The following is a 66,237-nucleotide window of genomic DNA, read 5'->3' as shown; positions in this document are numbered from 1 at the left end:
CCCATCCCCTGTTAAAGAACCCTTGGAAAATCCCCCTTGGGAATACCAGGAATGGCCTGACCCCGCTTGGAATGAACCCAGGGAGGGAAATCCATGGAAAACGCCCCTGTCCTGCCATCAATTCCAGAATTCCCAAAAATCCATGGAAAACTCTCCCCCAGCAAGGCCCTGCGGGAATTGGTTTTCCATGGATTTGTGAGAATTCCCAGAGCTGCAGCAGGGCCTTGCTGGGGCCTTTCCTTTGGGAAATTCCCTTTGGGGAATTTGGGAATCCCGGGATTTTGAGAAATTCTGGGATCAGCAGCTCCAAATGGGAGGAAATTTGGGATTTGAGGTAATTTTGGGATCAGCAGCTCCAAATGGGAGGAAATTTGGGATTTTGAGCAATTCTGGGATCAGGAGCTTGGAATGGGAGGAAATTTGGGATTTGAGATAATTCTGGGATCAGCAGCTCCAAAGGGGAGGAAATTTGGGATTTTGGGTAATTTTGGGATCATCACCTCTGAATGGAAGAAAATTTGGGATTTTAGGTAATTCTGGGATCAGGAGCTCCAAAGGGGGGGAAATTTGGGATTTTGAGTAATTCTGGGATCAGCAGCTCAAAATGGGAGGAAATTTGGGATTTTGGGAAATTCTGGAAACAACAGTTCTAAATGGGAGGAAATTTGGGATTTGAGGTAATTTTGGGATCAGCAGCTTGGAATGGGAGGAAATTTGGGATTTGAGGTGATTTGGGGAACAGCAGCTCCAAAGGGGAGGAAATTTGGGATTTTGGGTAATTTTGGGATCATCACCTCTGAATGGAAGAAAATTTGGGATTCCAGCTTTGCATTTGGAGCTGGATTTCTCCTCAAAAATTAAAAAAATCGGGATTTTAGGGAAGAAAATTCCCTTCCTCAAGGGGGGAAATTTTTTAGGAGGAAGATGGGAAGGTTTAAAATAAAGAATGAAAAACGATGGGAGCTCGTTTTTTCCCTCTCGGCGTGGAAACATTCCCAGTTTTTTCCAACTCCCCTGTCTCCAGATGAGCTCGTTAAAAACCTTCTGCACTAATTAAACACCGGGGTTTATTAATTAATTATTTTCCCATCACATCCTTAAATTAATTTAATTTAATAATTAATGAATAGGATTAAATTAATAATAAATAATCATTTAATAATCGCATCCTTGAATTAATTTTCCGAATTTCTCTATTTAATAAATTAAATCAATAATTCTGTAAATAATTAAAGTATTAAATAAAGAAATAATTATTAAATAAATAATTTAAAACATTTAAAATATTATGAAAATATTAAAATTTTATTACATATCATTATTACGTATTATTAAAATACTAGTAAACTATTACTAAATATTACTAAATATTATTATTAAATATTACTAAATATTATTATTAATTATTATTAAATATTATTAAAATATTATTAAAATATTAATATATTATTAAAATAATTAATAAACACCGGGTTTAATTAGCTCTAATGAGCTTTAGACGCTTTGGAAGAGACAAAAAAAATCAAAAATAAATTTTAAAAATCTTGTTTTTATTAAATAGTAAAGGATGGGAAAAAACTGGAATGGAGGGAATTCTCCCTCCTCCCCCTCCTTGAAATGAGTTTCTGGATTTAATTAAAATAAAGAAAAAAAAGGGATTTAAAATGCAGAGAAAAAATAAAATTTGATTTAAAAAACCCCCAAAATCTCCAGCCAAGGGTTTCTATTTTCAGTTCCAAGCCAAAGGATTTTTGGGAAGTGAAATCCAAAAACAAAACCACCCAAAACGAGAGGTCTGGCTCTCCAAATTCAACTTTTCCTCCTCAAAAAAGTGGTTTAGGAGAAAAAGTTTTGTTTTACAAACCTCAAAACTCCGAGGTCCAAAAAATCCTGTGAAATTCTCCATTCTCAAAACCCAGATTTTGCAGTGGGATGGGCGGGAGAGGAGAGCTCTGGATTTTGGGAATTTGTGAGGGAATCAGGGAATTTGAAATCTATGAATGGTTTAAAAAGTCATTTTTTAACCCCAAATATCTGGGATTTGTTAAAATGAGGGCCCTGCTTCCTTCCCAGCCAAAAATTCAGCTAAAAATCCACGGCAGGAAACTCCAGGAGCTGAAAACCATTCCCGATCCCAGTGTATCCCATCCCAAATCCCAAATTTTCCCATTAATTCCAGGGATTCGTGCTGGGGAATGAAGATATTTTCCTGATTTTAAATGAAAATTTGCTAAAAAAACCAAAAGTGAAAAAATTTCTCCGTCCCTTCCTCGGTTTCTCACCACGAGTTGGTTCCAAATCCCTGAGGATTCAGACCATGGAAAATCCTGGGATTTTTGAGTCTCTTTTCCACCAGAAAATCCCAAACCGAGTTTAATTCGGGAAGAACTCCCAGCTCCATCTCATCCATCTCCAAAATTAAGGAAAATATTTTGGGAATTCCAGCAGTCGGAGGGCGTTGAATCCCTCCTTTATCGGCCACTGGATCTTTCCGTGGGATGGCTTGGAATTCCCAACCCTTCGGGAAGTTTTTTGGGAATCCAAAGTGTGCCAAATTCCCAAAAGAATTCCCAAGAAGTTTCCGGAATTGAACAGGGAATTCTAAAGGAGAATCCGTGGTTTTCAACCAAAGAAATCCCAGCTGAAAGTGGGAAAATTCCTGTTAAAAATGGAGAATTCCCTGAAATAATTGGAGAATTCCCTTTAAAAAATGCAGAATTCCCTTTAAAAATGGAGAATTCCATTAAGAAATGGAGAATTCCCTGAAATAATTGGAGAATTCCTTTTCAAAATGGAGAATTCCCTTTAAAAATTGAGAATTTCCCTAAGAAATGGAGAATTCCCTGAAATAATTGGAGAATTCCCTTTAAAAAATGGAGAATTCCCTTTAAAAATGCAGAATTCCCTTTAAAAATGGAAAATTCCCTTTAAAAATGGAAAATTCCCTTTAAAAATGGAGAATTCCCTTTCAAACTGGAGAATTCCCTTTGAAAATGGAGAATTCCCTTAAGAAATGGAAAATTCCCTTTAAAAATGGAGAATTCTCATGAAAAATTGAGAATTCCCTTTAAAATATGAAGAATTCCCTGAAATAATTGGAGAATTCCCTTTCAAAATGGAGAATTCCCTTTAAAAATGGAGAATTTCCTTAAGAAATGGAGAATTTCCTGAAAAAATAGAACATTCCCTTTCAAAATAGAGAATTCCCTGAAAAAATGGAGAATTCCCAGAAATCATTTGAGAATTCCCTTTAAAAAAGGCAGAATTCCCTTTCAAAACGGAGAATTTCCATTCAAAATGGAGAATTCCCTTAAAAACTTTGATAATTCCCATTAAAATATGAAGAATTCCCTTTAAAAATGGAGAATTTCCTGAAATAATTGGAGAATTCCCTTTAAAAAATGGAGAATTCCCTTTAAAAATGGAAAATTCCCTTTAAAAATGGAGAATTCCCTGAAAAAAATACAGCATTCCCTTAAGAAATGGATAATTTCCTGAAAAAAATGCAGAATTCCCTGAAATAATGCAGAATTCCCTTTAAGAATGGAGAATTCCCATAAAAAATGGGGAATTCTCTGAAATAATTTGAGAATTCCCCTTAAAAAATGCAGAATTCCCTTAAGAAAATGGAGAATTCCCTTTAGAAATGAAGAATTCCCTTTTAAAAACTGAGAATTCCCTTAAAAAAATTGGATAATTCCCTTTAAAAAATGGGGAATTCCCTGAAAAAATACAACATTCCCTTAAGAAATGGATAATTTCCTGAAAAAAATGCAGAATTCCCTGAAATAATGCAGAATTCCCTTTAAGAATGGAGAATTCCTTTTTAAAAATGGAGAATTCCCTGAAATAATTTGAGAATTCCCATTAAAAAATTGAAAATTTCCTTTAAAAATTGGGAATTCCCTTAAGAAATGGAGAATTTCCTTTAAAAAATGCAGAATTCCCTTCAAAAATGAAGAATTCCCATAAAAAATGGAGAATTATCTGAAATAATTTAAGAATCCCCTTTAAAAAATGGAGAATTCCCTTAAAAATGGAAAATTCCCTTTAAAAATGGAGAATTCCCTTAAGAAATGGAGAATTCCCTGAAAATATTGAGAATTCCCTGAAAAAAATGCAGAATTCCTTTTAAAAAATGCAGAATTCCCTTTAAAAATGGAAAATTTCCTTAAGAAATAGAAAATTCCCTTAAGAAATGGAAAATTCCCTTGAAAAAATAGAACATTCCATTTAAAAATGGAGAATTCTCTTGAAAAATTGAGAATTCCCTTTAAAAAATTAAGAATTCCATTTTAAAAATGGAAAATTCCTGTTAAAAACAAAGAATTCCTTTAAGAAATGGAGAATTCCCTTTAAAAATGGAGAATCCCCTTTAAAAATGGAAAATTCCCTTAAGAAATGGAGAATTCCCTTTTAAAAATGGAGAATTCCCTTTTAAAAATGGAGAATTCCCTGAAATAATTGGAGAATTCCCTTTAAAAAATTGAGAATTCCCTTAAAAATGGAAAATTCCCTTTCACAATGGAGAATTCCCTGGATAAATGGAGAATTCCCTGGAACCTCCCTATCTCCTAGACTTTTCCTAAGGATATCTTGGATATTTTAACTTCTTCCTGCTTTTGAGTCCTCAGGCTCATTTCTCCAGCTTGGAAAAAGAAACTCGGATTTTATATTATTTGGGAAAAATTACGGATCCCCTCTCCGAAATCCCCTTTTCCCCCTCATTTTTCCTCCTCCTCCCAATAAATTCCCATCCCTCTCTGCTCCAATTTGATTTTTTTTTGGCTTTTCCATCTTAATTTCACCTCTGGCTGCCGAGCACAAACTGCAGGAAGAAATAAATCCCAGATTTTCCCTTTTTTCCCAGCGGGAATCTCCATAAAGATTCCCTCATTAGCAACCTCGGAGCTGCCGGGGATGTTCCTCACCGGCGCCTTCCCGGCAGAGCTCCGGGAGCTGGAATCATCCCCACAAACACAAACATCTCCTTTTCCTGATTATTCCTCGAGATTCCAGGAGCGCCAATCCCGGATAATCGCTCCCACGGCCGCGATTCCTCTCGGAATTGGCGTTGGAATGCGAAGAACCGCAAGGATCCGGCAAAAACCACCGGCATCTCTCCGGGATTTTGGGGAAAACAGGAGGGAAGGAGAGCTCTGGTGGGATTTGGTTGGACAGAGTTTGGAGCAACGGGATAACGGGAATTCTCCTTCCCCATGGAATGGGTGGAATGGGATGAGCTTTAAGGTCCCTTCCCACCCAAATTCTTCTGGGATTTTTTTTTCTCTCCTTGGGTTGAACGGTTCCGCGCTCTCCAGGCTGCTGGAAGAGGGATAACGGCAGGGTGTGGGTTCCTGGAATTCTTGGGAATGATGTAAGGAAGCTCCGGGATGGTGTCAATCCATCCTGACCCGCTCAGGTGAGGCCCCAGCCCTGGATCCAGCACGGGAAGGAGCTGGAGCTGCTGGAGAGATCCAGAGGAGGCACCAGGATGATCCCAGGGATGGAGGAAAGGCTGGGAGAGCTGGGAATGTTCACCTGGAGAGGAGAAGCTTTGGGGTGAGCTCAGTGTGACCTTCCAGGACCTGGAGGAGCTGCAGGGAACGTGGAGAGAGACAATTCCCAAGGGATGGAGGGACAGGACACAGGGAATGGCTCCCACTGCTTGGATGGGATATTGGGAAGGAATTCCTGGCTGGGATGGAATTCCCAGAGCAGCTGTGGCTGCCCCTGGATCCCTGGAATGTCCAAGGTCAGGCTGGACGGGGATTGGAGCAGCCTGGGATGGTGAAAGCTGTCCCTGCCCGTGGAATTATTCCAACCCAAAATTTCAAAATTCCAAAAATTCCAACCCAAACCACTCCAGAATTCCATGATTTTCCAGCTCTCTGAACTGCCCCACATCCACAAGAGACTCAAGGCCGTCCTTCATCCCAGGTCATCCTGAATCCCTGAAAAACATTGGAAAAACATTTTTTGGACATTCCAACTCCCTCCATCCCTCATTTTAAATTCAATTATTTTCAGCTGCTTTGAATTAACGCTCAAACCCTTCCAGCAGCTTCCAGATCCTTCCCTGGCCCTTCCAAGCCCCCTCCAATTAAAGAATGCTTCCCCTGTACTTAATCCATTAAAAACCAGGAATACAGACCCGAGGGTTCGGATTCCCTTTCCCAATTTTTTGTTTTTAAAGCTGAGACATTCCTGGTTTTATTATTTCCCCGCATTTTTCAACCACCGCAGAAAAGGCTCCCATTTGCAGCTCCCAAATTCTGGCTTCGAGTCCAGCTTGTAAAAAATTCCCGGAGTTTTCAGACGGAGCAGTACAGCCGAGTTATTTATAGGGATTTTTATTTTTATTTTTTTCCCAAGGAAAAACAAAGAAAAGGAAAAATGGGGGGAAAAAAAGGAATTTTTGGGGTGCAAAAAGCATTTTAGATCTGGCAGCTCCTTCCAGGATGGTTTTTTCCTTCAAAATCAGCCCAATTCCTCTGTTTTCCACCGTGTGTGGATCCATCCCAAGGGATCCATGAAAACTCATGGATTTCATTCACTTGGTTTCGGGAATTTTTTTTGGCTCGGCGGCTTCCGGTCAAAAACGGATTTGGATTTTCTCCAGGGCTTTCTGGAAGTGCTCCAGATGGATCAAGGTGGAAGGGCTGGAGCTCGTCCTCCGTGACCTTCCCTCGCTCCTGGTTGGTCTGGGCACAAAGCCAGGCCTACAGGCTGGGCCTAAAGTCCGGATTTGCCCAAAATTATTTGGATTTGCCGAGGATGACTCGACCTGTGCCACAAATCCTCGGGAAGGGATGGGAGTCGCTCCCAGGATTGTCCACCAGGATCCAGGTGGGACAACAGGAGGTGGAAACCTTTCCCGGTTTATTCCCTCCTCATCCAGGGATTTGTGCTCCCTGGGCCAGGTTTGGGCTCCAGCCAACGCCGGCTTGGAGCTCCTGGTGCTGCTGGGGAAGCTCAGGAGCTGCCAGCGCTTGGATTTTCCCAAATTTCAGTGCCTCTATCCAGGGATTTCACCGTTGCTGGAGCTCCGTGGGATTATCCCAGTTGATACATAAAGTATTCCCAGGTTTAGGAATTAAGGAATAGGTTTGGGATGGGTTCTAGCCACGGAAGGAAGGAATTCTTGAGGCTGGAAATACATCCAAGGTGATCAAATAATTCAAGTAGAAAAATCCTGAGCATTCCAATCCATCGATCCCTTGGAGCTCCCAGGAAATCTCTCGGTGCAGGAATTGTATCCAGTCATTTGTAGAATCCGTGGCTCTCTGGACGTTGGATATATCGGACATGGCGTTATCCTGGAATCCTGGAATGGTTTGGGATGGAAGGGACCTTCAATCCCATCCAGTCCCACCTCCCTCTATCCCAAATTTCTCCAAGCCCGGTCCCACCTGGCCTTGGGCACTTCCAGGCATCCACAATTTCTCGGGATGATGAAACCTGGACGTTTGTGCCTCACCCAGCACGAGGGGATCACAACCCAGAGCGGGAGCCGCAAAAATCCCAAATGTGCAAAAATAACGGGATACTTGGAAAATCCAACTCCTTCCCCTTTGTGGCCAAGGAGTTTCTCCTCATCCCATGAAATTCCCATATCCCATGAAATTCCCTTTGCGAGGGGCCGGGGCTGCTGAGGAAAGATTTTTCTGGGCACGGAGGGATTTGAAGGTTGGGCTTGGAGATCTTTCCCAAACCTAAAGATCCCAGGATGGAATCCCAAACCTCTGGGATCACCGAGTCCAAGCTGTGCCCGATCCCAGCGGGGCCCATCCAGGAATTCCATGGACACTTCCAGGAATGGGGACTCCAAACCCCCCTGGGCAGATCCATTGCCTGAGAACCTTTTCCATGGGGAAATTCCTGCTGGTGTCCGACCTCAGCCTCCCCTGAGGCCGTTCCCTCTCCTCCTGTCCCTGTTCCCTGGGAGCAGAGCCCGATCCCTCCCTCCACGGAGTTGTGGAGAGCAGAATTTCCATGAAATGGGATGGAAACTCTGTCCCATATTCCAGCTCCTGGATCCTTCAGTCTGTGCCTTAAAGCAGCTTTGGAAGATTTGGAATTCCAAGATTTTAAAGGGAAAAGATTCCTAGGTTGAGGGAGGGCGACCGGAATTCCGCCTCCGCTCCGGGCTGGGAATTTTCTCCAGCCTCTGTGTCCCATCCTAACTGGAGGCCCTGCCAGGAGCTCAGGAAGCGGGAAAACATCTCCTCCAGGGAATTCCTCTCAGGTCACTCCGTGCGGAAAATCCGGAGGAGGACGGGGATCCCGGTTCCAGCAGAGCCCGGTTTCTCCTCAAGCCGTGCCAGGACCAGGAAAAGGAGCCGGGTTTTGTTCCTGTCGCAGAAGTGAGAGCACAAAACTTGGGAAAACACATGGAATTTCTTGAGGGATAACTCTGCTCACACAGAGTTGTCCAGGATTTTTTTTAGGTGCTGGAAGTGAGATTTCATCGGGATCAGATTTCCTCTTGGCTGGAGCTCCCATCCAAACCTGCCGGCCAAGGGCAACAAAACTCCAGCCTGACTCTGCTCCTAATTTTGCGCTTCCTTGTTTTCCTGCTGCTGCTGCTTGGGATCGGATTCCAGAACGACTCCCGAAATATTCCGGGACAGCAAATCCACACAAACAGGGCCACGCTTCCCGGTGTTTTTCCAAGCCCAGGAATAATAATGATGATTGCAAGAATAATAAACCCCGGCTGGTTTATAAATAGGAGCTGGAGAACTCTTTGGAAGCGGCTCCGTGTCCAATTCCAGAGGATGGATGCAGTTCAGGCCTGCTGGAAGCTGAAAACTGAGGAATATTCCAGGAGGAAAAGAGAGGAAAATGGGAGGAAAGGGGGTCCTGGGTGGGGGGAAATATCCTGGAGCTTTTCCAACTGCTGCTGCCATGGCTGGGAATGCCTGGAAAGAGGGAATGGGGATTTTCCAGGGAAAGAGAAGGAGCAGTGGGAGAACGGGAACCCTGAGGAGGCTTCAGGGTGATGGGATCTGGAAGAAGAAGAAGAAGAGGAAGGGAAGATAAAATTCCTTAATTCCCAAAAGTCTTGGAACAAGTGCATTCATCCCATGCTCCCCAACACCAGGATTCCTCCTCTTTTGAGGGGAGGGGATCCCGGATGGAAACGGGGAGAAAGTGGGAATTTTCCATCCAGAATGGAGGGAAAAGCACCTGATGAAGTTTTTGGGATGCGTTGGGAGCAGGGCGATGTCTCCCAGCATGGAAAAGGGATCAGGACAACGGGAAAGAGGAAAAGGAGAATCCGGAATGTCCAGGGAGGGAATGGAGAAAGAACCTGCAGGGCCAGAGGAATTCCTCTGCATTCCACAGGTTATCCTGGTGGGAAAGGAAGGAATTCCACAGGTTATCCTGGTGGGAAAAGGGGGTGGTGGGATGGCTGTGGGGCCAGGAGAACCTTCTGGATCCAGCCCCTTCTCCCAGGCAGGATGGACAAAGTTTGGGAAAGGATCTCACAGGAAAGGTCACACCTGGAGATCTTGAACCCCACCAACATTCCAGGCCGTGGGATTTCATTCCCGTGAAGGATCCCGTTTCCTTCCCTTTCCCACTAAATCATGGAGCAGATCAAACCCTCCAGGCCATGGATTTAGGTCCCATCCATGATTCCTTCTCTTCCTTTTCCCACTAAATCATGGAGCAAATAAAAGAGGCCAGGTCATGGATTTTGTTCCCCTCCATGCTCCCTCCTCTTCCCTTTCTCACTAAATCAGGAAGAAAATCAAACACTCCAGGTCATCCTGGAATCCAGTTTTACTTCCCATCCATGATCCCCTCTCCTTCCCTTTCCCAATAAATCACGGAGCAGATCAAACCCTCCAGGCCATGGATTTTGTTCCCATCCATGATCCCTTCTCTTCCTTTTCCCAATTAATCTCGGAGCGGATCAAACCCTCCAGGCCATGGATTTCATTCCCACACACAATTCCCTGTTTTTCAAACCCTCCGGGTGCAGTTCCCGGCTCCAGGCCCGCTCCCACACCCTGACTCACATCCACCCTCAGGAATTCTTCCCCTCCCAAGAGGAAAATGTCCAAATCCAGCCGTTCTTTGGGAATTGTCCCTGGCTCCCGCTGCCTCATGATCCAGGGATCTTCCCGAGCTCCCAGGATCCTCTGGAATGGCTCCGTGAGCGTTTCGGGATGGGAAGGAGCCGCTTGGATCCCGAGAGAATCTCCCAGTTATTCCAGCTCCGAGCTGTTTCAAAAACAAGGAATGAAGGGATGGAATTGTCGTTATTCCAGGGCTGGAATCCACCGAGGGCCAAGGGATTAAGAGACGCAGTCGAGCCAAAGAAACGGATCCGGATGGAGCAATCCTCGGGATTAAACTCTTGGATAAATCTTTCTTTAGGAAGCGTGGAAGAACTTCTGTCAGCTCCGTGACTCCCGTCCAGCTTCCATAAATATCCAGGCTGAAATCCCAAACTTCCTCTATTTTGGTTTTTTTCCCACAAAAAAAACGTTTTTCTGCCTCCACCCCTCATATGAGTGAGGATAAATATTCCCAAATTAATTTCCCTTGGAGAAAATTCCATGTAGGAAATCCAGGATTAGCAGCAGCCCTAAAGCTGTGCTTTATTTATATTTGAATTAAAATATTAATTGGATTAAATGAATGGATTCCAGCCCTGGAATAACAACAATTCCATCCCTTCCATTCCATTCCTTGTTTTTAAACAGCTCAGAGCTGGAATAACTGGGAGATTCTCTCGGGATCCAAGCGGCTCCTTCCCATCCCGAAATGCTCACAGAGACATGAATTAATGGTAATTAAAACAATGATGTTAATATTAATATTAATATTAATATTAAAATTAATATTAATATTAAAAGTTGTATTAATATTACTATTAAAAGTAGTATTAATAGTAACAATCTACATTAATATTATATTAACAGTAATATTAATATATTGATACATTATATAAATATTAACAGTAATATTAATATCAATAATAATTATTGATTTAAATAGTTAATAGTAATAGTAATAGTAGATATAAGTATAAGTATAATATAATAATATTATGTAATATAATTATATAATATAATTATATAATAATATTATATAATAATATAATTATATATTATATAATAATATCATATAATCATATTATATAATTATATAATAATATAATATAATTATAAGTATAATAGTAGTATTAATAGTAATAGTAAAAGTAATAGTAATGTTAGTATTAACATTAAAAGTAATATTAATAGCAATGATCAACATTAATATTATATTAACAGTAATAATAATATAATATTAATAATTATATAAATATTAGCATTAATATTAATATCAATAATTATTATTGATTAATAATTGTTATTCATAGTAGTAGTAATAGTAATTCAAAGTATAATAATATTAATATTAATAGTATTAATAGTAATAGCAAAAGTATTAATAGTATTAGTAATAACATTAAAAGTAATATTAATGATCTACATTAATATTATATTAACAGTAATATTACTATAATATTAATAATTGATATAAGCATTAACATTAATATTAATATCAATAATACTGTTTAATAATTAGTATTATTAATAGTAATAGTAATTCTAAGTATAATAATATTAATAATAATATTAGCATTAATAGTAATACTAAAAGTAATAGTAATATTAGTATTAACATTAAAAGTAATATTAATAGCAATGATCTACATTAATATTATATTAATATAATATTAATGATTGATATAAATATTAACATAATATTAATAGAAATAATAATTATTTAGTAATATTAAGTATTATTAATATTAATATTAATGGTAATATTAATTATGAGTATATTAATGTTAATATTAATAGTAGTATTCATAGTAATTGTAATCATAATAGTAATAGTAATGATTAATATTAATAATTAATAGCAATTCAATACTAATATGAATTAATTGCTGATGCCATTAATTAATGAATTGTCATCATCCTCGAGGCCAATTAATTCTAATTGTATGTAAATTAGAACTTCCATGACAGGAGGGAATAAGATTGTCTTTAAGATCCCTTCCCACCAAATCCCTCCTGGAATTCTGGGATTCTATAGAAGACTGTTATTATTATTATTATTATTATTATTATTATTATTATCATCATCATCATCATCATCATCATCATCATCATCATCATCATCACTGCTACTACTATTACTACTATTACTATGGCTATTATTGCTATTATTACTATTATTACTATTATTACTACTATTATTACTACTACTATTATTGTTATATTTCTATTTTGATTTCCATTTCTATTTCTATTATTTATATTTATATAATTTATATTTATATTAATTTTGATTTTGGTTCTTATATTTATATTTATATTTATATTTATATTTATATTTATATTTATATTTATATTTATATTTATATTTATATTTATATTTATATTTATATTTATATTTATATTTATATTTATTTTTATATTTATATTTTTATTTTTATTTTTATTTTTATTTTTATTTTTATTTATATTATATTTGTATTTATATTTATTTTTATATTTATTTCTATATTTATATTTATATTTATATTTACATTTACATTTACATTTACGTTTATATTTATATTTATACTTATACTTACATTTATATATACATTTATATTTACATTTATATTTATACCTATATTTATATTTATATTTACATTTACATTTACATTTATATTTACATTTATATTTATATCTATATTTATATCTATATTTATATTTATATTTATGTTTATGTTTATGTTTATGTTTATGTTTATGTTTATGTTTATGTTTATGTTTATGTTTACGTTTACGTTTACGTTTACATTTACATTTACATTTACATTTACATTTACATTTATTCTTCTGGGAAAGAAATGATAACAAAGAAGAAGCAAACCCTGGAAATTTTCCGGATTCCTCTCTGCCGAGCCGAGAATTTGGGATCCACCCCGGGATAAAGAAGAATCCATTCCCAGTTTATTTCCAGAGGAAGGAAAATCCCAAACTTATCCAGGAATATTCATCCAGTGGGATAAGGAACCACCTCTGATTTTCCATAAATCTCTGAGAGGGCATCCAGGGAAAGGAGACTGTGGCTGTTCTTCAATTGCCATAAATTAAATTTAATTAATTCATTAATTAAAATCAATTTAATTGCCTTTCTCCGTTAATTATCCGTTAATTATCAGGGGCTGTAAGCCGAGGCACCCCATTAATTCCCAAGGAATCTGACGGACAATGGGATTTTGGCCGGGATTCAAGGGCTGCGAGGCACCTTGGAAGTTTTATTTAGCTCGATTTTCCGGCCCACATCCGAAATCCCAGCTGGAATTCCCAAAATTCCGCGGACAGGAGGCTGCTCCCCATGGGAATTGCTTTAAAAGCTTCTCAGCAATAACGGAGCGAGCCCAGCATCCGAAGGGGTTCGGATCTCCCTTCCCAATCCTTCATTCCCAATCCTTGGCTTCACATTCCCTGTTGGAATGTGGGACCAAGGAGGCTCCATGAAATCCACCCCGCCTTCATCCGTAACAATTCCTGGATGCTTCCAGCTGTGGAATTTTGTGGAATATCGCGGTGATCTGGGTTTCGATCCCAGTTAAAAAGGGAAAGAAATCCCGGCTGGAATTCCCAAAATTCCGTGGAAAGGAGGCTGCTCCACACCGGAATTGCTTTAAAAGATTCTCAGCAATAACGGAGCGAGCCCAGCATCCGAAGGGGGTCGGATCTCCCTTCCCAATCCCTCTTCATTCCCGATCCTTGGCTTCACATTCCCTGTTGGAATGTGGGACCAAGGAGGCTCCATGAAATCCACCCTGCGTTCATCCGTAACAATTCCTGGATGCCTCCAGCTGTGGAATTTTGTGGAATACTGGGGTGATTTGGGTTTCAATCCCAGTTAAAAAGGGAAAGAAATCCCGGCTGGAATTCCCAAAATTCCGCGGACAGGAGGCCACTCCCCACGGGAATTGCTTTAAAAGCTTCGCACAAAAATCGGAGCGAGGCCAGCATCGGAAGGGGGTCGGATCTCCCTTCCCAATCCCTCTTCATTCCCGATCCTTGGCTTCACATTCCCTGTTGGAATGTGGGACCAAGGAGGCTCCATGAAATCCACCCCGCCTTCATCTGTAACAATTCCTGGATGCTTCCGCCTGTGGAATTTTGTGGAATACTGCGGTGATTTGGGTTTCGATCCCGGTTAAAAAGGGAAAGAAATCCCGGCTGGAATCCAATCAAAAACCTTTTTGTGCTGCCCTGCATCGATTTTCCTGATGGACCTGGAGCTCCCGATCATAATTCCACAGAAAACATGGAATTCTGGATAATGAGGAGCAGCCCAGTTCCTCGGGATAACACCAAGAGCCAGGAAAACATCCCGATCCTGTTTCTCCTGTGAATTTTCCAGAGCAGCTGCTGCCAAAAGAGAGAGAGAAAAAACAGGGAAAAAAAAAATCAAAAAAGTGGAGGGGAGGGAGAAATTAAAAAGCAGGAATTTAGGAATAAAAGGGAAAACGGGGAATTCAAGGGAAAACTGGGAATTCAAGGAAAAACGGTTTTCCCGCATGGACAAAGGTTGTCCCGCATGGGTGGGTGAGATCCCAACGTTGCCGCAGTGGATGGAGAAATTCCCTTTGGCTTGGGAGGCTCTGGATCAGCGCCGGCATTCCCGTGAGGATGGCGAAGCCAGGCCTGGATCCCGGGATCCCGACAGATCCAAGGAAAACCTCTCAAGAGCAGATTTGTTTCCGTGGGGCCGCTGGAAGCAGCACCTGGAATGACGTCCCGGAGCGCCAATCCCGTGGGAGATCATTCCTGGACACCGGGATCCGCACAAATATTTAGGAATTCAGCTGAGGGTCTGGCACAGCCCAGGCATTTTTGGGATGGATATTCCCATTTTCTTCTCCTCCCTCACCCACAGGATCGGCAGAAATAATGGGAAGTTTGCAACCGATCCCACTCCAGGGGTTATTCCCAAAAAATCTGCCCCTGGATCCCTGGAAGCGCCCAAATGTTGGGCGGGGCTTGGAGCACCCCGGGAGAGCGGGAGGTGTCCCTGCCATGGGAATGGGATGATCCTTAAAATCCCAACCCAATCCGTGAGGCTGCCTGGACATCCCCAAGCTGAGCTTTTCCCACGGATCCTCAGCCCTCCAGGAGATTCCAGCTGAAAACCGGGATGTGGGAATACAGCCCCGCTCCCTCTTCCGGACTAAATCACCACCGGAGACGCTCCCAGAGCTCCTCTCCCTTGGAGACTTCCCCATTCCCGAACTTTGGATGAATCCCAGCCTCCAGTCAGGAGCTCTGGAACCCGCCTGGATTCCCAGGAAAACCCAACATTCCAGAGTTTTTGAGGGAAAACGGGAATTTCTTGGTATTCCAGGAAATTCCTTTGGAGTTCATCGGAATTGGCTCAACCCCTGGGAAGTTTTCCTCTCCTTTTCCTTCATTTCTCAGCAGGATCAGGAATCCTTCCCTCCCTCTGGGCTATTTAGAATTGCTCCAAGATGGAAATATTTCTGATTCCATGATATTCCGATGGATGATTTTCCCGGGAATAAAGAAGATTTTTTCATAATTCCTTAAGAATTCCCGATATCTCCCTATGGGTTCCAAATCATCTAATAATAAATTTTAAAAATATTCCTGGTTTTCCAGCTTTCCTGGCACCGATCTCTTTTGGAGGAGAAAAAAGCAGGGAAAGGAGAAAAAAAGCGGGAAAGAAAAATTCCATTTGTTCCCGAGACTGAAAGGAGAAATAAAGGATAAGAACAAAAAACATGGAAAGATTCCCGGTGGAAAGAACATTTTCATTTTTTGGAGCTGTTTTGAAGGGAAAAATTCCAAGGAATGATCCTCACACCCAATCCCAGGAAGTTCAAAACCTCAGGAAATCACAAAACCAGCATTTCTCCCTCAAATCCGACGGCATTAATATTCCCTGGAATTCTCGGTTCCAACCCGCTCACCCTTTTTCCGCTCCGTTTATTCCCGAATTTCTGCCTCCGGCACCTGTTCTCCATTAAAAGCCTCTCGGGAGGAAAACTCGGAGCCGAACGTTCCACTCCGTTAATTTTCCTGACGGGATGATGTCCTTTGTTTTTGAAGGAACTTGGGAGTGGGAGCAGCCTGGAATTTCCAAACCAAGGAATTCCCAAATCCCGGTTTTTCACCTCTCCAGCGGCGAAGGAGGGCGCGGAATTCCAACCTTGGCGATTGTGGGGAGTTTTAAGGGATGGTTTTTCCTCTCAGGGCGATTTGAGAGGGATTTTCCATTAGGAAAAAAGAAATAGGAGGAGGGAAATGTGGGAAAAATGCGGGAAAAGCCATAAAATCCCTGAGCTGTGGAGCGGGAATTGGGGCGGTTCCATGGAATCCCTAAAAACGGGAGCTGGATTTGAGGGATGGAGCTCAGGATCTGAATTTCCTCTGGGTGGGATCCGAAGGATGCAGGGAAAGAATCCTCAGCGCTTCCCTGGGGTTGGAATATCCCGGTTGGGATTGGAATTCCATCCCGCCGCGGATCCGTGGGAAGGAAATGCCGGATCCCAAAAAAATCCCCCGGGAGCTCTGTGGGTGCCGTGGAATTCAGGGATGGGAATGGTGCCGGATCCCGGGAGGGAGAGTGGGGACGTGAATCCCGTGGGATGCGGCAGGAATTCTGGGAATTGTTCATCCAGGATGGATTCTGCGGGATTTATGGGATTGCAGCTGGAATTTTATGGGAATCAACACAAATGGATTTTTCCTGGGGTCATTCCTGGATTGGAGCTCAGCTCTTATCCCTGGAATTGTCCAGGTTGGACGGGGCTGGGAGAAAACTGGGATTGGGGCTGGGATCCCTCCGATGCTGGAATTAATCCTCTATTAATATTCTATCAATATTCTATTAATATTTATAATAATATTTATATTAATATATAAATACATATATGTCAATATAGAATACATATTATTATATTAATATATATTTATAATAATATAGTGATTTTAATAATATATTATCAAAATAAGACATATTTCATTTTATTAATATAAATTATATATTATAATCTATATAATATATAATTTATATTTATTAATTATATATTATAATAATATATAATTAATATATATTAATTCTATATTATTAAAATAATATATAGTATAATAGCATTATATCAATATTAATACATAAATGTTATATTAATAAATATTAATTCATTAATAGCTAATATATATTATATATTATACATTCTATATATAATCTGCGATACATTTATCTATAATATTAATTAATATGTATTATATTAATCAATATGTATAATATTAGTATTAACCTTAATATTATTAAATCTATTAATTAATGTTAGTATAAATAATAATATTATAAATAATAAAATATAAATAATAATAATAGCATAAATATTAGGATTCATAGTAATATTAAAATTAGTTCTGATATCAGCGTCAGTATTAATATTAATATAGATATTAATAGTACTAGTAATATTAATATTGCTATAAACAGAAATATGAATATTCATGTTAGTATTAATCCTGATATAGTGATATAAATAGTGATATAAATATAAATATTAGAATTAACATTAATATTAACATTAATATTAGTATTAAAAATTACTATTGCTATTGCTGTTGATGTTGATATTGATATTGATACTGATATTGATATTGATATTGATATTAATATTAATATCGATATTAATACTGATATTGATATTAATATTGATATTGATATTGATATTAATGTTAATATTAATATTAATATTGATATTAATGTTAATTAATAGATTTGCATTCCCTAAAAACCTCTACCAGCTCCTGGCCTCTCCTATTTCCAGCTCCAGAGGATTTATTTTTTTTTCCTAACTTTTTCAATTATTATTTCCCAGGAAAGGATCTCTCTTAATCCCTGTGATTTTCCACCACTTTCCCAAATTTCCTTGGGAAATTTCCCAGTTTCCAAAGAAATTTCCCGGTTTCTGCTGAGGTTTTTCCCAGGATTTCTTTCCCTTTCCCCTTTCCCTCACACGGACACAGAAACAAAGACACGGAAAATCCCATTTTTTACTGCAAAAACTGCAGGACCGAGATGTTTTTATTAGAACAACTTCCAGTTTTCCTTTGGGGAAGACTTCTCCTTGTTTCCTAGGAAAATTATTGGGATGGGAAGGAATCCTCATGGAGAAAAGATGGATTTGAGCAAATTTTGCTTTAATTTTTTTTTAGGTTTTTTTTTGTTTTGTTTTTATGTCTTTAATTTTCCGTCATCCAGAGGAGGGAAAAAAAAACCATCAGTGAGGTTTTGTTTGTTGCTAATTTCTGGGAATTCCACAGGTTTTCCCTAAGAATGAAGGATATTCCTGGGATTTTTACACCGGTGTCCCATAAACACAGGGAAAAGGTGAATTTTGGGATGGGAAAAGGGATTTTTTTAATCGATTTATTCATGAAAAGAATTCCTCCCTTTTCCTCAGTTTTGTATTTCTGTTTGTATCCTTCATCCTAAAGAAATTCCCGGGGATTCCTGGTGCACATTCCAGTTTTTTCCGTTGGATCTCCGCAGGATCCACCCTTTTCCCATGGAGGAACAAGGCGAACTAAACAAAAATATCCAAATATTTTTTGGGATTCAGGCACATTTCGGAGCTCTGGAATGGGAATCGGGGCTGAAAAACAAGGAGAAATTCCAGCAGGTGGAAATCCGAGGCCGGTATCCGGAATTCCTGGTGCTTCTCTTGTCCTGGAAGATAAAGATATTTTTAGGAATTTGAGGAAAATAAAAGGAACAAACAATTCCCCCAGGGATCATCCTCAACTCATCAACAACGAGAGCTGCCAAAACACCGGGAATCATCCCAAAATCCCAAAATCCCAGCGATGGAGGAAACACGGGAAGCAGTCCCTGACACCTGGAGCCAATCCAGGTCAGAAAATTCCCGATAAAATATTCCCAATTCCCTCAGGAAATCGGGAGGAAAGGCCCAGTTTCATCCCGGGACGGAGACGCAGCTTTTCCTTCCCTCCATCCCGCGGGAATGGCCAAGAGACGGAGCCGTTCCCGAATTTTTGGGCTCAGCTCCAGATTCCCACCGAGTTCAAATCCTGTGGCAAAGGACCTTTGCTCCTTCCAGGATGGAGATCCCATTCCCTTTGTCTTTCCCGAAATATTCCAAGCCCCGTGGCAGGGCTGGAATGATCGTCCCCAGTGGATGATGCCACCCAAACTCATCGGCAAATCCCAGGAATGTTGGTTTCCTGGGAATCGCAAACTTCCATCATCACCTTTCCAAACCAATTGATTAATCAATCCAATTGATTAAAAATCAATTTGCTTCCCAATCCTATCCCGGTTTTCCAGCTTCCCGGTTTTCCGCGCTCGTTTGTCTTCTCTGGTGGAAAAAGTCGGTTCCCATCGGAACGGGAATTTTCCGTCAGTGGGTTTGGATTAAGGATGGAAAATATCCCGAAAAAACAGGCAGGGACCATGGATTGGGATTACTTTGGTATCAAAAACTGGGAACCAGTTGGAAAATTCCAAGTTCAAAGGTAAATGCCTTAAAGGAAAAAAAATGGATCCTAAAAAAAAATCGTTCCTGATCTTTGGTGTGAAAAACTGGGAACCAGTTGGAAAATTCCAGGTTCAAAGATAAATTCATTAAGGAAAATTCCTTAAGGAAAATTCCAGGTTCAAAGGTAAATGCCTTAAGGGGAAAAAAAAATGGATTCTAAAAGGAAAAAATAGAAATAAAGGGAAAAAAACCCAAACTAAATTGAGTTTGGGTTTTTTTTTAGTTTATTTACATTTTGTTAAATTATATCTTGGAACAGAATTCCCGAAAAACCGGGATGTGACTCCCACTTAACCCAGAATCAGAAGTCACCACAGCACAGCCAGCTCAGCTCCAAAACCAAACCAAAGCCGGGCTTAAAAATAAACCGGAGCCGAGGGGAAAGACTAAAAACAAACAAAAGGTCCGGACCAAATCCCAGCGCAGCTTTTCCCGGGAAATCAGAACAGATGGATCGGTCGAGTCCTTCCCCAAGGGATGAGAAAACCTGGGAATGGCGGGGAAAGGCAGCGGGAGCCTTTTCCAGTAAAACCGGGATAAACCCAGCCAGGAAATCCTGGGAATAAAACCCAGCTCCTTTGTGAGGGCGAGACGGAGAAACCCTCGGTGGTGCCGTGGTTTGGACGTGCCGGATAAAAGTCCGGCTTTTTCCTGGAAAACCAATCCATTGTCGGGAGGCGGATTTGTGGAAAACCACTAATTATACTAATTATACTAATTATACTGGAATTTTCTCCAGTCTCTCTCAGCCTCTCTTGGGCTGAATTCTCTTGGGATCCTCCCTCGTGGGGTGTCTCACTTATCTCAGTCCTTATTAGAAGAAAACTCCCGGGCTCATTAAAATCTTAAAATTAAATAAAATTAAAATTAATATTTAAAATTAAATAAATCTTGTGTTTATTAGAAGTTTTATTAAAAAACTTGGCAGGTCCATCCAGACTTTCTGCACAAATTCACCACAAACTGGCTCATTTTGCTCTGATGGTAAAAAATGGCCCCAAACCACGCGGCTGCTTCACCTTTATTTCTATTTTCACTCATTAACTATCAACAAGTGTATTGTTTTTATATCTTATTAATTAATTATGTAATTAAAACTGCGACTAACTCTAAACCAATCATTCTTTGTGCTCCCAAAAACTGCAGAATTATGGAGAAGAAAGTAGAAGGATTAAAAATTACACCCTTTTTTCCTCTGTCTTTACTCCATGTGTGAAACCCTAGAATAGATTAATATAATAAATAATATAATATAATATAATATAATATAATATAATATAATATAATATAATATCATATCATATCATATCATATCATATCATATCATATCATATCATATCATAAATATAATATATTATAGATACTATATAATTATTATATTATTATATATAATATATAATATATCATAATATATTATATATATAATATAATATAATATAATATAATATAATATAATATAATAATACATATAATAATAAATATAATATTTATTATATAAAACATAATTATTATATCATTATATATATTATATAATATATAATAGTATATATTATGTATAATATATATAATATTATATTATTATAATATAATTCTATTATATATAATAGAATAATATAATATAATATAATATAATATAACATAACATAACATAACATAACATAACATAACATAACATAACATAACATAACATAATATAATATAATATAATATAATATAATATAATATAATATAATATAATATATTTAATGCAATAGATTTTATATATATAAAATCTATATTTTCACCTCAGTGATGAATTTAAAATTTTTCTACTTTCTACTTAATTTTTTACAAATTTTTTGCTTTCTCAGGGACATTTGGAAGCTTTTCTGTCAATATCAAATAGGATTGATGTATCTTTTAAAGAATTGAATAGAGAAATGTCTCTACATTTCACAGAGGTGATTCCTGATTCCTTCTTATCTCTTTCCCTCCTGTTTTTTCTCCCCTCTCCCATTGGCTCAGCTCTAATTCCTTGCTTTTTTTAGGAGTCTGGGAGCAGGGATTTGTATGGGAAATATTCCTTCTTGGGAGTTTCCAGGAAATCCTAAAGGAAGGAGGGCTCGGAAATCCGGGAGGAGACTCACCTGGCCTCAGTTAGCCATGATGTGCTTCACAAAAGCTGGGAAAAGAGAGGGAAAGAAGGATCAGTTATCCCACGGAAAACATCATCAACCTCTCACAGACGGGGTTTATCAGGTGACTAAATATAGATGCAAGGTTGGGCTAAAAATTGGAATTTTTGCCCCGTTTTTTCCACGGATTTCAAGTTTCTTGGGAATATTTTAAAAATTTAGGGATCCCAGGCACCTTCGTAGTTGATGCAGCCGTTGGCGTCTTCCTGGCCAGCCATCAGTTTGTCCACTTCCTCCTCAGTCAGCCTCTCCCCTGCGTGGAAAACAAAAATCCCTGGATCAAAATCCCGGATTTAGGAATTTAGGGATCAAAATTAGGGAAAACCAGGGATCAAAATCCCGGATTTAGGAATTTAGGAATCTCCTGAGGAACACAAATAGAGGAGAGGGGGGAGGTTTCTCCTGGGGGGAGTTTGGGGTGCCGACCATGGGAAAAGCTCCTCTCGGAGTTGCAAACTTGATCCAAATTCCAAAGTTGACCCAAATCTGGATGCAAATCTGAGAGTGAATTTGATCCCAAATCCAGAAAGACGGGAAAAATATGGAAACCAACAGGATATTATGGGAAAAACTCATTTTCCTAAGAATAAACTTGGTCTAAGTGCCAAATCTTGAAGGTTTGGGTCGGTTTTAACCAAGTCGTGATGAAAATACTCTCAGCAAAAACTCAGTTCCCCTCGGAGATGGAGGTTCTGGAAGATTCCAAGGTCAGGTTTGGGATCTCAGGCATGGATCAGTGATGGATTTCGTGAAATTTCATTTGATGATTTAAATATTTGGATTCTCTGGCTTCGTTTTGGCCAAGCGGAACCAAACCGAGGGAATGGGCGGGGTTGGAAATTTCGGGATCGTTTTACGGCGGTGGAAATGAGATGTTTATCGGAGAAATAAAACACGAAGGGAAAAGAGGGAGGGATGGAAATTCCCAAGGGAAGTTTTTCCTCACCCAGCGTGGCCAGGACGTGGCGGAGCTCGGCTCCCATCACCGTCCCGTTCCCCTCCTTGTCGAACACCCGGAGCCCTTCCACGAAATCCTCGTAGGTTCCGGTGTCCTTGGTCTTGGCGATGTGCTGGAGCATGGGCAGGAAGGTCTCAAAGTCGATCATCTTGGAATTCATCTCTGGAAAACACGGGGGGAAAGGGAATTTGGAGGGATTCTGGGAAATTTGGGAATTAACCATGGAATATTCACTGTGAGGGAAGAGCTGTGGGCAAAAACATTGGATAAAGGGAGAGAAGAGACTGGAAAGGAAAGTTTGGGAGGATTCTGGGAGATTTGGGAATTAACCATGGAATATCCAGCATGGGGTGGAAGATCTGTGGGGATAAACGTTGGATAAAGGAAGAGAAGAGCCTGGAAATGGAAATTTGGGAGGATTCTGGGAGATTTGGGAATTAACCATGGGATATCCACTGTGAGGCCAGTGGTGATAAACATTGGATTAAGGAATAGAAGAGGGTGGAAATGGAAGTTCGGAGGGATTCTGGGAGAGCTGGGAATTAAACCATGGAATATCCAGCATGAGGAGGAAGATCTGTGGGGATAAATGTTGGATTAAGGGATAGAAGAGCATGGAAATGGAAGTTTGGGAGGATTCTGGGAGAGTTGGGAATTAACCATGGGATATCCACTGTGAGGGAAGAACTGTGAGGAGGAATTGAGGTTAAGGAGGAAAAGAAGGTGGGAATGGAAGTTTGGGAGGATTCTGGGAAAGTTGGGAATTAACCATGGAATATCCAGCATGGGGTGGAAGATCTGTGGGGATAAACGTTGGATAAAGGGAGAGAAGAGCCTGGAAATGGAAGTTTGGGAGGATTTTGGAAGAGTTGGGAATAACCATGGAATATCCACTGTGAGGCCAGTGGTGATAAATGTTGGATTAAGGGACAGAAGAACCTTTGGATTAAGGGACAGAAGAACCTGGAAAGAAAAGTTTGGGAGGATTCTGGGAAACTTGGGAATGAACTGTGGGATATCCAGCAAGGGGTGGAAGATTTGTGGGGGTAAACATTGGATAAAGGGAGAGAGGAGCCTGGAAATGGAAATTTGGGAGGATTCTGGGAGATTTGGGAATTAACCATGGAATATCCAGCATGGGGTGGAAGATCTGTGGGGATAAACATTGGATAAAGGGAGAGAGGAGCCTGGAAATGGAAGTTTGGGAGGATTCTGGAAGAGTTGGGAATAACCATGGAATATCCACTGTGAGGCCAGTGGGGATAAACATTGGATTAAGGGATAGAAGAGGGTGGAAATGGAAGTTTGGAGGGATTCTGGGAGATTTGGGAATTAAACCATGGAATATCCAGCATGGGGTGGAAGATCTGTGGGGATAAATGTTGGATTAAGGGACAGAAGAGCCTGGAAATGGAAGTTTGGGAGGATTCTGGGAGAGTTGGGAATTAAGCCATGGAATATCCACTGTGAGGGAAGAACTGTGGGGATGAATTCCAGGTTAAGGAAGAAAAGAAGGTGGGAATGGAAATTTGGGAGGATTCTGGGAAAGTTGGGAATTAACCATGGAATATCCAGCATGGGGTGGAAGATCTGTGGGGATAAACGTTGGATAAAGGGAGAGAAGAGCCTGGAAATGGAAGTTTGGAGGAATTCTGGGAAAGTTGGGAACGAACTGTGGGATATCCAGCATGGGGTGGAAGATCTGTGGGGATAAATGTTGGATAAAGGGAGAGAAGAGCATGGAAAGGAAAGTTTGGAATAACCATGGAATATCCTCAGCAAGGGAAGAACTGTGGGGATGAATTGAGGTTAAGGAAGAAAAGAAGGTGGGAATGGAAGTTTGGGAGGATTCTGGGAGAGTTGGGAATTAAACCATGGAATATCCAGCATGGGGTGGAAGATCTGTGGGGATAAACATTGGATTAAGGATAAAAGAGCCTGGAAAGGAAAGTTTAGGAGGATTCTGGGAGATTTGGGAATTAACCATGGAATATCCACTGTGAGGGAAGAACTGTGGGGATGAATTCCAGGTTAAGGAAGAAAAGCGGGTGGAAATGGAAGTTTGGGAGGATTTGGGAATGAACTGTGGGATATCCAGCATGGGGTGGAAGATCTGTGGGGATAAACGTTGGATAAAGGGAGAGAGGAGCCTGGAAATGGAAGTTTGGGAGGATTCTGGGAAAGTTGGGAATAACCATGGAATATCCACTGTGAGGCCAGTGGGGATAAATCTTGGATAAAGGGAGAGAAGAGCCTGGAAATGGAAGTTTGTGAGGATTCTGGGAGATTTGGGAATTTAACCATGGAATATCCAGCATGGGGTCGCAGATCTGTGGGGATAAACATTGGAATAAGGATAGAAGAGCCTGGAAAGGAAGGTTTAGGAGGATTCTGGGAGATTTGGGAATTAAACCATGGAATATTCACTGTGAGGGAAGAACTGTCAGGATGAATTCCAGGTTAAGGAAGAGAAGAGCCTGGAAATGGAAATTTGGGAGGATTCTGGGAGAGTTGGGAATTAAACCATGGAATATCCACGATCACAGAACTGTGGGGATAAAAGTTGGATAAAGGGAGAGAAGAACATGGAAATACATGGAAAACATGGAATACAGAAGGATACCACTGCAATCATTACAGATTTTCCCACCAAGCTCTTGTGGAACAATCCATGTCCTTACATCCAGGTTATCCCTTTGTTTCTCTGGATGTGCTGGAAACATCCATGTTTTTAGGAAAAACTCCTGAATTCCTCCATAAATTCAACTTCAAAAGGCAAAAAATCATCATTTTAAAACCCATTGATGCCCAGGGCTGTTAAATTAATTAATTCCCTTCGATTTGGGACAATAATCTTGATTTCCAGATCAATTCTTCCTCCCTTTCGGAGGCTGTTCTGTATCCTGAGCTACTCCACACCCAGAAAACGGAGACCTCATCTCCTTCAGGAATAAATTTGGGATTTCCCTTTCCCAAAACGGACAGAGGAGGCCAGGTTGTTAATTGAAATGGATTTTTGATTTATCTTCTTTTGGGATTTTTGACTAGAACCAAGGGATTTTCTCCCAACTTCACTTGAGTGCTGTTAGAAGAATGCCTGATAATTGGCAGAGTTGATTTTGTAGAACTGTTCAGAAAGAACTGTTCATAAAATTCGCAGTATATATATAATTTTTTATGCTTTTTTTCTCAAAAATTTAAGATATATAAGGTTTTTATACTTCTGAGGCATAGCCTCTGCTCCCCCCCTTTTTTTCTGTAATTAAAGGTGAGATATTTGGGGTTTTTTTATGAATGTGAAAAATCATTAAAATACACGTAGGAAATAATACTTTTTCAGCAATCAAGGCCTTATTAAGATGCATAATTAATATTATAGGAGATTAAAATTATTTAAATCATCTGTAATATGAATTACTGAATGTACAAAATACATTCTCATCCCAGAGCTGATAAATCGGTGACAGATTGGAAACCAACCTTCAGGTTTGGGTCTGCCAAGCAATTTCATGACCTCAGCCTGGGTCGGGTTCTGCCCCAGAGCCCTCAGGACGTCTCCACACTGGGCGTAGGTGATTTTCATCTCCGACTTGGGGGTCCGGTCGAAGAGGGAAAACGCTTCCTTAAATTCTGGAAGGGAAAAAAGGTCAGGAGAAATTCATTCCACGCTCCCTGGGATGGAGATAAATCCTATCGGGATTTTTCCCTCAGTGACCGCCTGACCGTTTGGTTTTGCGGTTTGGGAAAAATCTGGATGAGCTTTGTTATCTCTGATGTTTGCGTTCCTCCTTCCTTGGGTTTTCCGCTTCCACCGGGGAATGGAATCGGGGAGGTCAAAATGCTTCTCCCGTGGTATTTCCGTCTCAGTTAACATCGGAAAGTGTGGAAAACAGGAGCAATCAGCCTTGGGAGCTTTCCAGCTCCTCAGGAAGGGCCAGGATTCAACAGCAGCTCTGCTCATCCGGAGAAGCGGATCTTGGATAAAACTCTGGATACTTGGAGAGCACCGAGCCAGCGCCCGGAGCTCCAGGAGCACCTCAAGGAGCTGGAAATGAGAGATTCCAGGAAAAAATACCAGGATTATCACCCAACAAGCAGTGAATTGGTGGGGGAGGGTGAAGGTGTATGGAAAACCTGATCCCAGAATTCCAGAATGGGTCAGGCTGGAAGGGACCAGAGTGGATCCTGCTCCAGCAGGGCCGTCCCAGAGCACAGGGCTCAGGATGACATCCCGATAATTCTGGAATATCCCCGCTCAGGGAGACTCCACAGCCTCTCTGGGCTCTGCTCAGGGCTGGGCACTGCCCAGGGCACAAGTTCTGCCTCCTGTGCCGGGGGAATTCCTGGGATCGGTCCCTGCCCGTTCCTCTGGTGCCATTGCTGGGCCTGGAGCAGAACCTGGCCCTGCTCTGACCCTGCCTGCACCCAGGGACAGACACAGGGACAACCTGGGACAGCCAGGGACAGCCAGGGATAGCCAGGGACACTCAGGGACAGCCTGGGACAGCCAGGGACACTCAGGGACACTCAGGGGCACTCAGGGACAACCAGGGACAGCCAGGGAAAACCAAGGACAGCCAGAGACATCCAGGGACAGCCTGGGACAGCCAGGGACAGCCAGGGACAGCCTGGGACAGCCAGGGCTGAGGGTCCCTCTCAGCTGGGGCTCCTCTCCAGGCTGAGCAGCCCCAGCTCCCTCAGCCTTTCCTGGACACGGAGGTGCTCCAGACCCTTCCTGAGCTCCAGGAGCTCCTGTCCCTGCTGTGCTGAGGAGCCAGGGCTGGACACCCCAGAGGTGCCTCCAGGGTGGGATCCAGGGAACAGGGTTTGCTTTTCCCTCAGGAAGCAGGACCAGGCCAGATCTCCTGTGTGGAGCTGGAAAAATTCCCTTCAGAGGTTTCCCACCTCCCCAGATGGAGTCCCTCACTGCTGTGAGGAGCAGGATCCCGGTGGGAGCATTCCCACGGGACAGGTTCTCCTTCCCACCACTGATTTCACACAGATGTGGTCCTTGAGGACGTTGGATGTTGGACCTGGCAGTGTTGGGATCAGTGTTATTCAGGATCTTTTCCAAACAGAACAATTCCATGATTCTCATGGAGTCAGTGCAGGATCCAGCACAGATTTCCCCACACACTCCAGCTCCTCAGGCTCTCCTTTCCCTGCTGGAATCGCAGGGTCAGAGGAGCAGCCCAGGGAGCAGCAGCAACAGCCCGGTGTCCTTTAACTTCATCCTTTATCCTTTAACTTCATCCTTTATCCTTTAACTTCACCCTTTATCCTTTAACTTCATCCTTTACCCTTTACCTTCATCCTTTATCCTTTAATTTTATCCTTTAACTTTATCCTTTATCCTTTATCCTTTATCCTTTATCCTTTATCCTTTAACTTCATCCTTTATCCTTTATCCTTTATCCTTTATCCTTTATCCTTTATCCTTTATCCTTTAACTTCATCCTTTATCCTTTATTCTTTATCCTTTATCCCTCATCCTTTATAATTTATATTTTAACTTTATCCTTTATCATTTATCCTTTATCCTTTATCCTTTACCCTTTATCCTTTATTCTTTATCCTTTACCCTTTAATTTCATCCTTTAACTTTATCCTTTATCCTTTATTCTTTATCCTTTACCCTTTAACTTCATCCTTTAACTTTATCTTTTATCCTTTAACTTCATCCTTTATCCTTTAACTTCATCCTTCATCCTTTATCCTTTATTCTTTAACTTTATCCTTTATTCTTTATCCTTTATCCTTTAATTTTATCCTTTATCCTTTATCCTTTATTCTTTATTCTTTATCCTTTATCCTTTATCCTTTATCCTTTATCCTTTATCAATTATCCTTTATCATTTATCCTTTATTCTTTATCTTTATCCTTTACCTTTATCCTTTATCCTTTATCTTTTATCCTTTATCCTTTATCCTTTATCCTTTATCCTTTATCATTTATACTTTATCCTTTAACTTCATCCTTTACCCTTTAACTTTATCCTTTACCCTTTAACTTTATTCTTTATCCTTTAACTTTATCCTTTATCCTTTATCCTTTATCCTTTATCCTTTATCCTTTATCCTTTAATTTTATCCTTTATCCTTTAACTTCCCTGTTATCCTCGACTTCCCGGGGCACCATCCACAGCTGATCACAGAAATCCTTTTGGCTTTAAACCCCTGGATCTGCCGCTACTTTTCCGCCTTTATTTCCTTCCCACTTTTCCAAACTCCAGGATATCATCCTCTTTTCCCTAAATCCTGATTTATTCCACCATTCATCCACACACCCTGCACTCCAGATTTTCCCCATCTTCCCCAATTCCCTCTCTTCATCCCATCTCCCTCTTTTTCCTTTTCTTCTTTCCCTCTGTCCTCCCTTCTTTGATTTTCCCTGGATTCTCCTGGATTTTTCCTGGATTCTCCTCTCTCCCTCCCTTTCCATTTTGATTTTCCCTGGATTTTCCTGGATTTTTCCTGGATTCTCCTCTCTCCCTCCCTTTCCATTTTGATTTTCCCTGGATTTTCCTGGATTTTTCCTGGATTCTCCTCTCTCCCTCCCTTTCCATTTTGATTTTCCCTGGATTCTCCTGGATTTTTCCTGGATTCTCCTCTCTCCCTCCCTTTCCATTTTGATTTTCCCTGGATTCTCCTGGATTTTTCCTGGATTCTCCTCTCTCCCTCCCTTTCCATTTTGATTTTCCCTGGATTTTCCTGGATTTTTCCTGGATTCTCCTCTCTCCCTCCCTTTCCATTTTGATCATTCCACTCCAATTTTCCTCATTTCCTTCCTCATCCAACACTTCCAGACAAGACTGAGCTTTCTCATTTGGGACTAATTAACGTTCCCTTGTATTTTATTCTTCCCACTCTCCTCTTTCCTCCTGGAATTTCCCTCCCTCTCCTGGATTTTTCCCTCCTGTCCCTGGGCAGAGCCCCGATCCCTTTCCAGCCCCTCATTCCAGCAGAGGGCAATCGTGGATTTTCCTGGGATTCTTGCAGGCTGTGGAATGGGGGCAGAGATTCCCTTCCCAGCTCCTTTCCTGGGGCTCGCGGGTCAGGAATAACGGGAAATATTCCCACCTCCCTGAGCTCCTCATCCATCACCCCCGAGCGCTGAGCACCATCTCCCAAAGATTCCCAATCCAGCAAAATTCCTGACTCAGGCTCAGATTTCCAACGGGTTTGTTCCTTTTCTTTTTCCCTCCCTTAGTTTTAATCTTTTCATTTGTGTTTGCTGACTCCACGAAATTCCCGTCCAAGCTCCAAAACCACCTCGGTGTCCTTCGCCCTCCCTCTGGCCAGGAAACCTCCGGCAGGATATTTTCGGATTCCCTAATTGCTGCCTCTCTGCCCGCCTGGAACAGCTCCCTTTTCCCTCCCTTCCCAGAAATTCCGGGAGCTGGAGAGGCCCAAATCCAGGGATCCCAGAGGACTTTGCCACGAGGGATGAAATGTAAAACCCCATGTAAAAATGGGGGTGGAATTCACCCCAGAGCATCAGCTCTTGTCCTGGAGCAACATTTTGGGGGCAAAAATATCCAGGAATCCTTTCAGGGAATCTTTTTGTTCCACACGACCTTTTCCTTGGGAAAAAAGGAGAAGGAATTTGGGAAGGAAGGAGTTGAGGAAGGAATTGGGGAAGGGAAGGGAAGGGAAGGGAAGGGAAGGGAAGGGAAGGGAAGGGAAGGGAAGGGAAGGGAAGGGAAGGGAAGGGAAGGGAAGGGAAGGGAAGGGAAGGGAAGGGAAGGGAAGGGAAGGGAAGGGAAGGGAAGGGAAGGGAAGGGAAGGGAAGGGAAGGGAAGGGAAGGGAAGGGAAGGGAAGGGAAGGGAAGGGAAGGGAAGGGAAGGGAAGGGAAGGGAAGGGAAGGGAAGGGAAGGGAAGGGAAGGGAAGGGAAGGGAAGGGAAGGGAAGGGAAGGGAAGGGAAGGGAAGGGAAGGGAAGGGAAGGGGAAGGGAAGGGAAGGGAAGGGAAGGGAAGGGAAGGGAAGGGAAGGGAAGGTGCGGGAAGGGAAGGTGCGGGAAGGGAAGGTGCGGGAAGGGAAGGGAAGGTGCGGGAAGGGAAGGTGCGGGAAGGGAAGGTGCGGGAAGGGAAGGGAAGGTGCGGGAAGGTGCGGGAAGGGAAGGGAAGGGAAGGTGCGGGAAGGGAAGGGAAGGGAAGGGAAGGGAAGGGAAGGGAAGGGAAGGGAAGGGAAGGGAAGGGAAGGGAAGGGAAGGGAAGGAGGAAGGGAAGGGAAGGGAAGGGAAGGGAAGGGAAGGGAAGGGAAGGGAAGGGAAGGGAAGGGAAGGGAAGGAAGGGAAGGGAAGGGAAGGGAAGGGAAGGGAAGGGAAGGGAAGGGAAGGGAAGGGAAGGGAAGGGAAGGGAAGGGAAGGGAAGGGAAGGGAAGGGAAGGGAAGGGAAGGGAAGGGAAGGGAAGGGAAGGGAAGGGAAGGGAAGGGAAGGGAAGGGAAGGGAAGGGAAGGGAAGGGAAGGGAAGGGAAGGGAAGGGAAGGGAAGGGAAGGGAAGGGAAGGGAAGGGAAGGGAAGGTTCGGGAAGGGAAGGGAAGGGAAGGGAAGGGAAGGGAAGGGAAGGGAAGGGAAGGGAAGGTGCGGGAAGGTGCGGGAAGGTGCGGGAAGGTGCGGGAAGGTGCGGGAAGGGAAGGGAAGGGAAGGGAAGGGAAGGGAAGGTTCGGGAAGGGAAGGGAAGGGAAGGGAAGGGAAGGGAAGGGAAGGGAAGGGAAGGGAAGGGAAGGGAAGGGAAGGGAAGGGAAGGGAAGGGAAGGGAAGGGAAGGGAAGGGAAGGGAAGGGAAGGGAAGGGAAGGGAAGGGAAGGGAAGGGAAGGGAAGGGAAGGGAAGGGAAGGGAAGGGAAGGGAAGGGAAGGGAAGGGAAGGGAAGGGAAGGGAAGGGAAGGGAAGGGAAGGGAAGGGAAGGGAAGGGAAGGGAAGGGAAGGGAAGGGAAGGGAAGGGAAGGGAAGGGAAGGGAAGGGAAGGGAAGGGAAGGGAAGGGAAGGGAAGGGAAGGTGCGGGAAGGGAAGGTGCGGGAAGGTGCGGGAAGGTGCGGGAAGGTGCGGGAAGGTGCGGGAAGGGAAGGGAAGGGAAGGGAAGGGAAGGGAAGGGAAGGGAAGGGAAGGGAAGGGAAGGGAAGGGAAGGGAAGGGAAGGGAAGGGAAGGGAAGGGAAGGGAAGGGAAGGGAAGGGAAGGGAAGGGAAGGGAAGGGAAGGGAAGGGAAGGGAAGGGAAGGGAAGGGAAGGGAAGGGAAGGGAAGGGAAGGGAAGGGAAGGGAAGGGAAGGGAAGGGAAGGGAAGGGAAGGTAAGGTGCGGGAAGGGAAGGGAAGGTGCGGGAAGGGAAGGGAAGGGAAGGTGCGGGAAGGGAAGGTGCGGGAAGGGAAGGGAAGGGAAGGGAAGGGAAGGGAAGGGAAGGGAAGGGAAGGGAAGGGAAGGGAAGGGAAGGGAAGGGAAGGGAAGGGAAGGGAAGGGAAGGGAAGGGAAGGGAAGGGAAGGGAAGGGAAGGGAAGGGAAGGGAAGGGAAGGGAAGGGAAGGGAAGGGAAGGGAAGGGAAGGGAAGGGAAGGGAAGGGAAGGGAAGGGAAGGGAAGGGAAGGGAAGGGAAGGGAAGGGAAGGGAAGGGAAGGGAAGGGAAGGGAAGGGAAGGGAAGGGAAGGGAAGGGAAGGGAAGGGAAGGGAAGGGAAGGGAAGGGAAGGGAAGGGAAGGGAAGGGAAGGGAAGGGAAGGGAAGGGAAGGGAAGGGAAGGGAAGGGAAGGGAAGGGAAGGGAAGGGAAGGGAAGGGAAGGGAAGGGAAGGGAAGGAATATCCAACCCAGAGGATGGGATTCCTACTGCTTTGGGAAATTGGGAAATCCAACCTTCCTGAGACACCGGGATCCTCCTCGGCTCAGCAGGGAAAGACAAAGGGAGGTGATAATTACACATCTCTCCTCTCAGATCAATTTAATTAACCTGTTCTAATTAACCCTGATCCCAAGGGTTTAAAGAGCAACGGCAAATCCTGCCAGATGTTTGATCCCATCCATCCATTTTCCCATAAAACCAGGCTGATTTTTGAGGGAGAAGGCGACAGCTGCGGCCCCAGGGTTCCCAGGGCTTCAGGCAGGAGGTTTTGGGATCAGTTTCTCGAGCTGCCACAAAGGGTTTGGAAATGAATGCCGATGTTTGGCTTTGAAAGGATAAAGAAATTCCACGCCTGGAGTTACGTGCTGGATTCGGGAGAGCTGGAACACACCAAGTTCTGAGGGGAGGCAGGAAAAATTTCCTGAGGGAGAATTGAGGGTTTTCCTTTGAAAATATCGATATCTGTGGGTTTTTCCTGAAGAAAAACCTGTCTTTGGGCTGGGTTGGGGGTGCAGCTGCTGGAAATGGGACACAAATTCCCCGCTTTTCTTTCGGAGGGAAGGATTTTGAGGAGGAGTGGAAGAGAAACCAGGAATTCAAGCTCAGCCTTCCCGAAGTTCTTCCAATATCCCAGCCCTGCTCATCCCAGCACTTCCCAGGGTTGGATTTACTGAACCCAGGAGAGAAAAATCTTCCTCACCTTCGATCTGGTCGGGGCTGAATTCCACCTAGAAGAGACAAAAACAAGATAAGAGAAGTGATAAGGAGGGAAGAAGGATGCAGATAAGAAGAAATCGGTTCCATCTCCGTTTTATGATCCCGGCGGGGTCAGGAGGTCCATGAAGGATTCACCTCCCACTATCCCAGGTTGCTCCAAGCCCTTCCCGGCCTCGGACACTCGCCCACAGGAGAGGTTCAGGTTGGATATTGGGAAAAAATCTTCCCAGAAAAGGTTTTCCAGGCCTGGCCCAGCTGCCCAGGACCATTCCTGGAGGGATTTTAGATCCATCGGGATGTGGCACCTGGGGACAGCGACAGCCTCGGCAGCGCTGGATTAATTCTTGGATCTGATGATCTTTGAGGATTTTTACGCCCTCAAATGGATCCATGACTCCACATTCCCCCTTTTCCTGGGAGGGACACTGGGATGGCTTCCCTTGGGATTTTGGTTGTGGGAAATATCCCAGCAGAAGGGAAAATGAGTTTTCCCTGGCATTTTTTCCCGTTGGGAATGAAGGTTTCCAAGCCAGGACATTCCAATCCCAGCCTCCCTCTCCCCAAGGGTGGGGTTTGGTCCAAATCCGTATGGGAGACAGAGAAATTCCCATTTTTTTGTCCTGCCCTGACCTACAGACAACGCCACACATTCCGTGAGGATCCAAACCCAAACCTTTCCATCGGCGTGATCCCAGCTTCCCTCATCTCCATCCTTCAGGGAATCATCACCTGATGGCATCAGCTGGATCCCGATGCCTCCGGATTCTTTCCCTGATTTTGCCCTGGAGGCTCCAGGGGGGATTAACTCCACCCTTGGCCCCTCTGACGTCATTCACGGCTTCCAATCTCCCGGAATTTTTCTCGATCCCAATAAACCCCGTCACTCCGCGCTGAGGCTGAGCCTGACATCAGCCCTATTAATAAATCTGTTCTCACCCGGCAGGCGGGAGCGGGGCCGGGGGAAGCGTTCCGACAGCGGAGCCTTTCCAAGAGCCAAACAACATTCCTGGTTTTTCATAGGACACTGAGGAACCCGGGGATGAACGGCAGGGATTGGGAGGAAGAGGAGGTTGGATTTTAGGGGGTTTTTCATTGATTTCGTTTGTTGAGGGGTTTTTGTGGGGTTTTGTTGTTGTTTTGGGGAGGTTTTTCCCGTTCCCTCGGGTCGCTGGTTCAGGAGACAGAAACGCAGGATTGGGAAGGAGGCCAGGAAAACCATCGGGATCGGGATCCCGAGGTTGAGGTTACGTTTGAGTTTCGCCGTTGTGTGGGGTTTTTTTTTTCCTTGCACTAAAACCTTTTCAATCCAGTTAATCCACAACATTCCCATCATCCCCTCTCCCATCGCTTTCCACGGGCATTCGGATGGAGATAAAACTCCTCCAGCGCCCTGGGATGAGCATTGATCCAGTCTCCAAGAGCTCCAAAGGAAAAGGGGGCAAAACCAGGAATCAACCCTTAATTCCAGCTTGGATTCCAAAGCGAAATATTTCAGGAATAGGAAAATTGTCAAGGTCACGCAGGGGTCGCTGCTGCATAAAAATCCCACAGAATTATTCCTTATTTCCGGTCTGCACTTAAAATTCCAGAGGGCAGGGATGGATGGGATATTGGGAAGGAATTCCTGGCTGGGAGGGTGGGGAGGAGCTGGGATGGAATTCCCAGAGAAGCTGTGGATGCCCCTGGATCCCTGGAAGTGCCCAAGGCTGGGTTGGATGGAACTTGGAGCGGTTTGGGATGATGGGAAGTGTCCCTGCCATTGCAGGGGTGGATTGGGATGATCCTTAAGGTCCCATTTAACCCAAAATTCCTGGGATTCTAGCATTTTCCACAGGGAAATTTTAGTCGGGAAGCAAAGGCAGAGCTCTCCTGTCACCACATTATCCCGTTATCCCATTATCCAAGTATCCCATTATCCCGTTATCCCATTTTCCCATTTTACCCCGTTATCCCATTATCCCGTTATCCCGTTATCCCATTATCCCGTTATCCCATTTATCCCGTTATCCCGGTGCCCCTTGGGCAGCTCATCCCTGTTTATTTCTCAGGACAGTTCCAAGACAAAAGCCGGAATATTTCCAAGAGCTCCTGGATCTGGATTTTTCAGGAGCCAGAAGAGCCCGAGGATGGAGGGGACTGGCTGGGGCCTGGCAGTTGGAATTATCCCATGGAATTTTTCCATCCCTGGGTTGGGATTTAACGGAATGATTCAATCCATCTCTCCCGAGAAAAACTCCCCCAAATCAATTTGTTCATCCCAAGGGAACGGGATTTTTCCCATTCCCTTTTCCCAGCCTCAGGTGCAGCTCCTTCTGCCCCTGGAATGCTCCAATCTCCAGAGATGAAATCCAGCAGGATTCACCATTCCGGGTGCCCCGTTTCCCCTGGCTGCTCCCAGTTTTCCCCGGATACTTTTCCATCTTTCCACACAGAAAAAAAAAAAAAAAAAGAAACTTTTCCTTTCCAGGGATTTCCAGGGACAACAGATTCCACGCAGCCTTGAGATCCCAAGGCTCCCCAAAAATAACATTTTCCCCAGGAAAGCACGGAAAACGCGACCACCACGGATAACTCCCTATGGAAAACCACCTCCCTTCCAGGTCTCCACGTGGATTTTTTATCCCAGTCACCAGACCTGGAACAACGTCACCTCATTCCAACTTTAGCCGCTGAAATGCCGGCACCCAAATTCCCGAATTCCCGTCTCATCCCCCTTTATCCCGGCTCCGCCTCTCCCAGGGGTGACTCAGTCCACCCGGACACCGGAGTTTGGCGCCGTCCCAAGGGATGAACTTCCAGGGATTTTCTCCCTGTTCTTTATTGAGGATTTCGATCCGCTGACCCCTTTTCCCGTGGTTAAAGGAGCCGTTCCCACTTTCCGTGTCCTTAAAAAATCCTAAATCAATCCTGGATTTCAGATTCTTTTTCACGGAAGCAAAATATATTCCTGGGAAAATTAAAGAGCTTCCAGGTGGGAATGACTTAAATGTTTGGAAAAGACAAATTTTTATTTTTTTTTTTGTAACCAAATCTTTTCAGGACAATTTATTCCTCAAAATAAAAAGTTCAGGGATCATCCTAGAAAAACACTTCCTTAAAAAAAACAAATCCAAGGAATGAGCCCAACTCTTCTGGAAAAGGCAGAAACAAATCCCCCAAAACGTTTCTGGATGAGCTGCAAACAACATCCAACTGCACCCGCGCTCGGAAATTCGGGAAACCTTTGGAAAGCCGGAAATTTTGGAGTGTTGGATCAAATCCAACGGGAATGGGCGTGTGAGAATCGCCAAAAAAATTTGGGATGATGGCTTTGGATAAGGGATGGATCCCACATTTAGGCCCCTGGAATTGGCGACCCAACTGACACAAAAAACAGACCAAAAAGAAAAAAAAAAAGAGAAAAAAAATTGGGAATATCCGAAAAAATTCCAGGCGCCAAAGAAAATCCTGGGATCGTTATCAGGACTGGGAGAAGCAGGAATATTCTACAAGGGGCACCTTTCCCTACCCCAGGAATAGTTTGATTTTGAGACTTTCCAGTGGTTAAAAAAAGAATCTCAAAATTCCAAACATGACCAATGAAATCCAGGAATAAATAGAAATCATTTGAGATATTCCCATTAAAAAAAAAGATGGATTTTGAAACATTTTGTTTGGATACAAGGTTGTTTTTCCGACTTTTTTGTCCATCATGGATAAAAATTAAGGAAATTATGAAAAAGATGATGGAAATGGGAATGGATTTCATCCTGCAGTGCAGAAATTTGGGATATTTGGAGAATTTCAACCCAATTTTCCAAACATTGGGAAGGGATTCGGGGCTCCAGCAGAGCTGGATTTATGGAGCAGGAATTTGCATAAACCGACAAGGAAATTCCTGATCAAATTAAAGAATTCCCAGAAAAACTTCTCTAGGAAATATCCCCTCCCTTTTCCAAGAGGTTGGGAAAAAAATGCCCCAGACTCCAACCCCGTGTTTCCCAATTTCCCTGATCCAATATTTGGGAATGGGATATTCCCTGCAGAGTTGAAGGGATGCTCTCACAGCAGCACTGGATTGGGATTTGTTCATTATTTGGGAATTCCCGAGGAAATTTTAGCACCTTAAAAACGGGATCAGAACTCCGGAATTTATGGAATATTTCTATTGTACGTAACCTTCATCATTCCAAATGGTGCCAAAGGGGGAAAATCAAAATTTCCATTAAAAAAAAAAGAAAGAATTTTCCCAAATAATTGTGCAGAGTCATTCTTAAAAATGCAGGAATTGATTTTTTTTCCCAGGATAAAAATAAAATTTGCAGAGCACGGAATTGTTTTGATTAAAAAAGGGAGATGTTTTTTTTTCTGGGGGGGGATTTTTTTTTAATGGCAGCTCATCCTTGATCCCAAATCATCCCAGAATCCCAGTGGATATTCCCACAAAGTCACGGTGTCCCCCCTGTGCCTCCCAGGGAAGTGATTCCCTTTGTCCCTGTCCTTTTCCAGCTCTGGAATGTTGAGCACAGAGAGAGCTGGATCCTGTCACAAACCTCTTCCCCAAGGTCACGGAATTGCTCTGGGAGCACCAACTCCGGAGTCATTCCCTTCAAAACTTCCCCGAAACTGAATTCCTTGGGATTTCATTCCTTGGTGTGTTACAGATCACTGCTTGTCCCAGCAGGATTTACAGGGAATTTGGGATTCCAGGAAGGAAAAGGCCCTTCCAGTGCTTCCCTTGTCCCAAATCCTGAGCTTGGTCCCACGTGGAAGAGCAGAAGGATTTAACCAATGAGGAGAAAAAGCAACTGATTCCCTGTCTCATGGAATTCCCACGTTTTCCTGAGGGGAAACTGCTCTTTGAGGAGCCAGAGATATTTATCCATTGGGAATGTCCAGCTTGGAGAAGGGAAGGATCCAGGGAGAGCTCAGAGCCCCTTGCAGGGCCTGAAGGGGCTCCAGGAGAGCTGGAGAGGGACTGGGGACAAGGGATGGAGGGACAGGACACAGGGAATGGCTCCCACTGCTTGGATGGGATATTGGGAAGGAATTCCTGGCTGGGATGGAATTCCCAGAGCAGCTGTGGCTGCCCCTGGATCCCTGGAAGTGCCCAAGGCCAGGCTGGATGGGGATTGGATCCACCTGGGACAGTGGGAATGTCCCTGCCCATGGAGTTGGATGGGATTTAAGGTCTGTCCTAATCCAGACCATTCCAGGATTCTGGGATTCCCTGATTCTGGGATTCTCTGCTCCAAATTCCCACAAAAAAAGAGATCCTGCAAAGCTGCTCTTCTTTTTCCAGAGGCAGTGCCCTTTCCCAAAGGACAATTCCCAAAGGACAATTCCCAAGGGACAATTCCCAAAGGACAATTCCCAAAGGACAACCCTTTTTCCCAAAGAACAATTCCCAAAGGAAAACCCTTTTTCCCATGGGACAATTCCCAAAGGACAATTCCCAAAGGACAACCCTTTTTCCCAGGGGACAGTTCCCAAAGGACAATTCCCAAGGGACAATTCTCAAAGGAAAACCCTTTTTCCCGAAGGACAATTCCCAAATGACAACCCTTTTTCCCCAAAGGATAATTCCCAGGGGAAAATTCCCAAAGGACAGCCCTTTTTCCCAAGGGATAATTCCCAGAGGAAAACCCTTTTTCCCAAAGGACAATTCCCAAAGGACAATTCCCAAGGGATAATTCCCAAAGGATGATTCCCAAGGGACAATTCCCAAAAAACAACCCTTTTTCCCAAAGGACAATTCCCAAAGGAAAACCCTTTTTGCCATGGGACAATTCCCAAAGGAATTTTTTCCCGAAGGATAATTCCCATGGGACAATTCCCAAAGGACAATTCCCAAAGCACAGTGCCACGCTAAGACATCCTCCCGTGCCTCGCAGCGTTTACCCCTCACAGAACATTTCCCTTTCGGCACAAACCCAATTCCCAGCTGATTTTTCAGGATCCCAATTCCCGGGATCCAGCTCCACCTCCACCTACTTTGACCGAAGCCGGGTTAAATTCCACTTCTTTCTTGGGCTCCGGCTCCGCCGGTTTAGGCGCCGGCTTGGGCTCTTCCTTCTTAGGCTCGGCCTTCTTAGGCTCGGGCTTCTTGGGAGCCATGGCTGATTTGGGAAGGAGAGGCTGGGAAAGGCTGGGAAAGGCTGGGAAAGAGAGGAGCTGCCGCAGGAGAATTCCCGGCCTGGGGTGGGTTTTTATCCCCTCTGGAAGTGCCGCCTTGTCCCTCCCCGAGCCGTCCCACGCCGGAGCTCACAATGGGGGCACGGCTATAAAAGGACAAGACTGGCCCCGGCTATTTTGGATCCTGCCCTTGGATCCGGCATTGTTCCCAATTAACACTTCCATGGAAAAGAGATTTTGGGGGGGTTTAGGCCGAGCCTGGCGCCGGCTCAAACATTTTTGCCGTGCGGGGAGCAGGGGGAGGCTGGGTCACGATCCAGGTGCTCCCTTGGCTTTGACCCTGGCCAGGGCCATCCCGTGTGACATTCCCAGCTCCCGAGTGACATTCCCAGCTCCTGAGTGACATTCCCAGCTCCCTTCTCCAGCCTGGACGGCCCCCCTGGCCTTTGTCATGCAAAGATAAGCCCGGGTTTATATTTAGAGCCGAGGATGCGGCTTTAGGGAAGCTCAAGCATCCGCACGGTGTCAGCTGGCGCGGGCAGAATTCCTCCCTCGGATCACACGCTGCCCTTCTCCCGGGAAGGGACCCAAAAATCCTGGATTGCTTTGAGGAAAAGGCATCCGGGAGCAGGGAAAAGGCGGCCACGCAGGGAAGGGGCAGCATCCTCAGGGCTGGGATTTTCCAGGCCTTTTTAGGGACTCGAGTGCCAAATTCCTGTCCCAAGGACCGAGATAAGAGCGGCCCTTTGGAGCTTCCCTAATCCCAGACTCGCTTGGATCGGAAAACTTGGATTTGCTTCCCCTCGAAGCAAAATGCAGGGAATCATTCCCAGATTTATGTCGTTTTCCCAGGATGTTTCCCATTCCCGGCTCGTTTCCAGGAGGACCCAGGGCCGCTTGCACATTCCTTGGATGATTTTTATTTTCCCAAAACACCTGGAAGGAAGCAGCCACCAAATCCCAGTGTTTTGGGGAGGGGATCCGGGCTGGAATTCCAATAAATATCGGTTCAATCATAAATCTCTTGGAATTCCTTTGGATGTCATCCCGGATATCCATAATCCATATCCCTTTAATCTGCTTTTCCCGGCTCTGCTGCCCTCTGGATCCTCCCCCTGCTTCCCAGATTTCCTTCAAAGCCCCACTGGAAAGGTTTTCCTGCAGGTTTCTCTTTCCCATTTTCCCATTATTTTCTGTCCCAACAGGAATTAGGGAAGTTTCTGGTGATTCCAAAGGGATCCCTGCAAACTCTGCACGCTGGAGATATCCAGAAAAAGCAGAACCACGGGATCGCTGAATCCATGGAATGGTTTGGGCTGGAAGGACCTGGAAGTTCCTTTATCCCAAGCCAATGGACACCTTCCATTAAAACAAAGTATTCCAGCCTGGCCTGGAAAACTCCCAGGGATTGGGAAAAGCAACAGAAATAACAGGAATCATTCCTTGTTTTCACGTCCTGGAAAAGTTTTCCCCTCCAATTCCTGCATTGGAATGAGTCGTGCCTGGAGAATTGGGGGAGCTTTTACAGATCCCGAGAAATCCCAGGGATTTGTTTCACCACGCTCCCTATAAACTCCTCAATCCGCAGCTCTGGAATCAGATCCAGGGAATTTCGGATTCTGCTCATTTAGAGCAGCAAAATTCCAGTGAAAATGAATTATTTGGGATCAGCTGCAGCCACAGGGACGGGTTTTACACATTTAAAAAAAGCCACCAGGCCACATTCCCGAATGGAAAACAGCCCTGGAAAGCTTCAGGCCATTAAGATGCCAGCAGGATCCCAGCAGCAGCTCGGGATCGTCACCTCCACCTCTGCCAGATAAGAGCCCAGAGAAACTGGGAAGGATGGATTTGCCTTCCCTCCCAAATCCCAAAAATAAATCAGATTTCCCTTCTGTCCCAAATCACAAAAATCAGACTTTCCTTCTCTCCCAAATCCCAAAAATAAATCAGGTTTCCTTTCTTTCCCAAATCCCAAAAATAAATCAGACTTCCCTTCTCTCCCAGATCCCACAAATCAGATTTCCCTTCTCTCCCAAATCCCAAAAATAAATCAGATTTCTCTTCTCCCCCAAATCCCAAAAATAAATCAGACTTCCCTTCTCTCCCAAATCCCAAAAATCAGATTTCCTTTCTCTCCCAAATCCCAAAAATCAGATATTTTCCTTCTCTCCCAAATCCCATAAATAAATCAGATTTCCCTTCTGTCCCAAATCACAAAAATCAGATTTTCCTTCTCTCCCAAATCCCACAAATAAATCAGGTTTCCTTTCTTTCCCAAATCCCAAAAATAAATCAGACTTCCCTTCTCTCCCAGATCCCACAAATCAGATTTTCCTTCTCTCCCAAGTCCCATAAATCAGATTTCCCTTCTTTCCCAAATCCCAAAAATAAATCAGAGTTTCCTTCTCTCCCAAATCCCAAAAATAAATCAGAGTTTCCTTCTCTCCCAAATCCCATAAATCAGATTTCCCTTCTCTCCCAAATCACAAAAATTAATCAGGCTTTCCTTCTATCCCAAATCCCAAAAATCAGATTTTCCTTCTCTCCCAAATCCCATAAATCAGGTTTTCTTTCTCTCCCGAATCCCAAAAATAAATCAGCTTCCCTTCTCTCCCACATCCCAAAAATAAATGACACTTCCCTTCTCTCCCAAATCCCAAAAATCAGATTTTCCTTCTCCCAAATCCCATAAATAAATCAGACTTCCCTTCTCTCCGAGATCCCAAAAATCACATTTTTCTTCTCTCCCAAATCCCAAAAATAAATCAGACTTCCCTTCTCTCCCAAATCACAAAAATCAGATTTCCTTTCTCTCCCAAATCCCACAAATAAGATATTTTCCTTCTCTCCCAAATCCCATAAATAAATCAGATTTCCCTTCTCTCCCAAATCCCAAAAATCAGAATTTCCTTCTCTCCCAAATCCCATAAATAAATCAGGTTTCCCTTCTTTCCCAAATCCCAAAAATAAATCAGGTTTCCCTTCTCTCCCAAATCACAAAAATAAATCAGATTTCCTTTCTCTCCCAAATCCCACAAATCAGATATTTTCCTTCTCTCCCAAATCCCACAAATAAATCAGGTTTCCTTTCTTTCCCAAATCCCAAAAATAAATCAGACTTCCCTTCTCTCCCAAATCCCATAAATCAGACTTTCCTTTCTCTCCCAAATCCCAAAAATAAATCAGATTTCTCTTCTCCCCCAAATCCCAAAAATAAATGACACTTCCCTTCTCTCCCAAATCCCAAAAATCAGATTTTCCTTCTCCCAAATCCCATAAATAAATCAGACTTCCCTTCTCTCCGAGATCCCAAAAATCACATTTTTCTTCTCTCCCAAATCCCAAAAATAAATCAGATTCCACTTCTTTCCCAAATCCCACAAATCAGGTTTCCCTTCTTTCCCAAATCCCATAAATAAATCAGACTTCCCTTCTCTCCCAGATCCCACAAATCAGATTTTCCTTCTCTCCCAAATCCCATAAATCAGATTTTCCTTCTTTCCCAAATCCCAAAAATAAATCAGATTTCCCTTCTTTCCCAAATCCCACAAATCAGCCACACTGTGAGGGTTGATTTGGGATTTTTTTTTTCCCCCCATCCTCAGTTTTTTCCTACTAAAAAAAGAAATGATAGGAAAGATGGTTGGAAAAAAGGCTGGGAATCAACTCAGTCGGATTTTCAGGCAAAATTCCAGATTATCCAAGATTTTCTCCTTGATGTTTTTATATATTTATGGGAAAGAATATTCTGGAAGCGTCAACATCAAAAAGTTTTCATATCCTGAGATTTTATGGGAAGTCATTTCTGCTTGGATTGGAAAATTCTGGATAAAAATTCCCAATAAATAAAAATAAAAAAAGGTTAAATCCTTTGGGATTTGATTTTGTTTCCTCCCATCTGCTCCTCTCCTAAACCCGGGGCAATTCCATGGATTTTTGGGGAGTTTGCTGGTGAGGATCCGTGGACGGCCAAAATCCCGGCAGGATTCCAAGATTTCTGAAGTTGATTTAAATATCCCAAAATCCACCCAAACCGGGGAAGCAGCTGATGGATTTTTAACCCTTGCAGGCACCAAACCTCTGCTGGGAGCAATTCCATGGATTCAAGATATTCCTTGGAAATCCTTCCGACAAATCTTTTCCCAAATCCTTCATCCATCTCTTGCAGGGAGATCTCAGCAGCTCCCAAAAAAAACCCCAAATCTGCCCCCAAATCCCTTTTTTTTCCTGGATTTGGGGCAGAGGGTGGAGATTCCTCCTCAATTTTTCTGTGTCAAGGAGTTATCCCAGAATCCCACGGGAGAAGCTGGGATAACTGGGAATTGTCTGAAATTCCCGGGATCCTCGGGGTAGGATAAGCTTCCCCAGGACTCAGCGAGACATTTTTCCCGCAAAACCCAAAAATAAACCCCAAAACCAGCTGGATTTAAGGAGCAGAAAATTAGGATTGAAGTGAAAACAGAACATTCCAAAATCTGGATCCTGAAAATTTGGGAATGCTGCCCACAGAGTGCCTCATGATCCTTGATAAGTCTGGACGCTGGAATGTCGGCTGGAATCAGGGAACAGCCCAGGCTGGAAATATCTGGAGCCACATTTCATGGAAAAAAGGGACCTGGATGAGATTTTCTCCCAATTCCCGTCCTTTTCCTGCATTTTTCCACAGTCCCCCTCAGGGAAAGGAGACTGGAGAGGGAATGGGAGCTCCCTTTTTCCAAGGATTCCCATGGAATTCCTATGGAATATCGTTGTGGGCGATTAAAATCCCTTTATTTGGGGCCAAAACTCATCGGTTTCCAGACTTTTTATTCCTCCCCCCTCTGGAACGTTTTGGGATTTCTGCTCCACGTAAAAATCCGATTAATTCGGGATTTTCAACTCCGATTCTCCCTTCCAAAACATCCCTGGAAGGTCTCCAGACGTCTTTTAACCAGAGCTTGACGCGTCAAAGATGTTCCCCTTCCAACCCCAAAATCGTCGCGCGGCTTTTCCCCGCTGAGGAATTCCGCCCTTGGAATTGGGAGACAGCCACAGCTCGAGAGAATTTATAAAAAAACCCCATTTTTAGAAGGTTTGTGACCCAAAAATGAGAATTTTTTGGGGCTTCTCCAGGCCCAGATGTTCTTGACAGATGTCGGATGAGGAAAAGCAGCTCCAAACCCCATCTGCTCCTCACCCTTTTTAGCCAGGACCAGTTGAAAACAGCAATTCCAAGCTTTCCAAAATGTGTTTTCCGTGATAATTATGGAAGAAAAATTGGAAGAGGTTTAAAAATGAAAGGAAAATTATTTAGGAGGGGGAAAAAAAAAAGAGACATTAAAAAAAAAAAAAAAAAAAAAAAAAGAGAAAATTAAAAAAAAATAAATAAAAAAAGAAATCCAGATGGGGAATTTAGAGGAAATTTCAATTTCTCTCCCAATTTTTTTGCCAGATCTTCCCAGTTTTTCCATCCCTTCTTCAACTCCAGGATGGTTCAAACAAAAGAAGGGAAGGGAGAAGGGAAAGTGTTGGATCCACATGGAAAAAAGGATGAGGTGGGACCGTGAGAGGGGGTCGGGAGAACAGCAATTCCAAGCTTTCCAAAACGTGTTTTCCGAGATAATTATGGAAGAAAAATTGGAAGAGGTTAAAAATGAAAGGAAAATTATTTAGGAGGGGAAAAAAAAAAAAAGAGGAATTTAAAAAAAAAAAAAGAGAAAATTAAAAAAAAATAAAAATAAAAATTAAATAAAAAAAATAAAAAAAATAAATCCAGATGGGGAATTTAGAGGAAATTTCAATTTCTCTCCCAATTTTTTTGCCAGATCTTCCCAGTTTTTCCATCCCTTCCTCAATGCCAGGGTGGTTCAAACAGGATAAGAAGGGAAAGTGTTGGATCCACGTGGAAAAAGAGATGAGGTGGAATCATGAGAGGGGGTTGGGAGGCACAGAAATCAAGGGAAAAATGGGAATTCCTGCTCCCAAATTCCACAGGGTGCTTGAGCAATTTTATCCCTTTTTTCCTACAGGAATTTCAGCTCCCAAAAAAAAATAAATAAAAATATCCAACTCTTGCCTTTGGCCCAACTCTTCAGCTGCTCTAAATCAGCCATTCCCAAAACTTCCAGGGAAAAAAGCTGATTTATTCCCAGCTGATTTATCCCATTCCTTCCCAACTTCTGGGATTGGGAATCACCCGTCACAATCCATCCGTTCCTTTCCAATTTCTGGGATTGGGAATCATCCAACACAATCCATCCATTCCTTCCAAAACTTCTGGGATTGGGAATCACCCGGCACAATCCATCTGTTCCTTCCCAATTTCTGGGATCGGGAATCACCCAGCACAATCCATCCGTTCCTTCCAAAACTTCTGGGATTGGGAATCACCCGGCACAATCCATCCGTTCCTTCCCAATTTCTGGGATTGGGAATCATCCAACACAATCCATCCATTCCTTCCCAATTTCTGGGATCAGGAATCATCCAACACAATCCATCCGTTCCTTCCCAATTTCTGGGATCAGGAATCACCCAGCACAATCCATCCGTTCCTTCCCAACCTCTGGGATCGGGAATCATCCAACACAATCCATCCGTTCCTTCCCAACTTCTGGGATTGGGAATCATCCGGCACAATCCATCCGTTCCTTCCCAGCTTCTGGGATTGGGAATCATCCAACACAATCCATCCGTTCCTTCCCAATTTCTGGGATTGGGAATCATCCAACACAATCCATCCGTTCCTTCCCAGCTTCTGGGATTGGGAATCATCCAACACAATCCATCCGTTCCTTCCCAATTTCTGGGATCGGGAATCATCCAGCACAATCCATCCGTTCCTTCCCAACCTCTGGGATTGGGAATCATCCAGCACAATCCATCTGTTCCTTCTCAATTTCTGGCATCGGGACAACACGTGTCAGCTTCTCCCTGGGATGGGAAAAGAGGGATGAAAAATCCCACTGGAAAATCCCTTTTCTGTAGAAAATATGAGGTTAAAGATGCCCAGCAGCAAAATCCGAGGGAAAAACGAGCTTTTTTCCATGGAAAACGGGTTTCTGATGGATCCTTGGGTGTGGAGGCACCGCAGGACAAGGAGGGAAAGGGATCCAGGTTTTGGAATTCTGTTGCTGCAAATCTGGTGAAAAATTCCAAAATCCTGGAAAAAAACCCCCGATGGGATCTGTTTGGGGACAGAAAAAGAAAGGATTGATTAAATAATTAAAAGGATTAATTAACAATTCTTTTCCCAGACTTCATGGTAATCTATTTCTGTTAATTACAGATTTTAATTCTCTTTGGAAAATTGTCCAGGACCTCCTCCTCTTTTTTTTTTTTTTTTTCCCCAGAGATATTTAAAATTCCAGCCATATCCATAAACACAAATCCCAAGGAATTTGCACCTTGCCATCATTTTTTCTAGGGATTGGAATCCTGGAATTCCCTTGAGGCCGCAGCAGGAACCACAATTCCACCTTTTATCCCAGTTAGACACAGCAGGGAAAGAGAATTTTAAAATTATGGGGGGGAAAAAAAAGGAATAAAAACTTCCAAATGAAGCCAGAATAAAAGCGGGAAGAGGGGGGGGAAAGAGAACGGGGAAAAATTCATCAGGGATGTTTTAAAAGTAAAATTCCTTCATTTCCTCGGTGCTGATGCTCTTCCTTGTTTTAGCAAGGAGAGGGGAGATCCAATGGGAACACGGAGCCTTTTTTTGGGATGCCACAGGTGGAACATCGATGTCACTTCCCAAAATAATCTCCGGCCTTTTCCATGGAGCGGAATTTGGGCTCGGCTGGTGAGGCTGCCCCTCCTTCCCTGTGGGGCTGGAACCTGATCGGAGCCGCCGGGAACAATGGACAGGCAGGAACGCCGGGAATGTGCTGGGATCAGAGACTGAAATCCTGGGAATGCTCCGCCCGGCGTGGCTGGAGAAGGCTGGGAGCTGTGAAAGGAGCTGAGCTCTGGAACAGGATTTGGGGTCAAAGGGAACATCCAGAGGTGCCCCTGGATCCCTCTGGGACAGACACAACCCCTGAATGGGGAATGTGATCCCGGGAATTCACAGGAGCCAGGATTTGCCCCAGGGAAATTCAAGTTCCTTTTATTTCCCTGCCTCAGACCCCTCCCGATCCTCTTATTCCTTCTCTTTCCCTCATTTCAGAAGGATTTGGGGATATTTTTAAAAGGTGTTCAATAAAAATCCCATTCTCCTTCCAAATCCATCCTTCCCCCCTTTTTAAATACATTTTTCCCTCTCTTTCCCTTTTCTTCCCGGAGAGTTTTCCCACGTCCAGCAAGATTTGGATACACATCCAAGGATTAAGGTCCGTGACAGCTCGGCTGAGCCACCTGTAACATCCATGGAATTTCATTTGGGAAAAGAGGGATAAAGATTGGTGGCAGCTGGAAAGCTGCTTGTCATCAGCCAGCTCTGTCCGATCGGGATGATCCCAGGGATGGAGCAGCTTTCCTGGGAGGAAAATCTGGGAAAATTGGGAATGTTCAGCCTGGAGAAGAGAAAGATCCAGGGAAAGCTCAGAGGCCTGAAAGGGCTCCAGGAGAGGGATTTGGGGATGAGGGACGGAGGGACAGGACACAGGGAATGGCTCCCACTGCTTGGATGGGATATTGGGAAGGAATTCCTGGCTGGGATGGAATTCCCAGAGAAGCTGTGGCTGCCCCTGGATCCCTGGAAGTGCCCAAGGCCAGGCTGGAAGGGGCTTGGAGCAGCCTGGGATGGTGGGAGGTGTCCCTGAACATGGAATGGGATGGATTGGGATGATCCTTAAGGTCTTTTCCAAGCCGAATAATCCTGGAATTCTCCGAGTCCGTTCTTACTGTGCATTTTTCCAGGGAATCCAGCAGGGATCTCTGCCCTCTCCAGGGATCTCCAGGGATCATTTAAACCTTTTCCTTTGGCCCAAGGACGGCAGGGACAGCGATGGACGCCCTCCACGTGGAGAACTCATCTCCAGGACTCTTCCCTCATCCCCACAATCCTCGTTGTTATTCCGGGATGGATGGAGCTCATCGATTTACCTGGAATCAATGATCCCTGGAGCTCTTTTCCAACGGATCCGCCAATCCCGCCCCTCCGGCTTTGCCAAGGAAAGTGAAATGCCAGCATTTGGCAGAGCATGGAAAACTGGGAAAGAGCATCAGAGCTTCTCTGGAAAACTCTGCCGGAGCCTCAGCATTCCTGGAGTAAGGAATTTCTTCCCAATATCCATCCAAACCCCCTCTCCTTCAGTTTAAAGCCATTCCCACTTATCCCAGCACTTCCTATCCTTATAAAAATTCCCTCTCCATGGCTTGTGGCGCACAAATCTCCCTTCCCAGCGGCCACGGGAAGATCTTAACCTGCCCCTTTCATCTTCCTGCTGAAAAGTTTGGGAAAACTCCGCCTCCGGATGAATCCCGGGTGCTGGAATCCGCCTGATGGAAAACTCGGGCCTGCTGGAAAGCTTTAAGCTGAGTTTACATCAACTTCCACCAGGAAAAGCCGGGATATTCCCACCTCGGGATTGGATGGGCCCTCAGGATGTTAAAATTCCCACTGGGAATTGGAGTTAAATCCACCTCTCATTCCCACAGCTGTGAAAATTTGGGAATTTCTACAAGAAATAAATCCCCACAGCTCCATTGCCCCAGTCGGTTTTATTTGGGATTTCAGCCCCTTCCAGTGATTTTTCCATCCCTTTTTCCAGCCCTTGTTCCCATTACCTGATCCAAACACACCTGTTGCTGCCTGGCTGGAAATTCCGTACGGATGAAACAGAAGGAAAAAAAAAAATCCCCAAAAAGCGTCAAACCCCAAATAATTATCCCTAATTATAGCCAGGGCCGGCTGGGTTTAATTAGGATTGTCCCAAGGCAGCCATCCCAAAAGCAATCGGAGCAGGGATTTCCGGCAGGAGCCGCGGAGCTGCCAAAAACCTCTCCGGGTTTATTGGATCCCATCCCTGTGGAACACCAGGATGGAGAATTCCAGACCTTTTTTCTCCCATGAGAGGCAGAGTTTGGGATGCAGTGGGAGCAAATTCCTCTCACCTGATCCCAAGGATCTGGCGATCCCGACGCCCAGCTGGGCTCGGGAATCAAGGCCACCTCACGGAAGGAGTTTTCCATGGAGAGGCTGCTGAGGGCAAAGAACCAACCCTGAGGTTATTCCAGGATTTTCCATTTCCTGACCACCCAAGTCATGGGGCAGGGAGTGGCACCAGCTGTGCAGCCAGGTAGGTCCAGCTTTCCCGGGAAGTTTTTTATCCACAGGATCCAGGTTTTCCAATGGATCAGCATTCCAGACTGGGATAACTCTGAATTCCACACATGGAGAAGCTCCATGAGCCAGAGGGACTGGCACCAGTACAGACAGGTAGGCTGCCACTGGTCCAGCTTTCCCGGGAAGTTTTTTATCCACAGGATCCAGGTTTTCCCATGGATCAGCATTCCAGACTGGGATAGCTCTGAATTCCACACATGGAGAAGCTCCATGAGCCAGAGGGACTCAGCTTCCTGCAGGAGCAGAGAGGGCTGGAATTTTTGGGAATTTTTCCCAAATCTCTTGGAAAAGCAGAGGAGGAAGGAAAGGAGACCAAATCCAGCCCATCCAGGCAGATTCCTCATCCTTTCATTCCCAGGATTAGGAATATTCCAGCTCAACTTCTTCCACCAGCAGGGAGAGATGGGGAATGATCTTCCATGACCTCCACTGATCCGTCTTGGAATGCCTTGGAGCCATCCCAGCTCAGCTCCAGCCCGATTTGGTTCATCCACAGATTTTTCCCAGCTCTAACCGGATTTCCTGCTGATTGGCAAATGGGTCGATCCCAGAGCTGACGAAGTTGGAATTTTCACCGGAAATCAAGCACAGACCATGGATTGATGGCAGAGTTCTGCCTTTCCGACTGGGATTTGGGATATCTCCATATTCCAAGGGGTTCTGGAAGATCCCATTTCCCCACGGCCCTTCCTCTGCTGAGGAATTTCATCCCGCAACTCAGCTCTCGTATCCCATCGCTCAAACAGCTGGAAAATACCCCTGGAAATCCCTGGAAAATATCCCTGGAAATCCCTGGAAAATATCCCTGGAGAGTCACCATGTCCTGGGAGGGTTTGGCTGTCAGTGGAACTGGAATTCCTTCCCAAGATTCTTCCGAATAAAAGTGCATCCGGCTGTTTCTATTCCCAGTCTGAAGTTCATATTCCCACATCCCCTATGGAATAACGTTGGCATTCCTTACTCCAGGAAAAGCCTTTACGTCTCCTGGTAAAGGCCTGGCTTGTTATTCCATAGGATATTCCAGAATAAAAATCATCCTTTCAGCTCATGCTGGGATAGTCCAAAGCACGGAGAAACACCTGGAATTGCACATGGAATTCCAGCTGTGCCGGGCATTTTTCACACCTGGCAGAAATCCCTCACTGGAAGGTTATTCCAACAGCCAGGGAATGTTTGCAAACAAAAATCCCCCCGGGATTCCTCTTTTCCATGCCAGGAGAGAACTTAGCATAGCAGGAATTCCCCGGAATCCGATGGGAGGAAATCCCAGAGGATGAAAAACGGAGGGGTGGGATGGGAAACGGTTGGATCTGGGCAATATCCCCACCTATTCCCTCATTAAAACGGGAGAAAAAGAAACTTTCGCAGCGTTTTTCCTGTTTTTATCCCGTTTTTCCAAAGGGTTTCCTGCTCTCTTTTTCCCTCGATGTTGTTTTAGCGGATTTTGGGAATTGAGGCTGTGCTGGGAGCTCCTGGATCCCAGGGAATGTTTATTTAAGGCAGTTCACTTCCATAAAATTCATTATTCCCGCTGCAGGCAGCTGGATTCTGCCTGGAAAAGCTCGGCAGCTCCTTCCAGGGGAGGAAAATCCAGGCCTGGAAAAGTCCAGGCTGATCCAGCCGGGCAAGGAGAAAATTCCCAGCCTTCATATAGGGATATAGGAATGAGTGAAAATTGCTGGATTATCCATTTCGGTGTGGAATCGGGGATTGGTTTGGCTCTGAAGGTTAAAAATCAATTCCAACAATGGATCAGAAAAACAGGGATATCTCCCACTGTCCCAGGCTGCTCCAGCCTGGCCTTGGGCACTGCCAGGGATCCAGGGGCAGCCACAGCTGCTCTGGGAATTCCATCCCAGCCGGGAATTCCTTCCCAATATCCCATCCAAGCAGTGGGAGCCATTCCCTGTGTCCTGTCCCTCCATCCCTTGTCCCCAGTCCCTCTCCAGCTCTCCTGGAGCCCCTTCAGGCCCTGCAAGGGGCTCTGAGCTCTCCCTGGAGCTTCTCCTCTCCAGGGGAACATTCCCAGCTCTCCCAGCTCCAGAGCAGAGGGGCTCCAGCCTTTGGATCAGTTCCGTGTCCCTCTCGCATCCCAAAGGACCAGCAGAGAATTCCAGGCGCAGGTTACGCAAATTTCTGAAGGCCAAGGATGAACCGGCCTTAGAACGGGACTTTAAAACCGGCCGGCAGCTGTGGAAGCTCAAAAATATCCTGGGGGTGGCCTCGGGATCCTTTTACAGCGCCTGGGATGGAGGGAATTAGCCGGGCTGGGAGTGTGGGAGGGAAAAGAAACCCTGGGAGATGTAAAGTCCTTAATGAGCTGTTTACAAGGGATCACGTCCTGGGGCTCCGCTCACAAATCCCCGCCTCGGGATTAGCGGCTCCTTAATCCCGGCTGAGCTGTCAAGGAGCAAAGCTCAGCCCTGCCCCGCCTCAAGGGGAGAAACCGAGGGATGTTCCCTGGGATCGGCTCCTGATAATCAGCAAAGGCGGGATAAAGCCCTTGGGATAGGAAATGGAAGTGGGAAACAGAGGGATCAGCCCCTGCTCTTCCCCGGATTTCCCCCGTCTTCCCATTCCTGAATTTCCCCCTGAATTCCCATCCCTGGATTCCCCCTGAATTCCCATTCCTTGAATTCCCCCTCTCTTCCCTCCCCTGGATTTCCCCCATCTTCCTTTCCCTGAATTCCCTTCATCTTCCCCTCCTTGAATTTCCCCTGAAATCCTATCCCTGAATTTCCCTCATCTTCCCATCCCTGGATTTCCCCCTGAATTCCCATCCCTGAATTCCCATCCCTGAATTCCCCTGAATTCCCATCTCTGAATTTCCCCATCTTCCCTTTCCCTGAATTCCCATTCCTGAATTCCCCTTGAATTCCCATCCCTGAATTTCCCTCATCTTCCCATCCCTGAATTTTCCTCATCTTCCCATCCCTGAATTCCCTTCATCTTCCCTCCGTTGAATTCCCCCTGAATTCCCACCCCTGATTTTCCCCTCTCTTACCTTCCCTGAATTTCCCTCATCTTCCTTTCTTGAATTCCCCCTGAATTCCCATCCCTGAATTTCCCTCATCTTCCCATCCCTGAATTCCCATCTCTGAATTCCCATCCCTGAATTCCCATCCCTGAATTTCCCCCATCTTTCCTTCCTTGGATCCCCCCTCTCTTCCTTTCCCTGAATTCCCCTGGTCTTCCCATCCCTGAATTCCCATCCTTGAATTCCCCCTGAATTCCCCCTGAATTCCCCATCTTCCCATCCCTGAATTCCAATTTTTTTTACATTATCAGGATGAGAGAGCACGGATAATGTTGGAATAAGAATCTGAGCTCCACGAAAACTTGGAGAAATTGGGGAAGTTTTGTTAACTGACCACTCTTGCACAGGAAAAAGGAGAATTCTCGGATTTGGGGCTTTCCCAGAGGGAAGAAAATTCCAGAGTTTTATGGCTTCATCCTTAAAAGTAAAAGAGGGGCTCCATTGTATGGAAATGACAGGAGCCAGATGGGAAAAGTGCAATTCCATGAATTGTCCAGAAAGCAGGATTGGGATCCCTGTGCTGCCCTTGGGATCCTTCCACTCCTCGAGGCACTGGAAGTGCTGAGATGGATGTAACTCCTCAATCCCAAATATTTGGGATGCCAGAGCACTTTCCTGGACTGGATACCAAGTCTGGATATGAAAAATTGGGAGAATCTTCCCAGGAAAGCCCCAGCGGCTCCCCAGGCTTTGGTTCACCTTTTGTCTTGTGGATATTTCTGTGGAACTCTGGAATTTCAGAGCTTCTCATCCCTGGTTTGGGAATGTGTCCCGGGGAGAGGCTTTAAAGGACAGAACTGCCGAGGAATGCTGGAATGCTTTGGGTTGGAAAAGATCTCAAAGCCCATCCAGTGCCACCCCTGGATGGACAGGGACACTTCCCACGATCCCAGAGCACTCCAGCCTGGCCTTGGGCACTTCCAGGGATCCAGGGACAGCCACAGCTGCTCTGGGAATTCCATCCCAGCCAGGAATTCCTTCCCAATATCCCATCCAAGCAGTGGGAGCCATTCCCTGTGTCCTGTCCCTCCATCCCTTGTCCCCAGTCCCTCTCCAGCTCTCCTGGAGCCCCTTCAGGCCCTGCAAGGGGCTCTGAGCTCTCCCTGGAGCTTCTCCTCTCCAGGGGAACATTCCCAGCTCTCCCAGCCTGGATCCAGCCTTGGAGCAGCTCCAGGGCCTCCTCTGGATCTCTCCAGCAGCTCCAGGTCCTGTGGAAGTTGGGATCCAGCTCTGGAGCAGCTCTGAGGGTGGGGAATCACCGGAGGGGACAGAGGGGCAGAATTCCCCTTTTCCTGCTTCCCGAACTGTGGGATCAGCCCAGGACAGCTCCAGGTTCTGGGGCTGCTGGAGCACGAGGTCAGAGCGTGCTCGTTCCTCACCCAGCAGCATTCCCAGCCCTTCTCCAGGGGTTTTTCCCAATCCCTTTATCTCCCGGCTTGCGCTGATTCCAGGGATTGTCCCAGGGTGGGTGCAGACCCTTGGGAAGGAAAGCAGATCCCTGCTGATTCCCTTCCGTCACATCCCAGTTTAATCAGACCCCATTCCCAGTTGGAGCTGGGTTTTCCAGGCCCTTTCCAACAGATGACAACCAAAGGCTTTTGCACAGCCTCAGCTCCTCGGGCTCTGAATTCCGATCCAAGGAATTCTTTCCTGTTCTGCTCCTCTGTGGAAAGAGCAGGAAGATTTCTCTGCTCCTTTGGTTTGGTGTGAAAAACACCAGGACATTTTTTGGTCGGGAAATGAACCCGGGCATGGAACAAACTCCTTTCCCAAAGCTTAGGATGGGAATCCAGGGCTAAGGAACAGGGAGCGGGGATTTATTTCCTCCCTCTGCTCCTCTGAATTGGAGGCTGGGCCTGCAGCTCCTCGGTTATGATTAGGAATTATCTCCGGGAATGTTTGGCTTATCTCAAGCACATCTCAAACACCATTTATCCAGGCTAATCCTTGGAATAGCTGGGATTCTGGCTGGGAAGTTAAATTTAGAGCAGATAAATCCTCCGCTCTGTGTCCCGGCAGATGGAAAGCCATAAATAAAACAGGGAACATTCTTTGGAGTGACAGATAAAAAAAACCTTTTATGTGATTTATAATTTTATTTTTATTTTATTTTTTATTTGATTTTTATTATTTTCATTATAATTTATATTTATATAAATAAATAAAAATAAATAAATAAATTTGTATTATTTATGTTTTTATTTACATTTTTTTATGTCCATTTTTATTTTTATGCTTACTATTTTAATTTCTATTTCTATTTGTATTATTTATGTTTTTATTGACAAGTTTATAATTTATATTTTTATTTTTGTGAATTCTATTTTAATTTATATTTGTATTATTTGTTTTTATTTATGTTTATAATTTCGATTTTTATTTTTATTTCTATTTAAGTTTATATTTGTATTATTTTTATTTTCATTTTTTTAATTTCAATTTTTATTTTTATGATTTCTATTTTAATTTGTATTTGTACTATTAACATTTTTATTTACATGTATATAATTTCCATTTTTATTTCTTTTTTAATATATATTTGTATTATTTTTATTTGCATTTTTATAATTTCCATTTCTATTTTTATGATTTCTATTTTAATTTGTATTTGTACTATTAATATTTTTATTTACATTTTTATAATTTCCATTTCTATTTTTATGATTTCTATTTTAATTTGTATTTGTATTATTTATGGTTTTATTTACATGTTTATAATTTCCATTTTTTATATTTATTTCTATTTTAATTTATATTTGTATTATTTATATTTTTATTTACATTTTTATAATTTCCACTCTTTATTATTTCCATTTTCATTTATATTTATATTTTTATTTACATGTTTATAATTTCCATTTTTATTTTTATGATTCCTATTTTTTATTTCTACTTATTTATATTTTTCCTTCCATTTCCATAATTCATCTTTTCAATGATTTCTCTTTTTGATTTCTATTTCTATTTATATTCACTTCTGCTACATCCCTGATATTTTTTATTTGTTACATTTACATTTCCTTATTGCTCCAAATGCAGGAATCTACTCAGGATGATTTTTTCAAGGATTACGTTGGATTTTCCTGACTTTTTCCAGGTTCCTCCAAACCCTGCTCCCAGCCCCAGAAAAGCTGAGCCTCACATATCATTTTGGCATTATTATTATTATTATTATTATTATTATTATTATTATTATTATTATTATTATTATTATTATTGTTGTTGTTGTTGTTGTTGTTGTTGTTGTTGTTGTTGTTGTTGTTGTTGTTATTGTTGTTATTGTTATTGTTATTGTTATTGTTATTATTGTTATTACTATTACAATTACTATTATTACTATTGCTATTATTACTATTACTATTACTATTACTGTTGTTGTTATTATTATTATTACTGTTACTGTTACTGTTACTATTACTATTATTATTGCTATTATTATTGTCATTATTATTGCTATTATTACTATTTCTATTTCTATTACTATTACCGTTATTACCATTATTATTGTTATTACCGTTATTACCGTTATTACTGTTATTACTGTTATTACTATTATTATTGCTATTACTATTACTATTATTATTGCTATTATTGTTTCTATTATTATTGCTATTATTATTTCTACTATTATTGCTATTATTACTATTGCTATTACTATTATTATTTCTATTATATCATTATAGTTATTACTATTACTATTGCTATTACTATTACTGTTATTATTGCTATTATTATTGTTATTATTATTGCTATTATTACTATTGCTATTACTATTACTATATCATTATCATTATTTTATTTGATTTTGTTTGACTATTTTTATTATTTTTATTTTTATTATATTGTATTTTATTTTAATTTATTTTATTTTTATTACTTTGATTATTTTGATTTTATTTTATTATATTTTATTTTGATTATTTTGATTATTTTGATTATTTCTATTATTTCTATTATTTTTAGTTTTGTATTATTTTAATTATTTTTATTATATTTTATTTTATTACTTTTATTATTTTTATTTTATTTCTTATTTATTTTTTATTTTTATTTTTATTTTTATTTTTATTTTTATTTTTATTTTTATTTTATTATATTGTATTTTATTTTAATTTATTTTATTTTTATTCTTTTTATTATATTTTATTTTATTTTTTTAATTTATTTTTATTTTTATTTTTATTTTTATTTTTATTTTTATTTTTATTTTCATTTTCATTTTTATTTTCATTTTTATTTTTATTTTTTTTTATTTTTATTTTTTTCCCAAGGTATTCCAGAAGTAGCAACGGGAAGGAGCAGATCCAGCTCCTCAGAGCCAGCCAGGGGCTTTCCCTCCTCATTCCAGGTTGGATGAACTCTCTCCTTACTCGGGGTTATTCCCAGCCAGGGAATCTCAAAAATTCCATCACAGAAAGGGGAATCCAAAGGGATTTGCCTGGCCTGGCCTGAGCTCCAAATGGAAATGTCCCGATCCAAATCCAGATAAAAATGTCCTGATCCAAATCCAGATAGAAATGTCCTGATCCAAATCCAGATGGAAATATCCTCATCCTAATCCCAATGGAAATATCCTCATCCAAATCCCAATGGAAATGGCCTCATCCAAAGCCATCAGAAATGTCCCAATCCAAATCCAGATAGAGGTGTCCTGATCCAAATCCAGATAAAAATGTCCTGATCCAAATCCAGATAAAAATGTCCCAATCCAAATCCAGATAGAGGTGTCCTGATCCAAATCCCAATGGAAATGGTCCCATCCAAATCCCAATGGAAATGGCCTCATCCAAATCCAGATAGAAATGTCCTGATACAAATCCAAATAAAAATGTCCCAATCCAAATCCATGTAGAGGTGTCCTGATCCAAATCCAAATGGAAATATCCTCATCCAAATCCAAATTCCAATAGGGAGCAGTGAATGGAAAACACTGGAAATTGACATGGGAATTTTTCCACGGCATGTGCAGGATCCCGAGGGTGATCATTCCTTTTCCCATGGATTTGTGGTGTCAGACACAGGGGTTTTGTCTCTTCCAGTGACTCCATAAGTGCTGAAATCCAAAGGTGACCTCCAGGTTTTCCAGGCCTTCCCAACTCCATCTCACATTCCTGTGGAGTGATTTTTCCCGGATTATCCAGGAGGGATTGGAGTGGGAGGGTCAAAGCCTGACTGGCAGCAAGGAAATTCCTTGGGATTTGGGAGTTCCAGGACTCCGCCTTGGCTTTGGAAACAACGACAGATCCACCAGCACAAAGATTATGTGAAAACGCTCCAACAAAGCCTTTGAAGAACATGGAAAAGCAGAGAATTCCAGAATATTGTGGGTTGGAAGGGACTTGGAAGATTCCCTCATTCCGCAGAGACACCTCCCACTACCCCAGGTTGCTCCAAACCAAATCCAACCTGGGGTCCGACATTTCTAGGGATCGATCCACAAAGTTCTCTGGATGGCCTGTTCCCAATAATCCCTGAGAAATTTTGGATTAGGGATGGAGCTTTGGAGAAGAACAGGATCCAACTCCCCTGAGCTCAGTGTTTTCCCTTCAGCAGCACCAACCGTCGACGCTGAGGAGGAAGAAAAGAAAGACAAAGAGGGGGGAAAAAAGGGAAAAAATCCCTGAGTTTGATCCTTTCCTGGTTTTTCTTTCCCATTTTCCAGCAGATCCCATTGGAAGGAGTTGAGGATCACATTGGAAGGTGTCTGAACCCTTCCACTGAGCATTCCCGAACTCCTGCTCAGAATGAGGTGGAAAAGCGCAATATTCCCTTCTCGGGGCAACAAAAAGCTGGAGTTGGAGTAGTTTTCCATGGATGGTTGGAAACTGGGAGTTTTCCATGGATTTCCATCCTCATTTTTCACATCCTCGAGTGTTTGAGCCGTTAATAATCAGCGGAAAGTCTCACATTCCTATGGGACCACATTTCGGGAATTCACTTTTTAACTGGTTTCAGGAATCGAGGGATTGGATCCCGAATCTTTTGCATTCCCCTCAGTAATTCCAGTTAATTTCCTTTCCCCCTGTTTTCCTTTTGTCAAAAGTAGGGAATGGGAACCAAAGGGATCATTCCTTGGAATTATTAAACCTCCACATTCCATAAATAACTTCGAGGATGACAATCGGAATTTCCCAAACTCCAAATCCCTGGAAAATTCTTTGTTCCGGTCAGAATTCAGGAACGGGGTAATTCAGCCCGGGATGGCAGCAGGGAATGATGAAGAACTCTGGGAATTTTTTGTTTTCTGGAAGATTTCTTGTCCAAATATTTTGTTCCCAAATTATAATTTATAATTTCATAAGATATATAATAACATATATTATATTATATTATATTATATTATATTATATTATATTATATTATATTATATTATATTATATTATATTATATTATATTATATTATATTATATTATATTATATTATATTATATTACATTATATTACATTATATTACATTATATTACATTATATTACATTATATTACATTATATTATATTATATTATATTATATTATATTATATTATATTATATTATATTATATTATATTATATTATATTATATTATATTATATTAATTATATCATATTATATCATATCATATCATATTATAATATATTATAGTATATTATAATATTATATTATATATTATATATTATAATATATTATTATATATTATAATATATAATATATATAATCGAATATATTATTATATTTTTATATTATATTATATTATTATTATATTATATATTTAATATATATTATATATATATATATATATATTATAACTTATATATAAATTCTTAATGGAATCCCATCCACCGACAGGATCCATGGGAAAAGGAACAAACCAGGGAAGAGGTGACTTGGGAGCCGGGACTCAGCCCTGGGATGATCCAAAGCGATGCCGGAGGAAAATATTCCGTGGTTTTCCTGTGCTCGGATAAATCCTTTCAGAGTATGCAGAGCGTCTCCCAATCCGTGCGCTCCTATCCAGGCATGCGGAATGCCCGGGATGGGAATGGAATGGCTGGAAATATCCATTGTCTTCCAAACCTGGAAGCAGAACAAGTCCTGATTTGGAAATTCCCATAAAATCAAACCCTCACGGTTTCACCTGATCTTATCTGGGATCCACAGCAATTAAAAATGGAATTGGAAAATGGAATTGGAGCCAGGAGAAGGGAATGTTCTTCCTGCCGGGAGGGAGCTGGATAATCCTATAAAAACTCCCAGAACACCCTCAGAGCTGTTTGCCCCTCGTTTTTCATTTAAGGAAATGGAAAAATTCGGATGTTTGGGCATTTTGGATGTAAATCCATTTGTGGGGCTCTCCAGGCTGGGGAATTCCTTTTGGGATGGAGTGAAAAATGGAATGAGAAAAGGTGAGAGGGAAAAAAAAAAAATGGGAATAAATGGGAAAAGTTCAGCAAAATAAAACTTTACCAAGGAAATTTTATATCAGGAAAATGCATCCCTGGGAGGCTGGGGAGGGGCTGGGATGGAATTCCCAGAGATGCTGTGGCTGCCCCTGGATCCCTGGAAGTGTCCAAGGCCAGGTTGGAGCAGCCTGGGATAGTGGAAGGTGTCCTGAGCACAAGCAGGTTTTATCCAGAGGGTGTCCTGCAGATCCTGGGAGATTCCCAGCCCGGGGATGTGACAGCTCAGCCACCACCAGGAAAAATTCCCACTCCTGGTTTAAAGAAACTCCTCCTGCATCATCCATCCATCATCCATGGATCCATCTATCCATCATCCATCCATCATCCATCCATCCATCCATGGATTCTATCCATCCATTCATCCATCCATCCATCATCCATCCATCCATCCATCATCCATCATCCATCCATCATCCATCATCCATCATCCCTCCATCATCCATCATCCATCATCCATCCATCATCCATCCATCCATCCATCATCCATCCATCCATCATCCATCCATCATCCATCATCCATCATCCATCCATCCATCCATCCATCATCCATCCATCATCCATCCATCATCCATCATCCATCCATCATCCATCCATCATCCATCATCCATCATCCATCCATCCATCCATCCATCCATCATCCATCCATCATCCATCCATCCATCCAACCACCATCATCCATCAACCATCCATCCATCAACCATCCATCATCCATAACCATCAATCCTCCATCATCCATCATCCATCAATCCACCATCCATCCATCAACCATCCATCATCCATCCTCCATCATCCATCATCCATCACCACATCCATCATCATCATCCACCATCCATCCATCCATCATCATCACCATCCATCATCCATCACCTCCATCATCCATCCATCATCCATCCATCATCCATCATCCATCCATCATCCATCCATCATCCATCATCCATCATCCATCCATCCATCCATCATCCATCCATCATCCATCCATCCATCCATCATCCATCCATCCATCCATCCATCCATCCTCCATCCATCCATCATCCATCCATCCATCCATCCATCATCGATCCATCATCCATCATCCATCATCCATCCATCCATCATCCATCCATCATCCATCATCCATCATCCATCCATCCATCCATCCATCCATCATCCATCCATCATCCATCCATCCATCCATCATCCATCATCCATCCATCCATCCATCCATCCATCATCCATCCATCATCCATCATCCCTCCATCATCCATCATCCATCATCCATCCATCATCCATCCATCCATCCATCATCCATCCATCCATCATCCATCCATCATCCATCATCCATCATCCATCATCCATCATCCATCCATCCATCATCCATCCATCATCCATCATCCATCATCCATCCATCCATCCATCCATCATCCATCCATCATCCATCCATCATCCATCATCCATCCATCATCCATCCATCATCCATCATCCATCATCCATCCATCCATCCATCATCCATCCATCATCCATCCATCCATCCATCATCCATCCATCCATCCATCCATCCATCCTCCATCCATCCATCATCCATCCATCCATCCATCCATCATCGATCCATCATCCATCATCCATCATCCATCCATCCATCATCCATCCATCATCCATCCATCCATCCATCATCCATCATCCATCATCCATCCATCCATCCATCATCCATCCATCCATCCATCCATCCATCCATCCATCCATCCATCCATCATCCATCCATCATCCATCCATCATCCATCCATCCATCCATCCATCCATCATCCATCCATCATCCATCCATCCATCCATCATCCATCATCCATCCATCATCCATCCATCCATCCATCCATCCATCATCCATCATCCATCATCCATCCATCATCCATCATCCTTGCATCATCCACCCATCTCTCCCTCCACCTTCCCAGTGCTTCATCCCCCTGGAAGGAGCAGCTTCCTCCACAAATCCCGATCCTATTTTAACGCTTGGAGCCGATTCCCTGATAAAATCCCACTAATTCTGATTTCATTACAATTAATCCCACTTTTTTTCCTATTCTAATCCAGAGTCAGACAGAAAAAAGTGCCTAAACCTTCTTTTCCTGCTGGCCACCTCCCTTTTTGATGGCAACACCTCAGAATTCCCTAAAATTCTCTTTCCCTCCTTTCCAGCCACCGGCTCTCCCTATAAATTCCCTTCCCTTTGTGTGCCAGGCTGTCTCCACCTCGGCCCTTGCGGGGACGCCTCTGGAGCAGCTCTTGGAGCTCTCTCCGAGCCCAAACCGTGGCCCAAACCCAAGGAACGACGCGGGATCAAAACGTTTTACGCAAATTGGCCTCGTCAGAGCCCAGAAATCCGAGCCCACGGAGTTGTTTTGCCTCTTTATTATTTTCCTTGTGTTTTTTTGGCAGAGAAACCCAGAGTGAGCAACCAAAAGCGAAGTTCCACTTCCAGAAGCGGAGCAGAAACTTTGGAATCTCTCAGAGCTGCTGGAGCTTTCCCAAGCTCCTCCCAAAAACTCTCCATTTGTGCTGCTGCTGCTGCTGCTGCTGCGGCTCCAATTTGTCCATCCAGCTTTCAACAAATTAGGGATTTATCCTGAGCCAGGAATGGGAATGTGAGAAAAACAGCCCTGAAGCAATTCCTGGGGTTTGAATTCCAAAGCAGGGACAAAGCTGAGGAGAAATAAAAAGCCGAGAAGAAACCGAGGTGGTTTTCCTGGATTTTCTTTCCCAGTTTTTATTCCCTCTTTGATGTCTTTCCTGGATTTCTGGGGCTGTGTATGAAGCACTGAAGGTTCTGCTGTTAATTCCAAGAGGAGAAACTTTTCCCTGCTCTCCTGCATCTCATTCCCATGAGGGAATGACACCGTGATGGCGTCAGTGATCCCTGACAGGATCATTCCCATTGTTTTGTCATCATCCCGTCCCACCTTCAGCATTCCAAAATTTTGGACAATGAGGGCAAAATCTTCCTTCAAGTCCCTCTGGAAAAACTGAGCCTTAAAATGATAAATATTAAAACTACCAAGATCATGGAAACTTTTCCTAGGTTGGACCTTCCAAGGGTTTTCCGGTGGATTTTCACACCATCTCCTGCTCCAGGATTTTCACACCAGCTCCTCATGTCCCTGCAAGGTCATTCCCACCAATCCTTTCCCAGCTGCCCAAATTCCTTCTTCCCACAGAAGTTGCTCCACCCTCAGATGTGCTGGAACTGGGAGTTCATTGCTTCCCAAAAATCCTGGGGAGTTTGGGATCAAACCCCAGGAAAATCCTTTTCTGGAGTTCCTAAATTCACCTGGAGAGGTTTTTTGGGCTGAGGGTGGGGCTGGAGGATGTGGAGGAGGAACGGAGCTGGGAAAAGCGGCTTTTGCATCCAGGGAATCCTGAAATCCCTGAGGATGGGAAAGATCTCCGGGATCATCGAGTCCAAGCTGTGCCCGACCCCCAGCAGAGCCCTGGGGAATCCAGGAATTCCTGGGACACCTCCAGGGATGGGGACTCCAAACCTCCCTGGGCGGTTCCAATGGGATTTCCATGGAGAAATGATCCCAAATATCCAATTTAACCCTTCCCTGGAAGAACTGCAGGCCGCTCCCTCTCCTCCTGTCCCTGTTCCCTGGGAGCAGATCCCAATTCCCTCCGGCTTCCCCCTCCTGTCCCAGAAGGTCCCCCTGGAGTTCCTTTTCTCCAGGATGAACATTCCCAGCTGAGCTCCAAACTCCTCACAACGCAATGGGAATATCCAGGGGCTGGAATGAGATGATCCAACCCAATCCCTGGTGGGATTCTGGGATTCCACGGCTCCCAGATTTCCTGGGAATTGCCTGGATGTTCCCCTCCTGCATGGAGCTCGTTCCATGTGCCCCTGGCTATCGGATCCAAGCAGTGCATCCCAGATTTTGGAATTTGTCTGTGTTCCTTGAGGTTCCAATCGCCCTCAGCCTCATCCGAGTGTCCAAGGAACGGCGATGGAAAAGTCGGATAAATCCAGGATAGAACCCAACTGGATCAGGAAATGGTGCCCATGAATCCATGGGAACTATTAGGAATTAATCCGGGTGTGGTCCTGCAGAATTCCTGGCTGGAATTACACCAGGAGTGAACGCCTGGATCCTCCTGTTGCATCCGATCCCATGGAATATTTTTAGCCTTTTCCCAATGTCCCCAGGCTCCTGCTGACAATCTGCACTGCCACCTTGTGTGACTCCGGATTTCACTCCGGCTTCCTCCGGAATCCTCCCTCTCCATTTCTGCTGGATACCCCTCCCTCCCTCCTTCCCTCCCAACCACAGAATTTCCACCTGATCCCAAAATGTTTTAATTATTCCCTAAAAACCCCCTGTTATTCCCGCTGGCCTCGGCCTCCAGTCGGGCTCTGATCTCATCCCTCCTCCTGCTGGTGGGAAATCCCTTGGAAGCTTCAGATTCCCAGACATGGATTCTACCAGGAGGAATGTTAATAATAATAATAATAATAATAATAATAATAATAATAATAATAATAATAATAATAATAATAATAATAATAGTCCTATGGGAGCTGATCCGTGTCATTCATGGATGAACTCCCTGACCTGGATTTGGGAATGGAACAGGCACAGCCACGGGAAAATGGGAAATGGAAGCTCAGGGATGAATCCTGAATTTCCTACCTTTTTCCTGCCAGGTTCCTGAACAAGAGTCAATCCAGGGGGAAAAGTGGGAAGAGAATGAGGAGCTGGAGGAATAATAATAATAATAATAATAATAATAATAATAATAATAATAATAATAATAATAATAATAATAACAATAATAATAATAATAATAATAATTATTATTATTATTATTATAATTAATAATTATATATTATATATTATATATTATATAATATTATATAATTAATAATTATATTTATATTAATATTATATATTAATAATTATAATTATAATTTCCCCTCCAAGATTCCCTCATATTTTATCAAATGTGTATCAAAAATTTATTCCCTGTGGCTGAGATCAGGGAAGCCAGGCTGGGAACCCCATCCCAGCTCTATCCCAGCCTCTGGAATTTCATTTTCCCCGCTTTACACATTAACTCCGGGCCTGATTAAAAATTCCTGCCCCGAGCAGAAAAGTGTGGGACAAAGGGATCCTTGAACCATCCCAAAGGGAATTGGCACGGATGGAGCAGCACAAACCTCCTCATTTATTCAGGACTGGATTTCCTCCCCGGTATCCTTCTGGTTTTCCATTTATTCCGAGCTCTGACCCTGTGGAGTTGGAGAGCGTCGACCTCTGGCAATGTTAAACTCCGGGATCGGGCTGGAGTTCACGCTGGAATTTTTAGGGAGCGTTTTCCTGTCCCTAAGGAATCATTAATGAAGTTTCACGGATAAAAAAAGTCCTGCCACACCAAATCTCTGTCCTGGGTGGTTCCCGAGATATCCAAGGAATTCTAGAATGGTCTGGGATGGAAAAGAGCTTAAACACCCGAATTCCAACACCGAATTCCAGCCCTTCAGACTGTTTCGAGTTTTACATTTTGGAGTCCCCATGCTGGAAGGAAGCCGGGATTTTCATTCCCCATCAAATCCATGTCTGCAGGGCAATGAGGATCCCAGAATCCCGGGGTGGTTTGGGTTGGAAAGACCTTAAGGATCATCCCATCCCACTCCCTGGATGGGCAGGGACATCTCCCACTCGTCCAACCCGGCCTTGGGCACATCCAGGGATCCAGACTGGAGGAAAATCTTTCCCGTTCTCTCCTCTCAGTGCCCTCCAAGGGCTCCTTTAATCCCAAATTCTCTGCTGCAGCCGGAAAGGGATGGAAAGGAGACCCTGGCCAGACTTTTCCTGCCTGGTTCTGCTCCATTTTCCCGGACTTTGGCCAAGAGGAATCCATGGAGATTTCCCAATCATTCCCGAGGCTGGGAATGAAGCCTCAGGTCGATGAGGTCGCTGCGCTCTTACCCAACTGTCCCTCTTTTCCAGGCTTTTGGCAGCTCCCTGGGCTGAATCCAGGGAATTCCAAGGGCTTAATGAGGTGGAGGGAAAGCCAAAGGTGTTTTCAGAGACCTCGTGTCACCTTTCCATAAATATTT

General features: G+C 43.4%; 1 protein-coding gene across 1 annotated transcript; it reads right to left on the bottom strand.

Moving 5' to 3' along the window:
• Positions 1–18,219: 18,219 nt before the first annotated feature.
• MYL3 (myosin light chain 3) lies at positions 18,220–39,472 on the bottom strand. The gene is made up of 7 exons (XM_058830455.1): positions 39,268–39,472; positions 33,278–33,305; positions 26,231–26,380; positions 22,739–22,912; positions 21,968–22,045; positions 21,745–21,779; positions 18,220–18,789 (listed from the first exon to the last, which is right to left on the bottom strand). Exons 1-6 carry the CDS (start codon positions 39,388–39,390, stop codon positions 21,751–21,753), a joined length of 582 nt encoding a protein of 193 aa, XP_058686438.1. The 5' UTR covers positions 39,391–39,472; the 3' UTR covers positions 18,220–18,789; positions 21,745–21,750.
• Positions 39,473–66,237: the final 26,765 nt, after the last annotated feature.

This window comes from Poecile atricapillus, chromosome 2 (genome assembly GCF_030490865.1).
Source record: "Poecile atricapillus isolate bPoeAtr1 chromosome 2, bPoeAtr1.hap1, whole genome shotgun sequence".
NCBI lineage: Eukaryota > Metazoa > Chordata > Aves > Passeriformes > Paridae > Poecile > Poecile atricapillus.
Note: the sequence above shows the minus strand (reverse complement) of the source record. Positions and strands in the feature narration are given on the sequence as shown.

What these genes read in the sequence shown, in the direction of transcription:
- MYL3 (XM_058830455.1), bottom strand. Translation starts at nt 39,390, where the DNA reads ATGGCTCCCAAGAAGCCCGAGCCTAAGAAGGCCGAGCCTAAGAAGGAA. An exon ending in TTAACCCGGCTTCGGTCAAA is followed by an intron (nt 33,306 to 39,267) that starts GTAGGTGGAGGT and finishes TGTCTCTTCTAG; the next exon opens with GTGGAATTCAGCCCCGACCA. An exon ending in TGGCAGACCCAAACCTGAAG is followed by an intron (nt 22,913 to 26,230) that starts GTTGGTTTCCAA and finishes CGTGTTTTCCAG; the next exon opens with AGATGAATTCCAAGATGATC.